The sequence below is a fragment of the Adiantum capillus-veneris genome, unplaced genomic scaffold (genome assembly GCF_014529385.1).
Source record: "Adiantum capillus-veneris isolate H3 unplaced genomic scaffold, ASM1452938v2 Hic_scaffold_33, whole genome shotgun sequence".
Taxonomy (NCBI): Eukaryota; Viridiplantae; Streptophyta; class Polypodiopsida; order Polypodiales; family Pteridaceae; genus Adiantum; species Adiantum capillus-veneris.
The window spans coordinates 2,378,491-2,436,775 of NW_028221440.1; the positions used below are offsets into that span (position 1 = coordinate 2,378,491).

The window sequence follows — 58,285 nt, forward strand, 5'->3', positions numbered from 1 at the left end:
AATGTATCCTTCTTGGTCATTCGAAGATGGTTCCAAGCAGTCCTATGTCTCGTTCGTACTCTCGAGTCAGCCAAGAAGAAATAAAAAGCCTTTTGAATTTCAGCCATTTAACTCGCGCCATCTTGTTTAATAGAAGCGTGGACCACCAAGTTCGAGCATTTCCCTTGAAGTAAGAGGTATCCCTCCGAATCTTGGAGTGCTCTGAGTAACGCACTCCAGAGAAAGCTATGTCAAACTGTTGTATGAAAGACAGAGCCTTCGAAGCATCTCTTTAACCAGAAAACGTGTCAAATTTAATTGACTGTCGACCTTCCTTAAACTCTCGGACTTTCTTGCTTTTATCTTCCAGAAAGTCATATTGGTTGGCTTTATAAAATTCTTCTTCTTTGCATAAAAGCTGCGGTCGTCAGAGTCCGAACTATCCGAAAACGAGTCCTCAGTAGAACTGTCAACAACTGGGCGAGATTTAGACTTCTTTGCCGTTTCCGAAGCTTTGCTTTTTGCTTCGCTTTTTGCTTCGCTTTTTGCCTTTTCTGTCTTCTTCGCTCGAGTCAGAGGAGCTAGAAGAACTCTTAGAAGAAGAAGTACTCCTTCAAATCGAACACGCTTCTTTTGCTTTCTTGCCGACGCAAATGTAGACTGACGATCCAAATAACCCGAGAAGTCAGTTCCTTTCTTCTGCTTTTTTCCGTGCTTTTCTGCTTTGTTCTGCACGTCAAAAAGCTGAGCAATTCGTGCATCAACCACCTCCTCTAATTCTTGCTTTGTATACATCCTTGGAGTAGGAGGTTTCTTCAGTGCCTGTTTATGGGGTGGTTTTGTGGTCTGCCGCCATTGTGAATGCACCTCGTCGAAGGAGGTCTGGCTCATAAATTTTGCAAATTTCGGGTGCTTCCCAAAATTTTGCATCATCTTTGTTGCATCGCCGATCAATCGTCGACGCTCCATCTCTTCGAGCTCCGCCTAAGTAGGCTGAGGCGGGCCGTACTCGTGTGAATCTTCGTTGTGATCTCTTCCCGCATCTCCGATGCAGAGGAAGTCGACTGATCTCTGCTTGAAGCCATATGTGCCGCGTGAAAGAGACCGGATTTCCCGGTAGGAGAGAAATCGGCCGCGCTCTGATACCTCTGTAATAGACTTGGACACTCCAAGTCGAGATTCTACCGCGACACCACAAGAATTCACTTCAAAACAGTTCACAGTTTACAAATGATTCGACACTGGCCCGGCGGAGTTTCGAGCCTAGAGATCTTGGCCCCAGAGACCGGCGCCCCTTTTGGTATTTCTTTTTGTAGTAATCTGCAACTCAAAGTACAAGTGAGTGGTCGGGACTCACTCTCAGACTCTGCGTCCAGATGCTCTGAGAAGTGAGAGCCCAAACCACTATTAAATAGATTTACAAGGGATGCTAAAAGCAGAGCCCCAAAAGCTACCCATAAAAAACTGCCCCAAAAGCCAAGTAATTTATCTTACAATGCTTTGCAAATAAAGCAACTTAAATCAAAAGCTCTCTCTCTCTCTCTCTCCCCCCCCCCCCTCGCGTAAGAATTGCGTAGCTGAAAACTGACCACGCATCAGCAGCCAGCGCTTTTGTTGCCGCAAATTGCGGAGGGTCCGTACGGCATGCCATGTCAGCTTTCCCACCGAACTTGCCATGTCAACATTTGCCTGCTTTTTCGAGACTGCTGCCACGGGGTGTGTGTGAATACCTTATAAGAAGCCACGTCACTGAATTGTGACAAGTTCTGCATGCTCTAGACTCGTGGAAGCACTATTTATTGGGGTTTCCTTTCATTTTGTAGACGGATCACCAAAGCCTTAAGTACTTCATGACGCAGACCAAGCTCTCCGACAAACAAATGAGGTGGGAATATTTCCTTTCGCAATTTCATTTTCATATTGCTCATATTGCTGGCAAGCATAATCAAGTAGCCGATGCACTCTCAAGACGACCAAGAGTAAATGCAGTTTCCATAGCAACTCACAATGATCTATCTTCTATGATAGATGAGTACGCGATTGATCCCGATTTTAGAGATGTGATTTCAACCCTTGCAATAGGGAAGAAAGAAGAACCATTTACCCTACAAAATGGTTATCTTCTCTATGGCAATAGACTCTGCGTTAGTAACTCACTACGTGAGAAAATAATGTATGAATCTCATGCTCCTTCTTATGCGGGGCATAGAGGGATTCAGACTACCCTAAAAGGGATTGAAACATATTTCTATTGGCTTGTCATGAAAGCAAACATACAAGAGTATGTTTCAAAATGTGTGGTATGCCAAAAGACGAAGTTTGATAGAAGCAAGCAACCATAAAGAATGAAGTTTGATAAAGTCAAACAACCTGATTGTTTCAACCTTGCCAATCCCTAATTCACCGTGGGAGAGCATATCCATGGATTTTATCTTTTGATTGTCCAAGTCTATCCATGGAATACAGGAATATGGAGATAGTTAGAACGGTTTAGTAAACAAGCACATTTCATACCTGTCAAAAAGACTATCAAAGCCCATCAAATGGCAACCCTCTTTATATCACAAATCTTCAAGTATCATGGCTTGCCAATGTCCATAGTGTATGATAGAGATCCTAGAATGACCAGCAATTTCTGGAAGGGTCTCTTTGAGATAATTTAGGTACAAGGCTAAACTTCTCTTCGCCTATCATCCCCAAACGGATGCCAAAGTGAAATAGCTAATCTAACCATTCTTGATCTACTCAAAGCTTATGTCACAGAAGTAGATCAAAAATCCTAGTGGGAGAAGTACTTACCCTTAGTGGAGTATGCTTACAATAACACTGTACATACTTCCACGGGAAAAGCACCTTTTGAGGTGATAGAGGGAAGATCAAAAAGTCCCTTGCTACTCAAAGTACATGGGAAGATCTTCGTTGCAAATCAATATAGCCGAGACTTGCAAGAATCTTTCCAAAAGATTAAGGATGCTTTATCGATCTCTCAGTAAAAGAAAAAGGCTGTTGTTGATAAGCACAGAAGAGCCCTAGCCTTTAAACAAAACGATTGGGCCTTTCTTAAGTTTCCCAAGGCTCGATTAAGGCACACAACGGGCAAGAATCCTACGGGACACCAAAAGTACTATGCTAACTTAGCAAAAAGGTACTATGGTCCCTTCCAGATTCTTAGACCAATCAATGAGATGGCCTATCAACTCAAGTTGCCCAGCCATTGGCTCATACACAATGCTTTCCACGTGAGCCTCCTAAAGCCTTACAAAGGAGAGCCACCTCAAGAAGCAATTATTGAAGACCCATCGGAGATCGAGGACCAAGAAGAGGTGTCGCAGCCCGAGTCAATTCTCCGACACGAAGACAAGGTATTACGAGGCGGTAAGACTATCCGACGATATCTTATCAAGTTTAAAAATTATCCTTTTGAAGATGCTAGATGGCTGCAAGGCATACAATTAAAGAATAACCTAAACTTTGTCAATGCTTACAATGATTCCCTCGAGTAAGCAAATGTAAATATGTATAAATGAACAAAGTTTTTGTCTTATAAGACTCTTTTTCTTTATTGTGCACAAATTTTAATAAGTATGTATGCTTAGGATCATGTTTGTGGAGAAGATGTCTCCCGAACACCAAGTAGAGCTTGTCACTCTACTATGGAAGATTGATACGGACTAATGTGCAGACATGCTTGCGGCTGCTAACGCTCTCAAGCACCAAATGGATTAGTCATCCATTCTGGGACGATGTCGTAGGGTAAAATAGGGGTACTCTACCCGCTAGCAAACTGACTAATGACTAGGCTTTATCTTCTCTACCTCATAGTCGAGGACGACTATGATTTCAAGAAAGAGGTAATGTCATAAAAACTATTATCTAATACTCCCAAATGATTTTCTCATGTGAAACTGATCATTTAATATGGGGAAGTATCAGGAGAGTAAAAGCTAGAATATTGGTAAGGCTGCAGACCGCGCTGCAAACCGGTCTCTGTCAGGGATTTAAAGGAGCGGAAATAGGGATCCAAAGGGGGACAACCTGCAAAAGAGCAATGTGCTTGAATGGGGCTTAAAAGACCTTGTTGTCTTAAAGCTGTCCAAGTTGGAAAGTGATTCGCTGTAAACTGACTGTACCACTTGTCTGCTAAACCATCCAAGGTTGATGGAAACAGCACCAAATAAGCATCTTCTCTATTAAGACCACAACCTCTACAGAGAGATACAAATCTCCTTGCATGGTCATCTGCATCTTCTGAGGAGAGTCCCTTGAAAGTAGGAAACTTGAGGTTTACCTTGGCCAAAACACTGGTTAATTCCTCCATGGCCTCTTGCTCAAGAGCCTGTTGGTCAATAGCTTGCTGTAACAAAATGGGAGAGGGCTTTACTGGGGAAGGTGACTGGAAGATGTAGAACCCGATTGAGGAATGGATGATGCCGTATGTAGAGGTATGGGTGATGGGGTTGGTGGATTCTACTAGGTACCAAGGGTTGATGCCTTCTATGGTAGTACTTCATAGGAAAGGCTCAGCTCCATTAAGACTTCCATAGGTTAAGGTTCGAAAAATCAAATCTTTTATCCAATGGTCAAAGCATAGGGAAATTGGATGGTCATGGGAAGACTAAAAAGTCTTCCCACATCCCTAGGAAGGAGGGGACGAGCCCATAATGTAGGGGATGAGAGAGAAACACACACACACACACACACACACACACACACACACACACACACACACACTCCAAGGCTCGCCTTTTATACAAAGGGAATACTGGACACATGTCAAGCTCCTAGGCCAGTTGCCCCCAAATCCTATCGGATGGCCATAGAGGTGGACCAATGAGAATTAGGCTAGAGTAAATTTGGCCTAATCAATTTAAAAATGCTTGATAAAAGAACCAATAGAAATTAAGCTCCCTAGAAGACTATTGGATAGTCTACCAAGGGGTCCAATGAGCATCCAGCAGCCCAATGGCTTGCCTGCTTCCTATTGGCCAGAAGAAAAAAAGGTCCAATGAGAGTTTAGATGAATTATTTAAATACCTAAAGCTCTCACAAAAGGGGAACGGGGGACACTTGTCAAAAGGCTATCAACTATGCTTCTAATTTGTGATTGGCTAAGCTTTACAGGAGCCAATGAGAGGCCAACATGAGCATTTAGCAAGAGGGGTCGACCAAGATGAGAGAAGGGCCTGCATTAACACAATTGTACACACACACACACACACACACACACACACACACACACACACACACACACACAACTCATGTGTGCTTGAAGAACTCCATCTCCTTCTCCAAGCATTGAGAAGTAGAGGCCTACACCACCAACTCTTGGCTATGGAATGCAAATCCAACCAAGAGCCAAGCTTCAATGGCATGCTTATCTCCTCTACCATGCTAATTACTAAGCTAAGCTATACTATTAGAGTGATTATGTGAGGAGAATACTTCTTTCTCGTAAGATACCTCTTCTTCCTCTCAATCTATCCTCATTCCTGCTAGCTCTCACCATTTTTGCAGGTGTGTGAGGTCTTGGGACCGAGGCTAGGGACACTAGGTGTGATTTTCAAGCATAATTTGGTGCATGAAGCTTTCATCTTCATTGCACCAACGAGTTTTGTCAAGAAACACAAGAATTGTATTGTATAAAAGTCTCCTTTGATGGGAGAAGCTATAATACAAAGCCTTTATGGAGGGGGGACCCGGTCCTCAACTGTTGTCAATTGTTCTATTTCTCTCTCTTTTCAAGTATTGTCAATGCCAAATTAGCTAGGTGTAAATTGCTATGTTGCTTTCTCAATTAAGTACTCTCTCTATGCTCATTAGGAACTTGTTCTTAATGAAATGCTCACTATGTTATCAATTTCCGCTACACACAAGTTATTAGTGCATTATGTTATGAGCGCGTATAGAGCTAGAAGAGAGAAAGTGGAGGCGCTCACAATGTACAAGAACTTGAGACTTGATGATAAGCTTAATCTTGACTTTATTAAGAGAGCTAGATACAAGACTTGGATTACATGACTTGAGTACAAGACAAGGCTTGATTGCAAGGACAAGACTTGAACATAAGACAAGAACTAGAAGAGGGATTTCCTCATAGGAGCCTCACAACTGGTGTTGGGAAGACTGAGGGGCTTGTGGCCCAAGACCCCTATTTATACTAGTGCTTGAGGAGGTTAGAAATTTCTAGGTTCTTCTTGAGGAGGTTAGAATCTTCTAGAACCTTCTTGATCCTTCTAGTTCTTCTAGAACCTTTTGGATCCTTCTTCAACTTTCTAGAGCTTTCTAGAAACTTCTAGATTCTTTCGAAATCTTCTCCAAGATTTTAGAAACTTCTTGATCCTTCTAGTTCTTCTAGAACCTTCTAGATCCTTCTTCAACTTTCTAGAGCTTTCCAGAAACTTCTAGATTCTTCCGGAATTCTCCAAGCTTCTAGAAACTTCTAGAATCTCCTTGATACTTTTAGAACCTTCTAGAGTCTTCTAGATCCTTCTAAATTCTTCTAGAGCCTTCTAGTGATGATGTAGGCGATGACACAAGACGATGATGCAGACAGCGATTGACTCAAGCATCCATGACACATTAAATGTTACACTTTTCTACCGACCTCTTCATTTAAGAAGGTCACATTTAAGGAACAAATTGAGCGATTTTGCTGCGGACTCCCTACAGAGATCCGAGATTACTGCCTAGAACGAAAGTCGGACTCTATTCAAGAATTAATGGGTCATGCGAAACGGGGTTTCTCATACATTCGGGGAATTTGACCTACCCCACTGATGAAGTCTTGATTCAAAGGACCAGACAGACTTCGAACAATGAAAATCGAAAGAAAAAGAGTCCCCAGGAAAAGAAAGATACACGACTCCGACTGACTCTTAGAGAAAGGGCTAACTATCTCAAAGAGGGGAAGTGTTTTGGTTGCGGGAAACAAGGGCACATCTCCGCAAAGTGCCCCCAAAAGGCACAACAAGGACAGACTGAATATAGGCCAGAGAGTTCTAGGGCAGCAGAGGAACATGACAAAAAAAGCAAGATGAAAGCAGGATTGGTACCGGATTGCATGTGAACGATCCAAGCCAGATAGATGAAAGTATAGAACTTTGCCGAGCTTGGGGTAAAGTGAAAGATCAGGAAGCCCTTATCTTTTTCGATGGAGGAGCCAAGGCCAACTTCATTTCACCTGAATTGGTGGTGTGGCTCGAGATTACGCCCGACAGGATGGGGCCACCAACACAGGCAGTTCTAGCGGCACGCAGACGGGATGTAGCCATTACGCCTGTCATTGGCAAACTTGGTTTGCTATGTCAGGGGTATTTAGGGCACTAGGACTTCTACATCATGCCTTTGGAAGGGTATGATGTCCTCTTAGGAGTCCATTTGGTACTATAAGAACATCGCAACAGTCGACTATCGGGCCAAGAAAGCGGCTTTGACAATTGAAAAGAGCAAAAAAATTGTACTAGATGTAAAATTGAAGGGCAAGTGTGTCCCTATTGTATCGACTTCGGCCATTTCAAAATTAATGAAATCTACTCTTTTTGTTTACTCGATCTATTTGAAAGAGTTGAATAATGAACATCGAACGAACATGTCTGAATTAGACAAAGAACGCCAAGATTTTCTTCACACACATGTTGATTGTTTCTCTGAAGGCCTGCCAGGCGAGTTATCCCCATCTCGTCCTGAGGATCATACTATTGATTTGATTCCTAGAAGCACACCATCGAACTGGCCACCTTACCGTGTTAGCCGAGTCCAAATGAAGAAATCATGAACCAAGTGAAAGACCTTGAAAAGGGTCTTATCTAGTCGAGTACTTAACCCTATTGCTCTCCGGTTTTGTTGGTATTAAGAAAGAAGAATCTTGGAGAATGTGCATTGATTATAGAGCTCTCAATAAAACCACTATCAAGAATAGATTCCCGATTCCAAGGATCGATGGTATTCTTGACCGACTTCAGGGATCCTCTTGTTTAGCAGGATTGATTTGAAAAGCAAATATCATCATATCAGAATTGCTCCGGGAGTTGTCTACAAGATAGCCTTTCGGACAAGCTTTGGTTTATACGAAATTTTTGGTGATGCCTTGTGGACTTACCAATGCTCCAACAACTTTCAACTGAATGATGGATAGGATTTTCCGAGAGCATCGATCTTTTGTCGGCACTTTCTTTGATGATATTATAGTTTTCTCCAAGGATGAAGCAAAACATCAACACCATCTGCTACAAGTCTTTCAGGCATTGCGTGATCACAGATTAGTTATCAATGCCAAAAAGAGTGAATTTTTCTTGCCAGAGATACACTTTCTGGGACACATCGTCTCAGCACAGCAGGAGTACATATGGACCCGGTCAAGATTGAGACTATCCGCAATTGGCCAGATTTGAACAATGTTCATGAAGTTAGTAGTTTCTTGGGCTTGTGTTCTTACTACCGACGGTTCATTCGGAAGTTTGCAAAGGTAGCTTCCCCTTTGCACATCTAGACTCAGAAAGGAGTCCCTTTCTCGTGGAAACCGACAGAGGTGACTGCCTTTCAGACACTTAAGGAAAAACTGACTACGGGACCAGTGTTGGATTTGCCTACTTGCAAAAGCCATTCAAGTTTATTGTGATGCTTGTGGTCATAGTCTGAAAGCGGTCTTAATGTAAGAAGGCCATGTAGGAAAGCAGATTGTTTTCAAGACCAGGATTGACAGCACAGATTTATGACAAAGGGCTATTGGCAGTGATCCATGCTCTTACTCAGTGGCGACATTACCTACTCGGAGCCAATTTCACGGTCTTTATTGATCATCAGAGTTTACGCTACTTCTTGTCACAGAAGCAGCTTTTAAAAAAGCAGATGCGGTGGGCTAATATCTTGTTGCAGTTTCACTTCCAGATTGTCCATATTCAGGGACAGAAAAACTTGGTGTCAGATGCATTGTCTCAGAAGCCCCTAGCCTTGGCTATTTCCGCGATTCATCATAGAAGCTTCGAGGATATGGTTGATCAGTACGTCACCGATCCGGAATTTTCCGATGTTTTTACTTGGATACAGAACGGGGAGATAGTGCCAAGGTATTCCATACGGGATGGCTACTTGATGAAAAAACCAATGTTGTGTGTTACACGACCGTTGAGGGAAAAAGTTTTGACTTAGTGCCATTGTCCACCTTTTACGAGTCACTGCGGCATCGACACCACCTTGATAGGTGTGGAGCGTTATTACTTTTGGCCGAGAGTCAAGAAGAATGTGGACGACTTTGTTCGCAGTTGTTTAGTATGCCAGAAGGTCAAGTTTGACAGGCATAAGGCACAGGGATTACTACAGCCTTTACCCATCCCCCCCCCCCCCCCCCAAGGAAAGTATTGCAATGGATTTCATCTTTGATCTCCCGAGGACACAGAGTGGGCACGATGGCATTTGGACTATCATTGACAAATTTAGCAAGCAAGCTCACTTCATTCCAGTGAAGAAAATAGTCAAGCCGGACCATTTAGCGAGACTCTCATTGCACAGATATTTCGATTACATGGCATGCCTGAGAAAATAGTCTCCGACAGAGATCCCTGATTCATGAGTTTGTTTTGGAGGGCTATTTGGGAGAACATTGGCACATAGTTGCAATTCTCGTCATCATTCCCCGCAGACAGATGGGCAATCTGAGATTGCAAATTCAGTTGCTTTGGATCTATTGAAGTCTTAGATCTTTGATGAGAAGATTGAATGGGAATTTTTTTGGCCTTTGGTGGAATTTGCCTACAACAACACGGTTCACTCTTCGACGGGGAAGGGGCCGTTTGAGATAATTGAAGGTGCTCCAAAGGTTCCACCCTTTCTCAGCACTAAAGACAAGTTTTTTGAAGCCGACGAGTACACGAGGGACTTGGACACTGCTTTTGCCAAGGTCCGGGAGGCTTTAGAGAAATCTCAAGAACGACATAAGAAGGCAGGAGATTGACATCGACGAGATTTGAAATTAAAGAAAGATAATTGGGTGCTCTTACGTTTTGAGAAGGCATGCCTAAGGAAACGAAAGGGAAAGGAGCGGCTTTTTCCAAAGCTTAGCATGAGGTATTATGGCCCTTTCCAGATTAAAGAAAAGATAAATGATGTCTCCTTTCGACTCAAGCTGCCCGATACTTGGAAGTTTCACAATGCATTTCATGTGAGTCTCTTGAAACCTTTTAAACGTGATATCAGTTGATGGGGAGTGTGATGAGCAACCCGAAGTGGAAGAAAGCGAGGAGATACTCGTTCCAGAAGAGTTTTTGGCACACAAGGAAAGAAAGATGAAAGGTAAAGCGATTCGGCGGTTCTTGGTTAAATTCAAGAACTATCCGGCTTTGGATGCAAAGTGGGTGAAGGAGGAGGACCTAGCAGATACTCCTCAGATTTTGGACCTTTACCTTGAAGCATTCGGTTTAGCATAGTCTACTCGGATAGAACCCCAAACTCAGCAAGGGTGAATTTGGTGCAGTGGGTTTGCACAAGAGGGGAGTCACTCTGCTCCTTTGTCAATGAATTATCTTGATTTTGAGTAAGGTCACTGATGTCCCCTTTGGGTTTCAGAAATACTAATGGGCTGACCAGTATTCTGCTGTATGACTTAATGAAGCAGATTTCCCGAAATTAAAGATGATTGATTTGTGCTCTCTCACTTGACTTATTGAGTGCAAAGCAAGAACTTAAAGACAAAATGACTGCAGCATTTTGGTGTCATAAATCTCTATAGAGATGGTCGCAATAAGGATTAGTTAATCGGGCATCAGTGAGGTCTGGATTGGATCTAGATGCGATTACTAAATATGTTGCTGGTAGTCATGGTCTGAGATTTGGAATGAATTTTTCTGTGATTTGTCATGTGATGTCCTATGATCTCGAGTGATGTCTTGTGATGTCCAGTGATGTGACTATCGTCTTTGTACAAGTGCTAGATGTGTCGTGTCTAGTGCGTCGGTATTAATAGTCAGTGTCTACTGAGACAGTATATGGCCTGTGTCTATTTTGCAGGCGTAATCAAGGGCGATTACAATTTTTTCAAGAGGGGGGTATGTCACAAATTAATGACGTGGGAGTGCTCGGACACACTCACAACGTGCTGACGTGGCCTGATTGTACGGACGCCCGGACTAAGCACTGACAGATAGTACGGATGCCCGGAAAAAAGTGCTGACTGGTTGACGTGGCAGTGTACAGATTTTCCGCACTTTCCGCTGACTGGCTGACGTGGCACTGTACGGATCTTCGCAGAATGCGCTGACTGCTTTTAGCAGCGCTAGCTTTTGGGGATGAAAGCTTTTAAGTTTAATGCTTTTGGGGCTCTGCTTTTAGCATCCCTTGTAACCTTTATATTGGACCCAAGGGGGCTCACTCTACAGAGCATCTGGACGCAGAGTCTGAGAGCGAGCACCAGCGGGCATTAAAAGAAATACCGAAAGGGGCGCCAGTCTTTAGGGTCAGTATCTCTTGGCACGGAACTACACGGGGCTGGTGACTCTCTCTCTCTCTTAATTTTGTGAAGTGTTTTGAAGTGAATCTCTGCTATGTCGTGACAGAATCTTGACTTGGGGTGTCCAAGTTTGTTACACTTGGCTTAGCCTAACCCTAATCTCCATCTCTCTAACCCTAACCCTAACACCATGGTCAAGCTAAGACTCCATCTTCCATAGCTAAACGCTTAACCATTGGTGATTAGGGTAACACACACGTGGTATCAAAGCCGACGGTATCACATCTAGGCCAATCAACCTTTTCATTTGATTGTCATTAGTAGCTCAATTAATCTCTTGCATTATTAATAGATTCCACTCTCTAATCAAAGTTGAAAGCGTACTAATCATCACTTGGGGTATGAGCATGCTCCGCTACCCATGATGATTAGGTGAGAGGGAGCTAATTCCACGTGCCCTTTGCATATTTTTTCAATTAGTCTTTGCATCTCCTTGCATAGTAAGCAACCTTATTGGCCCCTTGTATTAGCAAAATTGGCGTTCATAATTTGTCTGTGGGCGTAGCTCTCATCAAGAGCTTTCCGTAGCACTTCTTTGAGCCTAAATCGGCCAAGGATTGCAATTTGAATTGATCAATTAAGTTGACATCCTTTTGAAGCTCAGTGGTTTTCTGCAGATCCAAAGTTTTGTGTGTGTGTGTGAGAGCAATTGTGTGAGACAAAGAAGTTCTTAATGTTTTTTTTTTTTTTTTGGAAGCCGAGAAAGTGGTGGTGGGAACATATTTTTATTAATGTATATTGTCTTGACTTCTTTTGCCCCACTTGCTCAAGGGTGCCCAATGGATTTCTTCTTTTGAAGTGCATCGTGATGCTTGTGGTAGAAGTTTCGGAGCAGGGTTCCAACAGTTAAGGGCACATGAGGTTGGATATGAGAGGATAATGCTAAGCAGTCATTCATGCCTTATGTTCTTGAAAGCAATATCTACGTGGTGTTGATCTTATTGTTTTCACACCAAAGGTTGAACTTGTCATGGGAGATGGGCACCAGGTGCCAAAGGAAAAGAACAGACTGAACAACTTTAAGCACTCCAAATAACAACTGAACTGAAAGAGATGCACGACACAAGACGGGGAGTAGCGGAGTTCCACCTCAAGAGAGCACTGGTCCCAAACCTTGGCACCTCTTTCGGTATTTCTTTATATTACTTGAACTTTGTACAACACCGGAACTCCATCCTCTGCACCTCACGCAGAGCATGCCAGAGAATGAGCCCTTGGCTCATATTTGAAGGCCCTTGGCCATGAAAAGCAGTTACATGAAAAGTATCAAACTTAAAAGCTGCCACCCAAAGCTGCTCTGCGTAAATCACGGAAATCCGCACACCTGCCATGTCATCATGTCAGTGCGAATCGCGAAAATCCGTACAATTGCCACATCATCATGTTAGCACGAATTCTAGGAATCCGTACAGCTGCCACGTCATCAGTTCTCCGTGTGTGTGTGTGTGTGTGTGTGTAGGCTTGTTTCATTTTAATGCCTTTATATCACTTGGGTCCCATCGGACGGGGTCCCATAAGTTGGTGGGAACACTTCTTTAAAAATATTCCACTCGGCAAGACTTTGTAAGTTGGTAAAACTTCTTCTGTTGCTTCGGCTTCTTCAGCTTCTTCTTCTTAGGGTTTAGGCTCCTCGGCCGGGATCTACAAGTTGGCTCTGTTCTTTAGTGGCTTGACACGTCAGCAATTTGTGACAAAAGTATTTTCTTGCTCAAGTTGTTAGACAAGCAGAGGAGATGGTGTCACATTTTCTCTCCGTGTTCCACTTCCGGATTGCTTACGGGCAGGGGAAGAAGAATGTGGTTGCTCAAGCCACTAGTAGCAGCTATCACTGCTATAATCTAAATGCGGCTTGTCGAAGATGTTAATACAGCTTTCATTCTTTCTCTAGCCCTCCCAACTTAATAAAAACATTGTGTGATTTTTTATTTATTTACTTATTTATTTTGGACTCTTACGGCGTCAGAGCTCCTTGAGATTCTGGCAATGCTTCTTTCAATTCATTTGATCTATGCCAGCCAGAGAAAGCTTATGCTGAGTATGTGGTTTGTTAACTTATCTGATTGGCCAGGAAATGCATGGGGGAGTGTGCAAGCATGGAAAATCATCCACAAATCGTATTTATGGTTGGATATGGTTGCTAAGAGGGCTGGGTGGCACACCAACAGAGTTGGAGCTGGGGTGAAAATAGTAGTGGGCTGTGCCAGCTGGGGAAAGGGAAAATATAGGCTGCTGCAGGTGCCTACAGCCAAGCTTGCAGAGGAGATTGAACTGGGCATTGTTGAAGAAAGGTAGTTCCCATTGGAAGAGCCCAAGGGGGGTGAGAAAAACAGGGTTGGGGTGGAGGTTATCAAGGAAGAAGGCCGTGCGGGGGGGGGGGGGGGGGGAATTGGGTGCGGGGTGGGACACATACCTGCCAGAAAGGCAGGATAGCGTACCAATGGAGACGGAGTTGAGATACTCATTTACGTGCCAAAGGTTTTTGTATACCACATGGAATGCTTGATACTAGTACTGCACTAAAGGTAGAATCTTCATGAATGATTTTTGTCAAAAACAAAATCATGATTGTTGAGAAAAGGATTTATTGGCAGAAATTTTCACTCTGCTTTTATGAGGTGAAATTTCAGAAAATCTAATTGTTATATGTTCTGCAGAAGACACAGTATTTACCGACAATAACTAATCTCACTCAACTTTGGTGGGTTCCAAATGTGCTAGTGGCACATCTGAAGGAAGGCATCGAGGCCATTCATTTGGCTTCAGGACGCACTGTTTGCAAGGTGAGTCGAGGTTTTACTAACTGGGGCTTATAATGCCATGCTTTTTTTTATTTTGAGGAGTAAGACAGTGCTCTTAACTGCAGCTTTTACTTCAAGAGGGTGGCTTGCACGCAGATGTCAATGGAGATGGTGTGTTAGATCATGTACAGGTATGGGGTTCACAATGGCAATGATCTGCACTGGAATTCCTTCGCTGTTCACATGTTTCAGTGACATGCTAAGTGTAGAGAGGTCTTGTTTTCCATGAAGAAAAGGTTTTGCATCTAGTGGATGTAATTTTGTAGTCTTTGTAAAGATGCTCAGAAATTCGGAGTGATTTGTATGTCTGAGACTGATATTTGGTGCTGGGTTTTCTCAGGCAGTGGGTGGTGTTGGGACAGAGCGTGTTGTGCTCAGCGGGCTAATGGAGGCTATACGACCATGCACAGCCATTGCAACATCCGGGGTTCCTGTCCGTGAGCAACTTTTCAATGCTTCCATTTGCAAGCATTATCCATTTGGTGGCTTTCACCATGGTTTTGCCCGAGGTTCAGACTCTACTCCTTTGGAAGCTGTAACACCTGTGCTACTTCCTATAGATGATGGGCATAAGCATCGACGAGGTAGTCATGGAGACTTGATCTTTTTGAATAGTCGGGGTGAGGTAAGATTAGATTCAAGCATTAAAACTTCTGACGAGGCTAGACGCCACCATCTCACAAAGCATATACACCAGTTTGCGGAATCGAAGAGAGTTTAAAATTGCTTTTCTTTCTTCATTGTGTGTTTGGAATGCAGGTTACGTCATACGGCCCAGGTCTGCATGGCAAAGGTGCGATAATGCGGTGGCAAGTTGTTACAGGAGCTTCATGGGAGAACTCTTTCTTCCAAGCTGGGGTTGCTGCTGATAGGATCGTTCCCACATTGAAGGTGATCTCGTTGAGGGCTCATGGGCCACCACAGTTGATCCTCGTGGCTGGTGAGAGTGAAGCAGCAATTTTATCATCTAGTGGAAGGCAGCTCAGAAGCTTCTTCCTGCCATCTGCACCTACACATGAACTAGTCGTTGCCGACTTTTCTGGTGATGGCTTGAATGATATTATTGTAGTTGCATCGAATGGTGTGTATGGGTTTGTGCAAGTGCAACAACCAGGGGCACTGTTTTTCAGCTCGCTTGTTGGTTGCCTCATTGTGGTTATGTGTGTGATATTTATTGTTCAGCATTTTAGTTTCTCCTCAGAAGGAAAGAAGCCGGGCCCAAGATAACTGGTGCTGGATTTTGAAGGGCTTTGTATGGATCACCGGACACATTGCCTCGAAAAATTCTGATATAGGCATGGATCCATATCAAGGTTTCCACGGCTGTTCTGTTTATATGTCAATGCGGCTGTTACCGTTTGGCTGGATGATCAAGACTGGCTCTTGTTGAGATATTTGAGATGAATGAAAAGGAGTTTATTGGCTGTTACATGAGTTATATGAGATTTAGGCAGTAAGGATGCTCACTAAAATGCTGGAATTGTATTGTGCAAAGCGATGACGCATGTCCATCGTGGAAGATGTTTACTTGTTTTCTTCCTTCTTTACTGGGCTTGTCCATGGATATCGTGTGATTCTTCCATATTGGTAGGCAATGAATTTTGGTAAGGCCATGTATATATGGCCTTTGGGTTTTACCCCCTCTGACTAAGCACCGAATGACCTATCGATTTACAACAATACTGCCTAGTTATAATGAAAAGTCTTGATAAGCTTAACGAAGTTCAATACCTACTCATGTGAAACAAAAGGCCATTTTGAGATACATTTGTACTTCCATGGAACACAGCTGTCACCTCCTATTAGCAAGTTTTTAGTAGATTTGTTGCCTCAGATTGATCAACATTTTTCACACATTTGTTTTGCAGTTGACAAATAGAATTTCAAAATTTTTTGGCTTTCCTTCTTGAAAAGGCTCTTTTGTCTCAAATATAATTGTCATACACCATGCCCTTGGTAACCAAACACATCGTAAAGTCAAAGAGGCCCATTAACAGAGGGCAACTTTTTCTCTCTAGCTTCAACAAAATAAGTTAAATGTTGCCTTGCTTCTCGTAAGTTAAATCTCTCCTATATTGGCCTCTTTGTTCAATCATTGCTTCCCCCCTTTCTCCATGCCATAGAGGAAAGCCATCGTCTTTCCCTTACAACGCAAATGCCTCCCAACCCCCTTATTCTATATCTTTAGCATGCAAATCCATAGAAGTCTCATTCCAAGAAGAGAAGCTGAATAAAGATGTAGGTTTTAATAGTTGAAGACATTTACCCACTACAATGGAAGATGAGATATCTTGTTTTCACTTAAGCATGGGTGTAGTCTAAATCACTTTTTATTTTTAAGGTCAGTTTGTTTTGCTAGTTTGTTTTGCCTGATTTTGAGAAGGATGCTTGCAAAGAATGGGAGAAGCTCTCTCTTGAAGAAAACAAGAGGGTTACTTCTTACATGGCTAAGTTTTGGTCATTTTCTCTACACGACAAGTTCTCTTACAAGGAAAATTTGATGCAAGCCTTCCAATTCCCATACGTATTGTACGAAGCAAAAAGAAACTTGTAGTTAGTCAACCATTGTGCTCTCAGTAGACACCCTCGAAAAAGCAAAAGTATAGTACCTAATGTTTAGTTGCCAAAAGTAGTAGATAATCATTCAAGAGCTCTCAACAAGCACTCCCGTTTGCATCCTTCATTCATCATTTTGAGTGTTAAACTAGCCAATGTTATGACAAATGTGATATAAATAGGAAACCTACACAAATAACCATAAAACGGCCATAATGTAGAGGGTCGAAGTAGGTATTAAATTGAAAAGGTTTAAAATCTTTACAAACCAAGAGATCAATTGCACTAACATTGCTAAGAACCATTTTGAGGTCCCACACTCAAAAGACTAATAAGATGAGAGTCAAGGGGTCCCTATGGAGAAGTAGCGAGAGCTAGAGGTGAGTGCGATAATTATGCCATTATGGTGATTATAGAACCTCTTCTTGGCTCATGGGATGCCATCATGTCCATGATTGCAGCTAGTATCATTGAGATGTGGAAATTAAAGTAGAGAGATTACTACTAAGACATGTAGTTACTAAGCCTACAAGTGTGAATGTAAGCTTTCTTTGTAAGGGAGAGACCAAAAGCAAGGGATTATAGAATTGTCTTCTTGGCTTATGGGAAACCTAGCATTCTTGGAGTTGTTATAATAGAGACGTGGATGCAAAAATAGAGACTATTATAAAAATTGGTAGTGATTAAACCTACAAGGATCAAGGTGAGCTTTTTGTGTTAGGGAGATACCAACAGTTAGGGGATGGCCTTGACTAGTTGGAAAGACTAGCTTTACTTTGGGAAAAAGTTACTTTTCTCTTTTTTTTACTCCATTTCTTTGTTTCTCCCTATTTTTTTCATTTCACCTTCTTGGGCCAAGTTACGAGACTAATCATCAATCAGGGCTGATCTCAACCTTTATCCCATCCTCAAGGCCTCAACATAAAGGATTGTCCGTTTACGAGGTTACATCTAGGTCATTTCAATCTTTAAAAAGCATGTCAAAATCCATTGGAAAGTGATTGGTATTTTTAATGTTTTGTAAGGTTTATGGCATTCCAAGAGCTTGAGATTTCCATTATTGCTAGCTTCGTAACCCAATTATTGATATATTTAGAAAACACATTTGAGTATCAAGCTTACTTTTTCACGACACAATAATTTGTGTATAACAAAACCATAATTGATGCTAATGAAGCTATAATTGAGTTTTGATGTCATTACCCCACCATCAAATCATAGTGCTTCTTAATCATGCTTGTATTTAAGGGAATAAGAGACGTCTTGACGTCGATCTATTTTAACCTATGATACCTTTTTGTGGTAGGTTGATGATCTAGTCAATGCTTGCAAGAAAAAGTCTATTGAAAGCATGTTCATCATGTTAGTAGAGCATGCACAAAGCCTAACTAGAAAGACAAAGACAAAGGATTTCATGATTCATGTATATAAATCGAGATCTTGGATCACACCCTAATGTGTAAAAATTTCATACCAATCTACAAGTGCTAAAAATTGTACATACCTACATAAGTATCCTACACATGATACAAGTGCTATGTAATTCATATAAAAAATTCACTTACCTACATAAGTATCCGATGTCTTTGTAATAGCTTATCAGGCTCATGCTTAACAATACTCTTAGGGTGTAGAATCTCCTCAAGCTCATCAAACTAAGGTGATTCTTTAAAACCCTTTGTGGGAGGACCACCCTTGAATGGTTTATGTCAACTTACATGGTAGAAATTATGTAATGAAATTGGCCTATTTTTCAATCTTGTTCCTAGATTTTCAAAGAGACCTTTCCAGAAATTACTAGTCATTCTAGGATCTCTATCTGACACGATGGATGTGGGTAATCCATGGTGCTTGAAAATCTAAGATATGAAGAGAGTTGCCATTTGATGTGCCTTAATAGTCTTTTTGACAGGAATAAAATGTGCTTGCTTGCTAAACCTCTCAACTATTGTCCATATTCATGTATTCCCATGGATAGACTTGGGTAATCCAAAGATGAAATCCATGGATATACTCTCCCATGGTGAATTTGAGATAGGCAATGGCTGGAGTAATCCAGGTTGCTTCCCACTATCATACTTGGTCTTTTGGCATACTACACATTTTGAAACATACTCTTGTATGTCCACTTTCATGGTAGGCCAATAGAAGTACGTCTCTACTCCTTGAAGAGTAGGTTGAATACCTCTATGCCCGCATATGGAGGAGCATGGGATTCATACATAACTTTCTCACGAAGGGAATGGGTAACACATAGCCTATTGCCGTGGAGAAGATAGCCATCCTGCAAGGTGAATGGTTCCTCTTTCATCCCCAAAGCGAGGGCTGACATTATGTCTCTAAAGTCAAGGTCAGTAGCATACTCATCTATCATAGAGGATAGATCATTGTGAGTAGCTATAGACACCGCATTAACTTTGGGTCGTCGTGAAAGTGCATTGGCCACTTGATTGTACTTACCAGCTATGTGAGCAATATGGAAATTAAATTGCGAAAGAAAATTTGCCCACCTCATTTGTTTGTCGGAAAGATTGGTTTGCGTCATGAAATACTTGAGACTTTGGTGGTCGGTTCGTAGGAATAATGGAGTCCCCAATAGGTAGTGCTTCCATGTGTATAGGACATGTAGAACAGCTAAAAGCTCTTTCTCATAAATGCCCAAGACTCGTTCATCAATATTGAGCCTTCGGCTCTCATATGCTATGCGATGCCCTTCTTGAAGCAAAACTGCTCCAAGGCAATCACCACAAGCATCACATTGGACCTCAAATGGCTTTGAGAGATTCGTAAGCACAAGGACTGGTTGGAAAGTAAGCTTCTCTTTGAGCTTTTCAAAAGGATTTTACTCCTTAGCATTCCATACAAACTTAACGTTCTTCTTAGTTAAGTCGTGTAGTGGTCCTGCTACTTGAGAGAATTTTGCTATGAAGCGTCTATAGTATGCGCACATACCAACAAAGCTTCTTAGCTCATGTGGATTTCTTGGGTTAGGCCATGCCTTTATTACCTCTAACTTTGATGGATCCATTTGGATACCATCTTTAGAGATAATATGACGTAGGTATTGAATCTCTTGAAGGAAGAATTCGCTTTTCTTTGGGTTGAGAAAAAGCTTGTTCTCCCTCAATGCTTGAAAAATCCTATGTTCCTCCAAAGACTTGGAGTAGATGATGATATCATCAAAGAACACTCCAGTGAATTTGCGGTATGGTCTAAAAATTTTCTCCATCAAACGATTGAACGTAGCTGGTGCATTAGTCAAGCCAAAAGGCATGACTAGATATTCATAAAGACCAAACGTTGTGCGAAATGCGGTCTTTAAGATATCTTCATCCACTATCCTTATTTGATGATAGCCACTCTTAAGGTCAATCCTACTGAAGTAGGCCGAGTCTTGTAGCTTATCAAACAGATCTTCTACCCGAGGTACGGGAAATCTGTTTTTGATAGTGATATGGTTTAGTGCTCGATAGTCCACACACATACGGTATGTACCATCTTTCTTTTGCACTAAAAGGACTGGAGAACAAAAGGGAGAGGAACTAGGTCTCACCATCCCTTTGTCTACCAGCTCTTGTACTTGCCTCATGATCTCCTCTTGTTGAGCTTGTGAGACTCGATAAGGAGGCTTTTTAGGTGGTGAGCTTCCAGGAAGGAGCTCAATACGATGGTCATCATCCCCTCGTTTTGGAGGTAAGTCCATAGGGATATCATCGATGAACACATCTTGGAATCCTTTTAGAAAATTAGGCAAGTCTAACCCTTCTTGATTCCTACCATTTACATTTGATGAAACATTAGTATCTTTTAGAGACTCTTTGACAAAAATCAGGTACGCAGAAACTGAGCTCTTCATTGACTTATCAAAAGCAAGAGGATTTACAAGTGGAATAGTGCGACCACGCTCACTAACATCTATATACATGTTCTTTCCCTTGTAGGTGAAGTAGATTCTCCTTTCAGGGAACTTCATGTTGGCAGCCATGCGATCAAACCATGGTGCCCCTAGGATAACATCCTCATGTTGGAGAGGAGAGATGAAGAAGTCTTCCTTGTCGACATAGCTTTGGACATGAAGCCTCAACTTCCCAATAAGGGGAGTAACGGAGGCTTGTCGTCCCTTGAAAGCTGCATCAGCCACTACTATATCTCCCATCTCAAAAGCTTGAATGCCCAACTTGGTGGCCAACTCCATTGATATGAAGTTAAGAGTAGAGCCAGGGTCAAACAAGATGAAGGCATCATGCTCTCTTACCTTTCCCCAAGCATAGGAAAGTGATGATCCTTTGCAATGAGCATCCTCTTTTGGAGCTTCGATGGTGGAAGCCCTAGGAGTCTCATTGCGAGTATTCTTCTTGGGGCAAGAACGATAGCCATGTCCTTGCTCCCCACACTTGAAACACTTATGGTCCTTGCGAAAAGCTTCAAGCTCTTCAGGAGAGAGTTTGTTTTTACCTTTGTAAACTCCCTTCTCCTTGGACTGATTGTTGTTGTTGTTGGAATTGACTTGGGAAGTATTTTGAAAATTGGTTTTCCCTTTTGCATCATTTTTGTCTTTGTTTTCCATGGGCTTGACATTACGTCTAGCCCCTTGATGGAAATTGATGCGTGAAGCAACCATGGTGTGATGGATTACTTCGCTAATAGTACCAGGCCGTTGAGAGTTGATGTATTCGGCCATCTCTTCAGGTAATCCGCACAGAATTGCTGCCTTTGCTCGGCAAAGTCTATCTTTTGAAAGACAATAGCCTTGAGATGTAAATCCCAAAACTTGTCTACATATTTGTGGATAGACTCAAGGGAGAGGAGCTTCAAGCTGCGCCATTCGGTAAGCATTTTGTCCTTTGCATCGCTTGCATGGAATTACTTCATGATGGAAACTCGTAGAGTTTTCCATGTCTTTGGGGCTTCACCATTTCCACGAAGGCTAGCCCACCATTGACGAGCTGATTTTTGGAAGTGCATAGCTACATGGCGTAGCTTAGAGGACTCTGTGAAGCCCTCATCTCCAAAGGCCGCATCAAATTGCTGGATGAAGTTCAACACTTTGTCGGTAGCACCGAAGGTGCCATCATAGGTGATAAAAGAGATACTCTTTCCTCCCTCCTTGAACTTCTTTAGCTTTTGTGACCTTTGCCATGCAGGAAATGATTTGCGATGTCCTCCCCTCTTGTATTCTCTAGGAGAATAACCATAACTTTCGTCAGAAGAGGAGGAAGGTGAAGAAGAAGGAGAAGAGGGTGACCTCTTCCTAGCCCTTTTCTTCCTTTGTTTCCTCTCTTGCCTTTCAGAGTGATGAGGAGAAGGACTATGTGTTAATCTTTTCCTCTTGGGAGGAGTGGGCGATCGTCTAGACCGCCGTCTTCGTGGAGCCACATCTTCAGAGGAACTTAAACTTTCATTGCTTTCTTGCTCTTTGGATTCCTCCTCTCGAATGGGAGAGAGTATTCTTTTGGGGGTCTCTTCAAGAGGCCTCCTAAGCTCTCTCTCTTCTTGGAGAGGAAGGGAAATTCCATAAGCACAAAGTTGTTGAGTAACTTCGGTTTGCAAAGCAGGGTTGCCCATAGCTTGTTGCAACCTAGTGACGAGATAATTCACAAACATGGGAGCATCATCATTAGCACCTTCATGTGCAAAATCAAAGCTATCAATGTTCATTCTACTCTCTTGATTATTGTCAGCCATGTTAACAAAATTTATGTATGTACTTAGTATATGCTTTGGCAATTCAAAACCTTAGTTGCCACTCCTCTTAGCCTTTGAAAATCCGCTCTTAAGTATCTACACCCACGGCTCGAAGTGGTTAATTATAGAGAGTAGAGGAGTAGGTCTAACATAGTAGAGTTGCCAAGGGCTAGCTCCTTTCGGACTTCTTATGGCTCAATAATGGTAAAGCCGTAGGCAAGTCTAAAAAGACTCCATTATTAAGTCCAAAGCTCCCGAGGTGTGCACCATCCCCCACATAGTGGGCTCAACAAAACCGTTAATAGATCCCAGTTCCACTTACCCTAATATAATTAACAACATCAACCATTTATAGGCTACTTAAGGACCTCTCTTCTTAAGCAAGAAAAGAGAAACCAAATGCTGTGATACCAATGTAATGAAATTGGCCTATTTAATTTGAGAGTAGCAGAAATTAATGAGAGTACTTTTGAGAAATGACTTTGTGAGCATAGCGAGTGAACATAATTGAAGATAGAAACATAATCATAGAAATTAGTTAACTTGGCATGAATAATACTTTTGCAAGAGAGAGAATTTAGAGAACATGACAACAGTTGAGGACCGGATTTATGTGGAGCCGGTCCCCCCTCCAATAGGCATTTGTATTATGATTTCTCCCATTAAGAGAGACTTGTTACAATACAATCTTTGTGTTCCTTGTGACCTAGGTGATGCAATGAAGATGGAAAGCTTCATGCATCACAAACATAACATAAACTTGAAGAAAGCTTTAACTATCCCAAGCCTCAGTCCCAAGAGCTCAAACACCTTCGAAGGTGGAGAGAGCTAGCAGGGAATGAGGGTAGGGAAGAGGAAGAAGAAACATTTCGTAGGAGAAAGAATTAGTTCCTCACTTATCATAACTCTTGTTGCTAGCATACATAATAGCATAGTAATGAAGAAGAAGGAGATGGCAAGCTTAAGCATTGAAGCTTGGATCTTGGTTGGATTTGCACTCCATATCCAAGAGTGTTGGTGTAGGCTCTCAACCTCTACTTGCTTGGAGAAGGAGAGGGAGTTCTTGCACTTTGCATAGCACACAATGAGAGTGTTTGTGAGTGTGTGTGGGTGAGTATATCCCCTAAGCAACCCCCTAGCTTGCTTGGGTCAACCCCCCCTTGTAGCTCATGCTTGAACCTCATTGGACCCCTCCAGGCCTAGCCAATCACAAGCAGGAGGCATTACAAGCAGCAAGGGTAGCCTTGAGACAAGTGTCCCCCTTTCCCCTTTGAGAGAGAGGGCTAGATAAATGCTAAATAAATTAATTAAATCTCTTAAATTATTATTGGACCCCTTGGGTGGCCAACCAATAGGCTTCAGGCACACCATGAGGGCAACATGAGGAGGAACTTGACAAGTGTCCCTTTTGCTTTCTTTGTACCATGCATGCCTTGTGTGAGTGTGTGGGTGTTCTCTCTCATCCCCCCTCATGTAGGGCTCGCCCCCTCCTTGTAGGGATTGAATCTTTGACTTTTTGACACCTCAAGCCCCTCATTCATAGGCCTAGTTCCCACCACAAGCTTGGCTCATAAGCACTTTAAGCTTGGGCTGGGTTCTCACCTCAAGTGCAACCCTAGCATCTCAAGCATGTCAAGCACCTCAATCATCAAGCACCTTAGTCATCAAGCATGACAAGCAGGACAAGCACCTCGAGCTGGGTCGGGTTCCCGCGCCTCAAGCTCAGCCCTAGCTTACCTAAGGTCAAAGGCCTTTTACACACATTATTGGAGGTCTTCAATGAAGTTAACCCTAAGGTATTATTCTCCATTTGTTAGCCTTACTCTTTGATAGACCATCTCTCATTTGGGCCCCTTTACCATTGGCCCCGTGTTGAGATAGATCTATAAGCACATGTCTATATCTTAACACTTGTTCCCGTTTATTCTCCCACATTAAGTGATCAATTTAATATGAGAAAATCATTTGGGTTGGTTAGATATTAGATATTAGATTTTATGACAAATTATGAATTTATTAGTGGGCATGCAACTTCAACCTAGAACAAGTTTTGTTGTAAGCATACACGGAGGTCATTTTTTACTTTTTAGCGGACTAGCAATTTTTGCCTACTAGAGGTTTCATTGATGTTTTCCTAAAATTAAAATGAAAGATTATGAAATCGTTTTAATTTAGTATAGTCCTTTTTCCAAACAAAGTTTTTGTCGTGCCATAGCTTGAGATGAGCCTTGCACACGATATGCCTTAAAAAAAGCTACCAAGCCACCTTCAACTCAAGGGAGAGCCTATGCTTGCTAGCATCGAGCTTGTACGTTTGTTGTGATTGGCCTGCTAAAGACCCTAGTGCACTATGGGTGAAGGTTGTTCAATTTTCATTGCTTGACAAGTGTCCCCAAGTGGACTTAAAAAGTCTGGTAGAGCCGGTAGAGATGGGGAGATCGATTGAGTGGTGTGTTGCATACTCTTCTCTCTCTCTCTCTCTCTCTCTCTCTCTCTCTCTCTCTCTCTCTCTCTCTCTATCTCTCTCTCTCTCTCTCTCTCTCGCAGTTTGAGTGCAACAGAGAACAGAGAAGGAGATTCTTATTTTTCCTCTCAAAGGGTCTTTTCACATATAATTCAACATAGAACTGAAACTGAGCAGCTTGAAGCTTGGAAGCAATTGAGAACATTGCTCGCTGGGAGCAAGAATTAAAAGAGAAAGTGATTTTTTTTTTGCTCTCTCCGAAAGGGTGTGTTCACACACACATAGTCGATAGAGAGAGATAGAGAAGAGAAAAGAGGGTTTCCCCCCTGAATCTCGACCCCCTCGACGACATTTTGGCTTTGACAGTTTCCCAATTTCCAGCTTTGGAAGCACACACTGATGCATAGTAGCTCCGACGGCCTTTTCGGAGCAATTTTTCTCGTAAGCGCGACTCTCGGACGTTGATTTCGACCACAAATAGTTGGTAGATCGTGCTTTGTGCTTGGTTTTCGATCGAAGTGTTTTTCCGACCAATGAGGTAGTGTGTTAGTTTCCAAGAAGTTTTGCTCATAGGTTGCGCGTTTTTTGTGCAGCACAGATAGTGCTCATGTATGATTGTGTGGGACACTTTAGAGAGCAGTTTTTAGCATGGTTTTGTGCAATCTCATGCTATGTATGCATTTGCGGATATAGTTTGAGCTAGGTATAGCTCACAAGTAGCAGGTTAACAGATTTGCAACGTTTTTGGATAAGTACAGGTCCATAGAGCCACTCGTTCAGGAGCGAGCCAGTTTGCCAGGGTTTTGGACAGTGCATGTATACCATTTGTGGATCTGTTTATTGAGACACTGAGTGTCTGTCTATGCTTTATGCGGTATTGGTGAGATTTTTTGAGTTTTCACTCGGTTTTCAAGGGAAACTTTGTCGGATTTTTCCCAGATTATTGCCATGTTTCATGCGTATCTATAATTTTGCTCTCTGATGGTTTGGTGGTCAAGTTTGACTTCCACTTTGACAGGGTTGTCAGCTTGGACACAATTTAGTGTTTTTGTACCCACTCTCGCAGGAGTGAGGATTGGATATGCTCGTGTGGCTACAAAATTTGTCAATCTCATAGGTTTCACAGTTTTTTTTGCAGATTTCTTGCAAGCAGTTTCTCTTGGGGGATGCGTTTTGAGCTAGTTTGCTCACTGCTTGCGTATATTGTTATGCGCTTTACACTCCATTAAGCTGCTTGTCCTAGAGTGTATGCTTGCAGATATAGCAGATTGTGGAGCTGTTTTATGCATATGTGAACATCGATTTTGATGCGTTTGATCATGGTTTCCATGATTGTGGAGTGGTTGAGTTATTTCCCACTTTGTTGCAAGTTTTGGCATGGTTTATTGTAGAGATTGTGCTTGAGGTTTTGCTCAGTTTACAAAGGAGATTTGCTAGATTTATCCCAGGATTTCTTGTCATAGTTTGGTTTCTTGGCATTCAGTTTGCAGATAACAAATTAGACGCCGTTGTTTTAGATGTATGAGCCAGCAGCAAAGATCTATGTGTGATACACATGAGGTTTTTACACATGCTAGATTAGTGGCTTCATTTGCCAATAACGATGATGTCACATTTTTCTTTAGAGTTCCTCGTGATTACATGTCTTTGAGAGGTGACGCTTCTCCCTCTTGGTTACTAGATGAGGATGCAGTTTTTCACGTCACATCACATCATGAGTGTTTTAACTCCTTCTCTAGTGGGAGCTTTGGTTGTCTACACTTGGCCGATGGTTCGGTGTTTGACATTGCAGGTGCAGGATATGTTTGCTTGTCATTGCCCAGTGGTGCATCATATACGCTACGACATGTGCACTATGTTCCTCAGCTATGAGACAGAGCTTGATCTTAATGAGACAGTAAGCAGATTGTGTGTCAGACATTGCATAGAGAGAACTCTTTCCAAATGCATTGCGGATCATTAGTGATTGCCAAAGGAGCCCACAGTGGCTTGGTATATCCTATGCGTGTATCTGAGGTTCGAAACAACATATTCTCGATTTTGTTGCTGGCATGCTTTGAGCGAGAGACGAGACGTGTTTCCTCGGCAGGTGAGCTCCACCATGCTCACGAGACAGAGAATTTAGCTGTGTAGGACATGCAAGTAGACTCTGTAGAGACAGAGGTAGAGCAGCAGTGCTCGAATGAGATACAACAGGTGTTATCAGAGTCTGTGCCGATAGAGATTGAGAGGTCTGCTCCCTAGAGACACATCCAGAGATGACTGACATGGAGTTCTTTGATATGCTCATGCTAGAGGTTGATGAGTTGGTGTCAAGACGCACAGTTTCGTCCATGGGTGAGAGAGATGTAGCCATCCCAGTGTCGATGTTAACACATCCATATGTGATAAGTAGTCCTGATGATGTAGTACATCAAATAGTGCATGGGAGGCTAGGACAACCAGGTTTGTGCAGATTTTGTCAGTGTTCAACGTCTCATATACGACCTACTAGTATCGAGGCCCGACCTAGCAGATGCAATGGGAGCATTTGCAGTAGGGATTGTCAGTCGTATGGTAATTGACACTAACATGATGCTTAGTGGAGTTTTGCAGATCATATAGAGTTGTCTACGGGATTTACATGCAGGCTCTAGTGTGGATACGTATGCTTGTCTATCACTAGAGCCAGTGCGAGTGCATGTAAATCGACTGAGCGAGCCAGTGAGCATAGGTTGAGAGAATTTCTCACGTGTTTTCTTGTACATACTAGTAGTTTAGCTAGTAGGACTCACTTATTGGCACAATCACCTTTAAGTGGGAAATTGTTGGGGTAAAGGCGTCTGTGCCTTGTCCGAATGCCCAAGCTATGGACGCTCGCCCACTGCTCACCTTGTTGTGTGTACATATATACAACAATAAGGAGTAGCTCATTTTGAGCCCTACTCTCTCCTTCTTCCCCTTCCCACACACATCGCACTACGCATGCATTTCACATTGTATATCACTCTTCAACAACTCTGATACCAGTTGAAGAGTGCCGTGTAGTGCAAAATACGTGCACGGTGCGGTGTGTGTGGGAAGGGGAAGAAGGAGAGAGTAGGGCTCAAAATGAGCTACTCCTTATTGTTGTATATATGTACACACAATAAGGTGAGCAGTGGACGACATCCATTGCTTAAGCGACTGGACAAGGCACATACACCTTTACCTCAACAATTAGTTGTGTTTGCCTATTTCATTACAAACTTCGTCAGTGGTTTTGAGATAATGGAGGTTAACAATTACTATTTTCTCATCCATTTGAGGGTGAAAGTAAAAGCTTAGGTCGAAAACTAAAATTCTTCTTCCTTAAAAAAAAAAATTTATACAAGGAGAGCATTGAAAACAATGCCATGATACTTAAAGACATGTGTAACAATGAGGCTAGCTTTATCAAGAGGCCTAATGCTTCTTTTGATATCAATACAAATTGTGCTTGATTGTTGAATTTCTCAAGTATTGCCAAATACCTGTGTTTATGAGAATAAATTTCAAGATTTATAAAACAAAATCCATGAGAAGATTGTCTCAAAGGAATTTTGGTATTACTAATGGTTGGAATGACCTTGCTTGCTTCTTGGATCACATTCAACCGTTTGGAATGTCAATCGTTGAGAAACATGTGTACAAAAAGAAAGTTTCACGTGTATTTGTAGTAGCTTGAACACACAATGCTTTGGATAGAGAAAAGCAAAAGGTTTTTTCTTTTCATTGTATAATGCAATCATCATATTAGCAAAAAATGAACCTGTAGCGTATGCATCTACCATGTTATGTTAGTATGATCATTACAATATGCATTTGAAAAACATTGGCTTTTGATTGCTATGAGGGGCAAGTTTATAATTGATTATAATTTTTTACATCACGATAACACAAGATCTACATGAGACAAGCAATTTATCCCTCATTTTCTTATTGAATAACCTTGCTTGTATCATTAAAGTATTTCAAGCCTTGGTGATTCATAACCATGCTAATGGATGCCAGAAAGGCAATGCTTTAAGAAAGACATGCATTGCATTGTTCAATTATTTATTGTCATCTTCTTGTTACACCCTCTAGAATGGTGTTAGGAGTAAAATACCTAGAAAAATTGCGGTTACATCTTGGCATGAGTTGCTTTGTACTAATTGCGAGAGATATAATATGATGACAATAATCTTTACCAAATATTATGTGCCCAAGAATTCTAAACTTAATTGAAGTTTAAATCATCGTTGGGTTACACTGATATTGTATGGCCTTACCATCTAATTGTTCTACGTTAAAGGAATGAATCCATCCAAAATTTAAGGTTGCCTACCATGTTGAATGATGGAATGCAAGCCAAAGAGAAACATTATCATGCTTGTGAGGGTAGATGAGGAAGTCTTCCTAATTGACATAGCCTTGCACTTGCCATAAAGTCAGGGCCATTGTGTTTATGAGTACTTAAAGTTTATTTCTTAAAAAAAGCACCATTGGCTTAAGGTGCATGACCCATGTCATTGGCATTGACTACCAACAACACCACATATTAGAGAGTTTGAGACTTTCGAGCCAATTTTGGAATCACCAATGTCTTAAAGATTTGGCCAAATGGACAAATCCCAAATTATTTTTTAAGGTCAAATCCTTTCACAAGGTACTAGTTGAAAAGATCTTTCAAGCCATGCTCTCAAAACCTTGGCTAAGATTTGGCCATGTGGTCAAATCTTAAGCTCATTTTGAAAGTGGGAATGGAGAAATTCCAAATTCACTAATATGGTGTTCAACCTTGATGCTAGCTCAATCCAAATTAATCTATGGAATATTTTTAAAAAACTAACCACTATCTTAACTAGATAATTGTCCTTACACAATCCATATAATCCTTGATTTCTCCCCTCGAGGAAGGGAGCCATACAAATTGTGGGCCTGGCCCATTGAGCCATCCTCCGAGCCTAGCCTTCTATGACAAAAGGGTTGAATCACAAAACAAAGGTTAGGAACAATGTACTCACAAGATTTAACCCAAAGGAGAGCCTATGCTTATGTTTGTTGTGATTTTGCATGGCATCTTTTATTGTTTTAGAGGCCATTTGAAGAGCATATGTATTATTCACTTTATTGTTGTATGCATAATTCACTAAAGGAAGGTACTTCCCGCATTGGCTGTGTTTGCCTATTTTATTACAAAAGTCTCTAGTGGTTTCAAAATAATGCAGATTAGCAATTAGTATTTGCTCATCATTGGAGGGTGATAATAGAAATTGGGGGAGCATAATTGGCAAGCTTGATGAAGCGAGCTCTCGAGCAAGCTTTCCCTCTCCCCTCCACTCTTGTCACTCACTACTACGAGATGCCGTCCATTGTTGCCTCTACCATTGGAAGCAAGTGGCACTTTTTTTGAGCCATCGCAACCCCTCTTGCTCCTCCATGTTGCACCACCAATGTCCAACCCTCCTTCTGTCTCAACCTCCAACCCTCTCTCTCTCTCTCTCTCTCTCTCTCTCTCTCTCCATCTTTGAATGTACCTATCATAGGTAGCATCATCTCTATCTATTCATCTCCATCTCTCTCCTTAATTTTTTTAGGTAACATCTCTCTCTCTCTCTCTCTCTCTCTCTGTCTCTCTCTCTCTCTCTCTCTCTCACACACACACACACACCTTTGTGCATTAAATCTCTCTCTCTCTCTCTCTCTCTCTCTCTCTCTCTCACTCTCTCTCACACACACACACACACACACACACACACACACACCTTGGTGCATTAAATCTCTCTCTCTCTCTCTCTCTCTCTCTCTCTCTCTCTCTCTCTCATTCCCTATCTCTCTCATCTTTGTGCATTAAAGGGGGGTGCATATGGAACGAGCATGAGCACATGACACTCTATATCCCTTTTCATAGTCTTTCATATTCTATTATGTAATGCACTCTAATGTGAACTAACAGAAATAATGTTTGGCATTCTTTTCAAGGAATCACACATGACTTTATTCGTTTACTCAATCTACAACTAGTCGTATTGACTCTAGTGGTAAACGTCTGTATCCATGCTAGAGCTTGCATGCAAATCCCACATACATCCCTATATAGTTTGCACAACTCCACAAGGCATCCTGCTAGTGTCAATCATCATATGACTAATAATCCCTATTGCAAATGCTCCCACTACAATTTCTAGGTCGGGCTTCGATACTAGTAGGTTGTACATGAGACGTCCGAATACTTAAAAAATCCACACAACCCTGGATTTACTAGCCTCCTCATCACTATTCGTATACATTGCATCATCAAGACCACTCATCATGTATGGATGTGCACTGGCAAACACTAGGATGGCTACATCCCTCTCATCAAGGTGAAACTATGTGTCCTGGCATCAACTCATTAACCTATAGCATGAGCCTAGAAAAGAACTCCATGTCATCCATCTTTTTCTGTGTCTCTAGGGAGCATACCTGCTCTACCTCTCTTTGCACAGACTATGATGAAACTTGTTAATGTCTCACTAGAGCTTACTGAGACTTTACCTCTTCTCCACAAAGTCTAGTGGCATGTCTTACAGAGCTAAAAGCTCTATCTCCTAAGGATACTAGAGCTCACTAGTGAATGAGACACGTCTTGTCTCTCGCTCACCACATGCCAACAAGAAAAATCAAGAATATTCCATCTCCTACCTTGGATACATGCATAGGATATACCAAGCCACTCTGGACACCCCTAGTAATCACCAGTGATCTACAATGCATATGAAAAGACTGCTCTCTAAGTAGTATTTGACATCCATAATCTTCTAACTCTCTCATTGAGATCAAACTCTATCTAAATTGAGGAGCATAATGCACATGTTGTAGCATATAGGATGCACCACTAGGTAATGACAAGCATATATCTCTTGCTCTTGAAATTTTGAATGTCGAACCATTGGCCAAGTGCACATGGCCAAGCCTCCTGCTAGAGAAAATGCTAAACCAGTGACGACATGGTGTGATACGAAAGACTGAACAATCATCTAGTAAACCCCATGAATAAGTGTCACTTGTACCAATCACATAAGCAGGAGGGACCCTAGAGGTCAACTTGACATCACTGTCACTGGCACATGAAGCCACCTCTCTAACCTGTGTCAAAACTCACATGCATCATGCATACATATTTGCTGCATACGTCTGAAACAAAGACGTCTAATGTGCCCCGAGTGACCACAATGCTAACATCACATATATAAAAAATTATGAGACCATTGTCTCTTACACGTCATCATTGTTGACTCTGAAGTATCACGCATGATAGATGTCATACCAATGAATAGCACATATGTGTAAAATGACTACAATAGGTATATAGTGTAAAATCCACAACTCAACCTAAATCTATGGAGTAGCCATGCATAGGCAAGCGCCAATGCGAGATTTGGAAGATAAATAGCATCACTACACCAAGTGATCCCAATCCAAGGACAAACAACTCAATCAAGCGTAAAATACATAACCATATAGCAAGTAGTGAGCAAGCACAATGCTCAAAAAATTGTCTGCAAACTTTGATTAGTGTGAATCCTTATACCTATAACCTATAAAGCATGTCAGAGCTCAAAACTAACTACCTCTAACTCGTACCCACAAGAGCATACACAAGAACACAAATCTGTATCAAACTGGGACTCACACTTGACCACTAAACCATCAAAGAGTAAGCTATAGATACATAGAAAGTATGGCAAGAATCGAGGAAATATTGCAAATAGTTTCTCTAAAATTTGAGCAAAACTCAAAAAATCTCACAAAAATTGCATAGACCATAGACACACACTCAGTGTTTAAGTAGCAAATCTATATCCGGTAGACATAAAGTGCCACAATCTTGGCAATCTATGGACAAGTGTACCTATCCAAAATCCATGTATACTTGCAAATCTGCCACATGCAAGTTGTAATATCCGCACATAGCAAGAACTGCACAAAATCGTGCTGGAAATACTCTTTGAAGTAACCCACAGTCAAAGATAAGCACATAACCTGTGCATCATAATCCACACTGAAAAATCGCAGCCTGTGAGCAGAGAGGGGGGGAGAGAGTATAATAGAGGCAATTAAGTTTAGAAATGACATTAACTTCTGTCATTGGATTTTGCAAAAGTCTTTGACTCAATAAAGTGGGACTTTATATCCAAAGTCTTAACTATGATGAGCTTTGGCCCTCGGATGAGCACATGTATTTTTTTGTTGGATTGGGGATTTGCTTCTAAAATTCTTTGACATTGGAGAGCTTTCTAAGCTTGTGCACATTGTTAGATCAATCAAAGAGGAGTGCCCATAAAGCCTTATTTGCATATGTGGACTGAGTATCACCTGCTCCATATGTGACTGCGCTGAGTTTGAATTGATCAAGGACCTTCTCAAATGCGGGTGCAATCTCTGCCCCCAAAATGGCAAGCAGCGCCTCCCTGGTTGGAAGGATCGCCAGATTGCATTGGATGCGAAGGATGTGCCCGTAGGGCACCGCTCGTTGGATGCTCTATTTGGCTGCATGTTGCCACGTTTCCTCCTGGGCTGGTCATCAGTGGGCTGATTATTGGGAAGACCCCCTCAAGGGGGCTACATCTTTGAGGGGGCGCCAAGAAGGAGTCCCTCTGTTGGCTGAATAACCATCGTGTGCTCACAGAGAGATCCACGCCATCAGACCGCTGTTCGGAAGTAGGAAATATCCGTATACTGGCCCCTGGATGGGCTTTGCCCAAGATGGTGGATTGAAACACTCTCTACGAACAGGCGGTGTCTCATGTTTGAGGCATGCTACTTTTGCAACCTGCCACGCTAGAGGAGAGAAAGGTGGCAAACTGATCAAGTGCCTAGAGAGGCGGATAGACCTGCATAGGGAAGGTGGCACAGCAGAGAGTGAGACCATAGTTTTCTTCTGACCTTGATGGATGGGGCGCCGAGGCTTCCCTTCCTCAAAGGGCTTGTGGTGCTTGGAGCCTTTGTAGATGCCTTAAGGCTGCAATTGGGTCTGGGCACCAGATATGGTTGTGGAATGTTACCATAAATATGTGGTAGTAATGTGTGTGAACACACTTAGAATCGCCTAGGATCGTCGGGGTATTTTTTCCTCACTAGGAGGTTTTTTTCCTGTGCATTGTATATATGTTTATCATTCTAGGGCTATCTTATCTTTCATTGCACACTTAGTAATACTACTCTTTGTTGTGTGCCTACAGTTTCCTTTGTCTTCTCGAAGTTGTGTGTGTTTTTCAGCGACCCTATTTTCAACAATTGGTACTAGAGCAGGTTGCATCCTCCCGAACTTAATCATCAGTATCGTCAACACACGTTTGCTCACTTTTTTAGATTTCAATGAGCTTTAGTGAGCGTCAACAAGTCAACAAATACTTCGGGAGAGTTTGTAGAGCTTAGTCTACTGCACTTTATGCACCTGGAATAAAAAACAACCACTACAAGAGGTTATGTGCACTTGTGATGTTTTTAACGACGAAAATACATTGGGTTTTTATACTCCCCAACGTCGCTAACAACGTCACTACGAAAATGTCGTTATTATCGTCGCTATATAGCGACAGTTATAGTCCTTCTGTAGCGATGCTTATAGCGACATATCGGAACCTTATATAGAGACGCTTATAGCGACACTCGAGAGTGAAATTTTTTGGGTGGCAGGGCATTCAACCCATTAACCGTACTAAATATTTTCAGAATAGAGTAAACCTAAATGAATCCAAGATAAGCCCAGACTCACCTTTGAAAGAAAGTGCAAGGTATAGACCCAAAGTAGTCACCCACAAGACAATATAATCACCAACTCCATCATGCGTAGTATTGTTTGCAGAATAAAGATACAAAACTGGCAAAAGTAATTGGACGAAAGTAAATCAATGACTATTATACATATCATAGGCAAAATTACTTGATTGTTAAGCTTTGCAAATATATAATAGTTACAACATAATTGTCATTATTGAGAAAATACATGATTTTCAATAGTTACAAAAAGACGTATACACGTCATCTCATTATACATGCTATGACAAAAGGAAACTAGTGCTATTTGGCTATGGCTAGACTAACGTCGTCTAATCAGACGTCTCATCGCGTCCAAACGGCATATCTATCGGATTTTGCAGAAAAAAATAATAAAACTTTCTGTAAGTAAAAACATAAAATTACAAAATAATCTTTTTTCTTAGCTTACCATTAAACAAATGTAAAAGAGTAAAGCGAAATACTACCCATGCCGCCGTAAGAACTCAGATGTCCATCAAGGTGTTTAAGCCCTTTTTGTCTGCGTACTTGCACTCGTACGGTGTGGGATCACGTCCTGTCACATCGACCATTGTTCAAAACATACAAAGAATCCATTATTTTAGAATTTAAAAGTACAAATAGACGTAACTACCAAACCTAAAGAGCAATGCAAAAGCACTTACAAAATCAGCCTCAAATGATGTCCACCTGTCGTCCCCCAAGCGAGCTCCCTGCCTCTTCTTGCGCTTTGGCTGCCTCCTTTTGTTGCTTCCACTTGTCAGGATTCTCGCGCGCTGCTTGCTTCACATTTTTTCAATCTTCTTTGACCAGCCAATCTGGTGTGTTCCACCCATGCTTTATTGCTTTTTGTTCTTCAGAATGCTTGTGCTTGCAGTATTTGCGCATTGGAACCTTCATCAGGTCTTCATTGAAGCGCTCATCCCGACTTAACACGGGACACTCGTCATGCAGCATGCTGATGACTCTATCTTTTAATTCATTTGGCACTTCACTCCAGGTGTTTAGTATGTAGTGTCTAAACACCTGAGAGCAAAGATGTGCATGCGCGAGATCACCTTCTTGCCTTCGTCATCCAAGATGATGCCGCCGTTGATGTCGACCGAGTACGGCAAGCCCTCTCGCCTGTGACGCGCGAACCTGGGTGTCTTGGTAGGGGTCTCTAACAGCGTCTTAATGGAGGTACGGACGTCAAGTGTCTCCAATGGAGTCTGAGCCCCAAAGCGAGGAGTGTTGATTGGGGTGACTCTCGGAGGAGTAGCTAGTGGTGTGTAGCTAGGAACGATAGATAGCCGCGCAAAACCTGGCGTAGATAGCAATGCCGTGGGGGCGGACAAAGAAGGGAAAGGTAAGGAGCCTCGTCGAACAGGAGGTGGTGTCGAGGCAACAACAGCGGCATCCCCACAGCAACCGCCACCGCCACCACTAGAGCATCTGTGTCTAGACGAGTGTCGTCTTGTCGACACCGAAGCTTCAGAGCGCGCTGAATGCTCCAAAACAGAGGGAGACGCTGAAGGAGTAGAACGACATGATGGTGCTCCAGAACGACGACTCTCCTCGTACCACCTCCTCTGCTGGGGTGACAAAGAAGAAAGAAACTCATCATCATCCGTACCTGCATTAAAAGCAAGAAAATGTAATCTTAATATTGAATGGAGAAGAAAACATGGACAAGTTATAATTTATACTATAGATAATAGGGAGAGGGATTCCTGTGTAGAGAGAGAGAGAGAGAGGACTCATAAAGGGGGAGGGATTCTTGTGTAGAGAGATTCCTGTGAAGTTCTTGTGAATTTGTCTCCGTGTGCATTCTACATATCTTATAAAATCTAATCCCCTCCTTTATGCAAAGGCTTGACCCAATCAGTGCTCCAATTACAAGGCATACCATGTTGAAGTGCAACGTTGAACATACATCCAATCATGTGTAAAATCTCTTGTTCATTTGATAATTTCCAGCTTAATACCTTGAAGATCTCTCAATTTGTGAGTGGCCAACTTTTTGAGCGCGCCACACACACCCTCAATAGTAAAAAAAGATGGCATATATGGCATTTGGTTGCTCATATAGTTACCTACAATGTGTGTACATATCCATAAGACTCAAGTTACCAAAACTCTCAACCCGCTTGCCCTTCAAGTTTCACCAAATCTTCCACATGCACATGCCTTTTCTTGGACTTGAAAAAATTTGATGCTTGAACTCCCGTCTTCTTCTCTTCTTTTGAATCAATGTCTTGTATGTATGCAAATGACTTTGATAGTTGTCTTTGTTCATAGTTGCACCTAGCTTTATCAAAGACTTTCGAGCATCTTGGCATTCTTTATCAAAGCACCTTTCGCATGATCTATCTTTGTTGATACCATGGGCATGCTTTATGAAAATATATTCTTTGGCACAAGAACAAATAACTTGCTTGAAAGCTTCCCATTTAGTTTTCACTAGTACATCATATCGAAGCTTTCCCATTAAGTTGTTTCTCCACATGTAAGGTCAATACATAAGGTCCGATGGTCTGATTTTGGGGTTCATCGATCAAATGTAAAACAATTTATGCGATACATGATGGCTTTGGATAGTAGCATATAGTCAATCACACTATCCCGATTTTGTTTTCTACATGTGAATCCATCGGTTCCACTCCACAAAGATACACCATTAGCAATGGACATACCCGTACTATTGCATATGTGCAAAAGTAACTTTCCATAGTGATCTGACTCTTTCTCATCCATTGAAGTACGATCATACAAGTGAACTTTTTCCAACTCCCTTAAAATGTATGGTATATCAAATTGTTGAGCATCCTAGCTCATGGTGTTAAATTTCTCCTCTTTTAATACATGGTCATACTCCACTTTTCTCATGCGCTCCTTCAAAGCATTCAGTCCACAAGCATTTATATATCTTGACTTCCTCTTCAAGTTGCATCAAATGTGTTGTTTGCATTCCAAGTGTCCTCTTAAGATTCTCATTCTCAACAACAAGAACCCTTATCATGCAAATCTCCACTGCAAGTGCCTATAATGCATCTCATAACTAGGGATACAACTCTTGATGATATATGCAAAGTTAGGATGTTGTATAAAATGTTTTGAGAGCACATGTGCTCAAGGATACTAGTGTTGCCTCAAGCATAGTTGAGGAATTTTGACAATCTCTCTTAATGAGCACAAGAGGATCTTTTTCTTCTATTTTTTTCTCTCACATTTGTACATATACTTGCACATATACAAGAATTAAAGATTGGTCTCCAAGAGGTATGACCTATTGCACAAGGGCAGGAGCTAGATATCCCTTATTATCCAAGTAGAGAAACCAAATAAACAAAAATGAAGAGATCTTACAAACATGGTGTAGAAATGAACACATAACATCCTTTGATTGGTTGTGAGCTAGAGGAGAGTGAGGGTGAGTTGTTGGGGTATAAAGCCCAATGTGGTCGCCCAGGTAAGTGGGCGGGCCGCCAGGTATGTACACATATTCTTTTGTAAAAACCTAATAAGAACTCACTATGCTCTACACATTACAGTAGAGCGAGTTCACCATATCGTCGTGCTCTTCTTCTCGCACTCTCTCTCGCGTCGCACTTCCGCTCGTACTCCTTCAACTGGTATCAGAGCTTAGATCGAGGCTCGGGGCAGCACTGCAGGAGGCTAGAGTCACCAACTCAGATTGGAGTGAAATTCAACAGGCGAAGACACGGCCCCAAATATCGGGAATTGTTGTCAGAATTTCATTCTGAGGTCATCTCGGCCACCGTTTGGCTTCGACAAAGGTCTGCGCAGGCCATTTTCGACTACGTGGTCTCGACGGGTGCAGATCCGACTTTGCAAATTTGGGGTTTTCGGCCTACGACTGCAAGTGCTGAGGATATCGACACTCCCAGAGTGTTGATTTATGGCTGTCTACACATCGAAGGACGGCTCACAATTCTTGGAGGCGTGTCACATACGACACGGGCGCATCTACACAGACTGTAGGCGACATCCACTAGTTCATCAGGTAGCTTTGTTTGCTGCTTGATATTCCAGATTTCATCCTGACATTGCAGGTACTTCCACATGGGATGTATTGTCAGAGATGATGTATGTTTGTTGAGGGTTTGCTGGCTGTGAGTCACGCAGCAAACAACCGCCGCAGCGGTTACAACATATAGTGGGAAATTTGTGGATGTATGACTTTGTGGGAAGTCTATGTACTGTCAGATTTACTGCAGCCTTTGTTGAGGGTCGAGTGAGGTTTTATTGAGCTGGGGGATTCTCGAATGTTGAGATCCTTTCGGTGATACAGGTCTTGGAGCGATCCCTCGAGCACCCTTAGATAGGCAGCTAGGATGTATTGACTGTGAGTTAGACAGTTGGGATTGCATCTTTGCTTTACTGCCGTTGAGGCATTGTCACAGTCTATGCTTACAGGACAGTGACAGGACAGTGAGAGACAGTACAGGTGCAGGACAGGTTTACCCGCAGCTTACAGTGTCAGAGAGACAGTGTTTTTTGAGCTGTTTTTTGGTCTGTTTTTTAGTACACCAGAGCCATTTTACAAAGGAGACTCTGCCGAAATTTATGCAGAATCTGAAGCTTTCTTGGTTCATTTGACAGGTTGATATTGGTTCAGAGGTCAGTTTACAGGGGAAACTCTGCCGAATTTTTCCCAGGAAAGTAAACTACTGTGAAGCGTAGCTATGGCTGGATCACAGGACTGCTCTTTACAATATCAAGAAGCTGGATGGAACCAATTTCCCATTGTGGAAGAAGCAAATTTGGCACGTGTTGGTACAAAAGAAGCAGATAAAACCTATAAAGCTCAAGGGGATAAAACCAGAAGATATGGACGAAGATGAATGGAGCGAAATGGATGAATTGGCACTTTCTACCATTATGCTGACTTTGGCAGAAAGCGTTTACTTCAATGTAGCAGACGAGATGTCGGCTTATCAAGCATGGTTAAAGCTGAGTGATCTTTATGAGAAGCAGAGTGCAGCTTCACAGGTATACTGGCTTAAGAAGCTTGTTGACTTGAAGATGAAAGAAGGGACACCTATGTCCAATCATCTGAATGAATTCAACACAATCTATAGTCAGTTGTCAGCTCAAGGTGTCAAGTTTGATGAACCTGTTAGAGCTATGTTCCTGTTGATCACATTGCCGAAAAGTTGGGACACTTTTCGCACAACTTTGAGTAATTCTGCACCTCCAGATGGTTTGAACATAGCAGGTGTAGAAGGAAGTCTGCTTACTGAAGAAACCAATAGAAAGACAATGGACAAAGGCAAAGGAACAGCCTTAGTTGTCAGGGAAGGACCAAAGAAAAGTACAAAGGTGGAAAGAGGAATCAGTCTCGTAGCAAGTCCCGCAGTGCTAAAGGCAAGAGTGACATAGAATGCTACCATTGTGGCAAGAAGGGTCACATGAAAAGAGACTGCAGAGAATGGAAAGCAGAAAAAGGCAAAGAGAAAGCTGAAGACCATGGTGAGAAGAACAAGTCCTCAGTGAAGATTCAAGAAATAAATGTGACAAACACTGTTGCAGAGGATGACAGTCTAGTGTCAGGAGACATCTACTTCTTGAAGAATACAATGGACTCAGCTCTTCTTACAGCATCTGATGGAAATGCACTGAGTGACTGGATTATAGACTCAGGGGCATCACTTCATGTGTCTCCAAACAAGGAGTGGTTTACTTCTTATGTGACCACTAAAGATCATGTTCGGCTAGGCAATGGGCAGACATGTGAGATCTTAGGTGTTGGAGATGTTCAATTGAAGTTTCAGAATGGCTCTTCTTTCACGCTGAAGAATGTGAGACATGTTCCCGCAATTACAAAGAGCTTGATCAGCACAGGTTTACTTGATGATGCTGGCTACGTCACCACTTTTGGACAGAACATGTGGAAGATATCCAAGGGTTCTATGACAGTAGCACATGGAGTAAAGTCTGGAGGACTTTACATGATTTATGTATCAAATGTCTCTAAAAATGTAATCAATGTAACCGAGCAGCCGAACGTTTCTTTGTGGCATAGCCGGTTAGGACATATGTCCAAGAAGGGAATGGAAATCTTGTCTCGTTCTGGTTATTTGCCTGGCTTTTCATTTAATGATTTTGAATTCTGTGAACATTGTCTGTATGGTAAGCAAACACAGCAGCCACATAAGCATAGAAGCAGTAGAAGAGATACACAGTTGGCACTTGTTCATAGTGATTTGTGTGGACCTATGCCTAACCTATCTCTAGGGGGAGCTTCTTACTTTATGACATTTATAGATGATTACTCGAGGAAAGTATGGGTTTACTTTCTCAAGCACAAGGATGAAGCGTTTAGTGTTTTCAAAACGTTTGTGACACTTGTGGAGAATCAGAGTGGCAAGAAGCTTAAATGCTTACGCACTGACAATGGTGGAGAGTATGTTTCAAAGGCCTTTCAGGACTTTTGTGAGTCAAAAGGTATAAAACGTGAACTTACTGCTCCTTACAATCCTCCTCAAATGGTGTTGCTGAGAGGATGAATAGGACCATACAAGAGAAGGTCAGAAGTATGTTGTCTAATGCACAGCTGCCAAATGGGTTTGGGCTGAAGCTGTATCAACAGCTGTTCATCTTGTAAATAGATCTCCTAGCAAGGTTTTGCAGAAGGATTCAGTGCCAGAGATGGTATGGTCAGCAAAATGCCCTCATACAAGCATCTCAGAGTCTTTGGCTGTGAGGCATATACTCACGTTCCAAAGGAATTTAGGAACAAACTTGAGCCAAAGAGTAGAAAGTGCATCTTTCTAGGCTATGGTAATTCTGGTGAGATGGGGTACAGACTTTGGGATCCCGAATCCAGAAAGGTTGTCCGCAGCAATGATGTTCACTTTAATGAATCCAAATATCATTCTAAACCAGAGGGTTGAGGAGATTAGAAGAGTTGTCTTCCAAGAAGATGGACCTGCACGTGCAAGAAAAAATGTCAGGGCTCAAGAGGAGCAAGGACAGGATAGAGTGGAACCACAGGTTGTGGCTGAGCCTGAGCCACCTATTGTGCGTAGATCTGGACGTGTCACGCGACCTCTTGATTGTTTGTTCCATCTATGAATTAATCAAAAAATGACTTGGATGAGGTGCGGGTGCTGCCTTGAGTGAGTTTGCTAGGGGCATCTTGCTGCGAAGGTGCCTGTTGAACCTTGGTTCCTGCTGCCTCTCTCTGCGGAAATGCTAGCGCTTGGGTTTCTTATTTACTGGAAGTTCTAAATTGCCCTACCCAGTTTCCAACAAAAGTCGCTTAAAAATAATAAAAGTGAAAAATGTCAAAAACAGATCTATGCGCTGTAAAAAAGCTCCTGATAGGTTCTGACTGTTATCTGATGAACATGGTGTGTGCACCAAAGGATATGCATCTACTCTAAGTGTCTGGACATGCACGGTCTGCGAACAGACTCACACAAGTGCCAGAACACTCCCTAAGCTAACTAAATTGAACCCATGTCATGAAGGAGCTTATCCACGTACACATAGGGTTAGATGTGCACGTGACATTGAAACCATTTCCAACACAAAACCATAAACATACCCATTCCAAGTAGAGTAGCAGGAAAAACACTATTCTCCTAAATGACTGTGCATGCAATGTAGATGAACAAAGTGACGGAGTGCCAAACCGTTCACCAAACACACGCAAAAAGTGAGATCGAAACTTGACTTTTCGACCTAAACCTATCAACTGTGGCAAATCACAATGGGAATGCCGATGCTTCATGGACAATCTTGCTATTTCTCTTTCTGAGACTGTGTCATGCCAAGAAAGAAACATGTAAAAGCGATTGACAAAACGGACAATCGGGAAACAATCCTTGAATGCAAACTTTTTTTCTTTTCGAGAGTGATCCGCATACATCCATGCTCATCCGTGAGTGAATCATGTGCATTGTACAATATGGCATGCTTGTGAAAAGGGAACACATAAAGACGGTAACGAAAATACTAGAAACCGTCACGAATGAGAAACTCGAACCATGCATGCTGACTAATCATGCGAACACACAATACTTCTTGAGTGGATTCTCTGGACCTTGACTCGAGAGCCAAGATCAGTCTTGCGTGACTGATCGTATCTGTAATGAGGTTAGCTTCACTAAAAACATCATCATTCAAACTATCATCCTTGCGAACAATCACATCTCTATCATGCAAAAAATGTGTATCGTGCTTTGAAGAGGAAAGGACTGAGAGATTTTGCTTCTCATGTTTCTTTTCAAGCTTCGCCTGCACATGAGAAATGAGAGGTCAAGAATGAAGACCCTCCTCACCACGAATGATTATGGGAGAGTCACTTTTGGCATTTAGAGTGAGCGTATTGTCAGCCCAATCAATGAGAGGGTTATGTTCACGAAACCATCGAATACCCAAAATCATATCACATTCTAAGAGAGGAGACACAAGAAATCTTCTACGGAAGGAAGTTTGCTAAACAGTGAATAACACATCAAGGCACTCTCGTGTAATGAGAGAGTCCACATCGGGAGCGAAGCCCGACACCTCGAGAGGAGTTGTCTGGCTAACCTCCAAGCGGGCTCTTCCTACAAGAAAGTCACTAATCACATCATGCATACTGCTGAATCAAACAATATGACAAAACGTTGACCCTTCACGTGACCATAACATTTGAAGAGAGACTCATCATGTGTGTGTTAGAGACATATGGAGATCAGTGTGGTTCACTAAAGTGCTTGTGGTAGCTGTTGGTGTTGTGGGTTCTTTGGGTTCTTTAGTTAGGTTCGTTGGATGCTTTCTTAAGACAATTTCTTTTCATATGACCTTTAGTATGACATTCAAAACATCTTCGCTCTCATGCATATACGGCTTGTTCTGCAAGAGTTAACCAACCTCCTAAAATTCCTTGAGCAGGTTTTTCATTAAGCGTCAACTTAGGGTTTTCTTGACTTTTAGCTTTTCCTTTTCCCTTAGATTCATTGTGAGAAATTTTGTGCTTGAGAAATAGAGAAAGATTGATTAGGAGAATTACCGTTGTTCTTACCGTTCTTACCATTCTGCGGGTTCTGAGAATTCTGAGTGGTACTTTGAGAAGACTTGTTCTCCTTAGGCTTACCTTTATTGTGCTTCATTCCTGTGCGAGATCAATCACAATCGCCTTGTTGAGGTCTATTGGATCGAGGACTTCAACATCGAACTTGATATACTCGTCCAACCCAAAAAGGAATGCCTCTTTGCGCTCTTCATTCAATTTGTGTAATTGGGTGCCAAGTTGCAAAACACAGTTAGAAAAATACATAACTGGAGTACCATCTTTCTTGAGATTACACCAATCTTCTTTCAACCACGCTAGATACTGAGGTGGCATGAACCGCGCCTTGAGCTTGTCTTGGAAGTCCGCTTAATTGAACAAAAGGGGCATGCCTTCCTAGGCTTCCTCTAAGTGCGCGGTCATTGGTGCCTCTTGCCACGATTGATACCAATTAATGGTATCACCAGCAAGATACATGGCTGCCATTAAAACTTTGCTATTCCCTATTTTCTTAGTTGTCGCAAAGTAAGCATTTAATTAATGCAACCAAGAATGAATAACATCAGCATCCATCTTACCGTCATACTTACTGAACGTCAGTTTCTCAGTGACTGGGTTGTTGGAATCTGCATCTCTATCTGTGCTACATAATGAAGTGCCAACATCCTTGATTGGCTCGGATTTCGGGGTGAGTACCTGTAGGACCAACTCTTGCTTGCGTTGGTCTCTCTGCGCCTCACGCTCTAACTCCATAGCTACTCGTTTTTCTTCAACCGCTATCCGTTGAGCTTTGCGCACTTGATCGCGCTCGAGCTTCATAGTTGCCCTTCGGTCTTCAACTGCCAAGCGCAATTGCTCACGCTCACGCTCCATGGCTGCCTTTCGTTCTTCGGCCGCGAAGCGCAATTGCTCACGCTCCATGGCTGCCCTTCTTTCTTCTAAGGCGGCACGTTGCACCTCTTGTTGTAGCATCATCTCCATCATCGACCTGACCAAAACCTCCATTAGATTTGGTGCAATCCGTGGCATAGATGGGGATGAGGGAGGATCATGAAAAAACTCTCCTTGTCTAGAAACTTCTTCTCCAACACCACTCTCATCACCTTCACGCAAAGTATCCATTCCTCTTCGGGTAATGACCATACACTGAGATCTTGTGGCCTTGGGTTCTTGAGGTACTTGGGTTCTTAGCTTGCAATCGGTGTTTGAGAAGGCTTTCCTCTTACCCAAGCTCGACTCTTTCCTGCAGGGCATCCCTTGGCGGCCTTGCGCTCACACCAAAGATTCTTTTTCCCACCTCACGTTGATTGGCCAGCCGCTAAGTGCACAGTCCGCTCTCAATGAGTGAAAAGAGGAACAAGGGGAGGCTGGACAATCCCTTCTTTCTTGGGTTACTTGTCACTCTACAAAAAGACGATTAGGAATCGACACGCCCAAGTGGACTTGGGTTACGTGCGACCGCAACAAGCAAAAAATAAATAAAATTGGTTCTTTCCTTGAGTGATACAGAACACTGCCAAAGAGCTCTGATACCAATGTAAGGTGTAGCGAAAGTGAATCTTGATAGTGCTCAAGATGAGTACTCCAAACTGTGCTCAAGGGTTCCTTTTACTTACTGAAGGGAGAGCCTTCCTTTCTTCTTAGAGAGAGTGCAAGTACAATGATCACAAACAAAGTGAATGCTACTGTGAATGAAAGTGCTGAGAATGAGAGAGAGAGAGAGAGAGAGAGAGAGAGAGACGACACCAGACGGTTCTCAAACCCTCCTTCAAGGGCCCCCCTCTCTATGGCAAGAGAGGTCTATGCTATAAATTGCACAAATCTGGTTCAATGGTCTAGATGATGTGGTACTTGATGATGACTATGTCAACGACGACGATGGAGACTATGACGATGACGACGATGGTGTCGTCGTCAAGTCTAGGATCTGCGACAATGGCGACAAAGGTGTCATCGTCAAGATAGGGATCTGTGATGACGATGACGATGACGAAGGTGTCGTCGTCAAGATAGGGACTGCGATGACGATGACGATGTCGACGACGACGGCGTCAAGGCTGAAAATTGAAAACGCTAGATGCTTTGCTGGGGATCTGCTACCGTGGCGGTACTGCGGCCTGAATCTGCAACTGCTTTGTCGGACTGGGGCTGAAATGCAAAAACGCCAGGTTGATCTGCTGAATTTTGAAAACACTAGGCTGATCTGGTACTACATAGGGAATCTGGTGAGGATCTGCAACCAGAGGATGCAAGTTCTCGTGAGACTAAGGCTGAATGTCACAAACCCGAGACGTGACATGCCCTGGACACAACAGACCTGGATCCGCAGGCTGACATGACTAACGGTACGGATTTTAGAAAATCACACCGCAAATTGCGTTGACACGTGGCAGTCGTACGGATCTGCTTTTTACATTGTTGGCTGTATGGGATTCCTTGAAAAAGCGTTGGCTGAATATTTTTAGCAGCTTTTCGACTCAATTGCTTTATTTTCAAAAGCTTGAGAGCTTTTGATTTTGGGGCTCTGCTTTTGGGTATCCCTTGTAACTTAAAAATAAGTGGGCAGGGCCCTCACTTCTCAGAGCATTTGGACGCAGAGTCTGAGAGTGAGAACCCTCCCACTCTCTTGTACTTTGAACACAGATTAATACAAAAAGAAATACCGAAAGGGACGCCAGTCTTTGGGGCCAATATCTCTAGGCACGGAACTCCGTCGGGCCATGTTGAATCAATTGTGACTTGTGAACTGTTTTGAATTGAATCTCTGCTATGTCGCGGTAGAATCTTGACTTGGAGTGGTATCAGAGCGCGGCCGATTTCTCTTCTACCTGGAAATCCGATCCTTTTCTCACGGCACTTGTGGATTCCAACAACGAACAGTTGACTTCCTCTGCATCTCGGGATACGGAAAGAGATCACAAAAAAGATTCTCATGAAGAGTACAGCCCACCTCGGCCTACTTAGGCGGAGATTGAAGAGATGGAACGTCAACAACTGGTTGACGACGCAACAAAGATGATGATCAACCTTGCAAAGGATCCAAAATTTGCAAAATTTTTGACTCAGACGTCCTTCAACGAGGTGCACGCCCGATGGCCGAAGACCACAGAGCCACCCCTCAAACCAGCACTCAAGAAACCTCCTACTCCGAGGATGTTTACAGAGCAAGAATTGGAAGAGGTGGTTTGTCACAAACGGGAGCGCATAGCAATAAAAAATAGACTCGGATAAATAGAATTTATCATTTAGTACTGAAGCCAGAGGATATAGAGAGAAATAGATAGAGAGAGAGAGAGAGAGTGAGAAGATCGACACAGAACTGGGAACCAGAAGATTGGCTAGTGCCCCCCTTAAAGAGAATCCTCTATAGGAGAGAATCTTTTTACAAGCACAAGAACCAAAGAAAACCCCTCCGTTCTAATTCTCTGACTCGATGGTCGTTCCTTCCCGTAAGGGAAATCCGAGAGACGAGCTCTCAATCCTTTTTCCGTCTGTACTCGGAGTCGAGACTCCACAGACAATTTCCGAATTCCGTTCCCGGAATCCCCAAGGGTAGGCCGAAGCCTTCCCACTTCTCCTTCGCGATGAAGTACCTGCAAACACATACGCAAACACGTGAGTCTGGCGACAGAGACTTCTCTTGCTGACGTTGGTAACTCCTTTGAGTGAGGGCATGTGGTGCTTTTATAGCTCCTTGGCCACGGCTCGAATAGATGCTCGCATAGAGATCACCGCCGTTTTTTTTTTTTTTTTTTTTTGTTCTATCCGAATGGGGAGAGAATTCGCTGGCTGGTTTTGTTGCAATATTTTCTAAGTGGCTACCCACTTATTAAGTGGGCGGCCGGCATATTTTAAATTGGTCTGAACCTGCCCAAAAAACTCAATAAAACCTTATAAGTTTAAAATAATGCTTTTCACAACACTTCCCAGGCGTCCCTGGATGCAACCACATGCACAAATGCAATGCAAACATAGATTCCTCGTGGGAAAGCATTTGCTCTTCCCAGAAACTCGTTAATTAAGAAAAGCTTCTCAAAACCAATCTTTATTCTTGTGCTTGCGTCTTTACACATATTCCTCTTTCCAGTTCGGATTTCCTCTCGACTATGGATATCCCGTTTCCGATGCACCCGTCACCCACCTTGTGACACATAAGGAATACCCATCACCTAGTCCTTTCCTACCGAACTTACGGTACAATCCCCTTCACGATGCTCTATGTCACCCATCCTATGACGCATCAGAGATATCTGTTCTCGGATGGTCGGATACTTCTTACTAATGCTCCCCGTCACCCATCCGTTGTGACGCATCATAATACCCGTTCTTGGTGGCCTTACAAATATTCCCTTTCACAGTGCTCCTGTCATTACTTTGAATGACGCACTAGGAACACTCTATACTCGGATGTTTCCAATGAGAAAAACCCTCTCACTTACAAATCCAATAATTCATTTAGAACTATTTTTATGTCAGATAAAGCCAATTTAGCAACATGGTTGATACACGGATTATGCAGCTTTTTGACGCGAACAATAACGCTAAAAAGCACGACAAAAAGCAGAAGAAAGGAACTGACTTCCCGGGTTATTTGGGTCGTCAATCTACTTTTGCCTCGGCAGAAAGCACAAGAAGCGTGTTAGATTTGAAGGAGTATTCAGTTCTTCTTCTTCTTCTTCTAACAGTTCTTCTAGCTCTTCTGACTCTAGCGAAGAAGACAGGAAAGGGAAAAAGCAAAGCAAAAAGCAAAGCTTCGGAAAGGGCAAGAAAAAGGCCAAGAAGCCTAAGTTTTGCCCAGTTTTTGATAGTTCTATAGAGGACTCGTCTTCAGATAGTTTCGACTCCGACAATCACAAGTTTTATGCAAAGAAGAAGCATTTCTATAAAGCTAACCAGTATAACTTTCTCGAAGATAAAAGCAAGAAAGTTCGAGAATTTGAAGAATGTCACAAAGTGATGACGTGTCTGCCTAGGAGCTGAGCTACTGAAAACCCTAATTCTGCAAACCCTAACCCTAAAACTTGCAAATCCTAAAATCTGCCAAAACCCTAACACTAGCAGCAAGCTGATATTTCCGTGAAAAGCGCTGACTTGATGACGTGGCACTGTACGACCAGACCCGGAATTTGTGGCGCTAGTTTTTCAGCTTTTGGCTACACAATTGGAGAATAGAGAGAGAGAGAGAGAGAGAGAGAGAGAGAGAGAGAGAGAACTGGATTGCTTTATTTTATTAAAAAAACTCAAGTGAGTTTGATAGAGAGAAAAAGAGTCTTTTGCTTTTAGGCTTTTGGATCTGAAGCTTTTGGGGCTCTGCTTTTGGCATCCCTTGTAAACATTTAAATAAGCGGTGAGGGCTCCCACTCTTCAGAGCATCTGGACGCAGAGTCTGAGAGTGAAACCCTAACCGCTTTTTTGTACTTTGAACATTGATTAATACGTAAAGAAATATCGAAAGGGGCGCCAGTCTTTGGGGCCAATATCTCTAGGCACGGAACTCCGCCGGGCCAGTGAACTGTGAATTGTTTTGAAGTGGTTATTTGGTGCTGTTGTCGTGATTGATTCTTGACTTGGAGTGTCCAAGTCTGTTACAGTGGTATTAGAGCACGGTCGATTTCTCTTCTACGGAAATCCGATCCCAATTTTTGTTCTGCGGCACCTATGGCTTCAGACAAGGATCAGTCGACTCCTTCTGCATCCGGAGATGCGAGAAGAGACCACAACGAAGATTCACGAGAAGAGTATGGCCCGCCTCGGCCTACTCAGGCAGAGCATCGAGAGATGGAGCGGCGACAGTTGATCAACGATGCAACAAAGATGATGCTCAATTTTGCCAAGGACCCGAAGATGGCAAAATATATGAGCAAGACGTCTTTGGAGGAGGTGCATACGGAGTGGCAGAGAACCACAACACCCCCGAAACCCGCTCTCAAGAAACCTCCTGTTTCCAAGAAGTATACAGAGAAGGAATTAGAAGAGGTGGTGGATGCACGAATTGCTCAGCTTTTTGACGCGTAGAACAAAGCTAAAAATCACGGCAAAAAGCAGAAGAAAGGCACTGACTTCCCGGCTTATTTGGGTTGAAAAGGCAAAAAGCGAAGCAAGAAACAACGCTTCGGAAAGGGCAAGAAAAAGGCAAAGAAGTCTAAATCTCGCCCAGTGAGTGACAATTCTACAGAGGACTCGTCAACAGAGAGTTCAGACTCTGATGACGGCAACTTTTATGCGAACAAGAAGAATTTTTATAAAGCCAACCAATATGACTTTCTGGAAGATAAAAGCAAGAAAGTCCGCAAGTTTAAGGAAGATGGACAATCAATCAAATTTGACACTTTTTCAGGATATAAAGATGCTTCGAAGGCTTTGTCTTTTATACAGCAGTTTGACATCGCTTTCGCGGGAGGACGCTATTCAGAGCACTCCAAGATTCGGAGAGCTGCCTCTTATTTTAAGGGGAATGCTCGAACTTGGTGGTCCATGCTTCTTTTAAACAAGACTGTGCCAGTTAAATGGCTGAAATTTAAGAAGCTTTTTATTTCTTCTTGGTTGACGCAAGAGCATGAACGTGATATACGAGCTGCTTGGAACCATCTTCGGATGACCAAGAGAGATACAGTGGATGCTTATTGCGAGAGATTCTGGAGCTCTTTTCTACCTGCCTCTTCATTCAAGAAGATCTCGTTCAGAGAACAGATTGAGCGGTTTACTTTGGGTCTACCTACAGAGATCCGAGATCACTGCTTGGAACAGAAGTCAGCTTCTATTCAGGAGTTGATGAGTCATGCGAAACGGGGCTTTGTCATTCACTCTAGCAGTCTGACCTACCCCACCGATGAGGTCATGACACAACAAGCCGAACAGACTTCAACGAATGAAGGTAGAAAGAGAAAGAGCAACCCAGAAAAGGAGGATGCACGACCCAAGCTTACTCCTCAGGAGCGAGCTTGCTTCATCAGGGAGGGGAAGTGCTTTGGATGCGGGCTATTTGGATATATCTCCGCGAAGTGCCCTAAAAAGGCACAGAAAGAACGAAACAACAAGGACGACGAAAGGCCTGAGAGTTTGAGAGCAGCTGAGGAACGTGTAAGAAAAGGCAAGATGAAAACCGGACTGGTTCCAGATTGTGTGGATACCGAACCCAACACCATGGACGAGAGTATAGAACTTTGTCAAGCCTGGGGCAAAGTGAAAGACCAAGAGGCCTGATCCCCTTTGATGGAGGAGCCAAGGCCAACTTCATTTCACCGGAATTGGCGGCGCGGCTCGAGATCACTCCCGATCAGATGGGACCACTTGCGGAGGCTGTTCTAGCAGCACCAGGCAGGGACGTAGCCATTACACCTGTCATTGGCAAACTTCGGTTGCATTGTCAGGGGTATTTGAGGCATGAGGACTTTTTCATAATGCCTTTGAAAGGTTGTGATGTTCTCTTAGGGATTCCCTGGAACCACAAGAACAACGTCGTGGTCGATTATCGGGCGAGGAAAGCGACATTGACTACAGAGAAGACCAGAACCATTGTACTTGATATTAAACTAAAGGGCGGGTCTGTCCCTATTGTATCGGCTTCGGCCATTTCTAAAATTAATGAAATCCAGTCTGTTTGTTTACTCGATCTTTATGAAAGAAATGAGTGATGAGGATAGGACAAATATGTCTAAACTTGATAAAGAACCCCAAGATTTTCTACACTCTCATGCCGATTGCTTCTCAGAGGGCCTGCTAGGCGAGTTACCACCTGCTCGTCCTGAAGATCATACCATTGATCTGATACCTAGAAGCACACCACCAAACCGGCCACGTTACCGTGCGAGCCGAGCACAGAATGAAGAGATTATGAACCAAGTGAAAGACCTCTTGGAAAAGAGTCTTGTCCAGCCTAGTACTTCACCGTATTGCTCTCCAACGTTGTTGGTTTTGAAGAAAGACGGATCTTGGAGAATGTGCATCGATTATAGAGATCTCAACAAAATCACCATCAAGAATAGATTTCCGATTCCTAGGATCAATGATATACTCGACAGATTACATGACTCCTCGTGCTTTAGCAGGATTGATTTTGAGGAGTGGATATCATCATATCAGAATCGCGCCAGGCGACGTCTACAAGACAGCTTTTCGGACGACTTTTGGGTTACTTGAGTTTTTGGTGATGCCTTTTGGCTTAACCAATGCTCCTGCGACATTTAATCGGATGATGGACAGGATTTTTCGACAGCACAGGCTATTTGTTGGCACTTTCTTTGACGATATCATTGTTTTCTCCAAGAATGAGACAGCACATAGAGATCATCTACTTCAGGTCTTTCAGGCATTACGAGATCACAAGTTAGTGATTAATGCAAAGAAAAGTGAATTTTTCCTACCACAAATACACTTTTTGGGACACATTGTCTCAGCAGCAGAAGTGCAAATGGATCTGGCCAAGATAGAGACTATCCGTGATTGGCCCGATTTGAAGAATGTCCATGAAGTTAGAAGCTTCTTGGAATTGTGTTCGTACTACAGGCGGTTCATTCGAAAGTTTGCAGAGATGGCTTCTTCTTTGCATATCTTGACACAGAAAGCAATCCCTTTCTCATGGGGACCCACAGAGGTGACTTCCTTTCAGACATTGAGAAATTGACTACAGGACCAGTTTTGACTTTGTCGGACTTGCAGAAGTCATTTGAAGTATATTGTGATGCTTGTGGTCGTAGTTTGGGTGCGGTCTTAATGCAAGAAGGCCATGTCATTGCTTACGAGAGCCGATTGTTCTCAAGGCCAGAGATGACAGCACAAATTTATGAGAAAGAGCTTTTAGCGGTTATCCATGCTCTTACTCGGTGGCGGCATTACCTACTCGGAGCGGATTTTACTGTCTTCACAGACCATCAGAGTTTGCGCTACTTCTTGTCACAGAAGCAGCTTTCGAAAAAGCAGATGCGGTGGGTGAACATCTTGTCACAATTTCACTTCCAGATTGTCCATGTTCAGGGACAGAAGAATGTGGTGGCAGATGCTTTGTCTCGGAAGCCATTGGTTCTGGCTATTTCCGCGATACATCATAGAAGCTTCGAGGATATGGTCCACCAGTATGCCACAGATACAGATTTTGCAAACGTTTTCACACGGATATAGGATGGGGAGACAGTAGCAGGATACTCCATTCGGGATGGCTACTTGATGAGAAAAACCATGTTGTGCGTTACACAGCCGTTGAGGGAAAAGGTTATGACTGAATGCCACTGTCCACCTTTTATGGGTCACCGCGGCATTGCTACTACCATGAAAGGGGTAGAGAGATACTTCTTTTGGCCGAGACTCAAAAAGGATGTGGAAGAGTTTGTGCGCAGTTGCTTGGTATGCCAGAAGGTCAAGTTTGACAAGCATAAAGCACAAGGATTGTTACAGCCTTTGCCCATACCCACCCACCCTTGGCAAAGTATTGCAATGAATTTCATTTTTGATCTCCGAGAACACAGAGTGGTCACGATGGTATCTAGACTGTTATTGACAGATTTAGCAAGCAGGCTCATTTCATTCCAGTGAAGAAAACAGTCAAGCAGAATCATTTAGCGAGACTATTTGTGGCCCAGATATTCAAATTACATGGCATGCCTGTAAGGCAATTTGGGAGAACATTGACACACGGTTGCAGTTCTCGTCATCGTTCCACCCGCAGACTGACGGGCAATCTGAGATTGCCAATTCAGTGGTTTTAGATTTATTAAAGTCTTATATCACAGATCAGAAGACTCAATGGGAAAAATACTTACCTTTGGTGGAATTTGCCTACAATAACACGATACACTCTTCGACGGGGAAGACGCCATTTAAGATTGTTGAAGGTGCTGCGAAGGTTCCACCCTTTCTTAGCACGAAAGATAAGATTTTTGAAGCAGATGAATATACGCGACTTAGATACGGCTTTTGCCAAGGTTCACGAGACTTTGCAGAAGTCTCAAGAACGTACCGCCACAACTCTTGCGTGATAGTAGGGCTCGGCACACAGTTGCCCGTTGCATTTCAAGAAATTTCGTTTTGGGGAGCGTTCTTGCGGCAATCTCGTGTGTTCTCAATCACTCGAGAGTCGCCCCTATAGGGAGTGCCATGTGCGTGCAACAAGCCCGACGGCAGGGTCCGACTTTGAAGGACCTTCAGAAAATCGACTAAAGTTTCTTCCATGTGCGCAATCCTTCAACAGCGGTCTTTGCACCGATATATACGGGCCTCGCTAGCATGCATATGCACCGATTCTCCCTCCCTGCCCAGATCACACCCCTCCTGCTCATGGTTGTGAGCGCCCATGATTTCACCTCTGCTATGGATGAGACTTGTACGGAAGGTGTATATGTGGGTCATGTTCTCTCTCTCTCTCTCTCTCTCTCTCTCTCTCTCTCTCTCTCTCTCTCTCTCTCTCTCTCTCACACACACACACACACACACACACACATAAAACATGTAAAAGGTAAGCAGCCGCTACAATAAGTAACCAGTCATACATATTTACAGTTTTGCTTTCATCAGGCCAATGAAATTCTACTCACAGCGTATAGGCTAGACGCTTCAAGAGAGTATATGATCCTACTCGATAAACTCAATCCTTCCATCAAGGAAAATGGCTAACAACTAGCTATCATATCAGTTCTCGAGCTCCTTTCACAACTGCTGTGAGAAATCATCATTCACATCATCGTCATCCCAATCATCCTCCGTTGTTGTAAAGCATCTTTTCTCTCCTCTTCATCATCCCACTCTTCGTTCTCGAACTCTTCAAACTCGTCATCATCTTCAAAAGATCTAGCTTATCGTCTTTAACAGCTGGGGCATCTTTGGGTAAAGTTTGAGTCGCCATTTCATATCAGTCCCAAATCTGCAAGACAATTGAGCACCCGGAGAGTTCGGAAAATAGAACAGAAGTTTCACCGTGGGAAAAGTGTTTCTGGTGCAAGATATGAGCATACAAGTCTTGCCCACAGTGACACATTTGATGAATCTGAATGTGCTCATGGTGGTGTAAAATGCTTCAATCCCTTAGGTGCAACATAACAGGCGGTACTATCTCTGTTTCCTTGATTTGTTACATATAACTTTTGAAGAAACAAGTGAATTGCTGGTCTGTTCTCTGAATCTACAAGAAACTCTCTCTCTCTCTCTCTCTCTCTCTCTCTCTCTCTCTCTCTCCGGGTGTGTGTCGCTTTATCTTCTTGCTACTCTTTCTCGTTAACTTGCAGGGCGCATTCGGCTTTCTCGCCTGTGACAATGCAGATTCCCTCTTGCTCAGCGAGTCAAATTGCATGCATGATGCAGCAGCAGCCACCACACCACCTTCTCGTTGTGAGGGCTCCGATGTCTCTCTCTCTCTCTCTCTCTCTGCCCTAGCCGTTCCTTTCCCCTTCCCCCCCAGCCTCCCCCTGGGCGAGGGGTTGCCCTGTGGGGAGGCGTTAAGCCTTAGCTCGCCCCCCATACAACCCAAAAGCTCCTGCGACCTGGGTCCGACCTGGTTCCCTGCACGAGCTGGTTCGACATGACCTCAAGAAGCAAGATCTCGTGCCTGTGACAGTCCGTGTGAGGCAACAGTTTGTGTGCGTGCTCGTTCGACCTCAAGAAGCACGAGCTCGTACTATGACAGTCCGCGTGAGCCTGCGAGATAGTCGTCTGTGTAACCCTGCGAGCGACAGAGTGCCCTGCGAGACAGTCTCGTGCATGTGACAACTTGGTTCGGCCCCTCGAAGAGGTTTAGCTCATTTCGGTCTGTCGGCCTGGTTTGCTGTGTGAGATTCACCACCGCCTGACAGTCTGATTTCGGCCTGGTTCACTGCTTGAGATTCACCCGAGCGACTTCAAACAATTTCAAGAAGGTTGGCATTCCTAAGGTCTTGTCTCTGCACTGCGACCTCAAGAAGGCTGGATTTTTCAAGAAGTTCGGTCTTTACTACTTCGACCTAAGCAGCTCATTGCATTCATGGCTACCCGGGCCGCGTCCCGAAGTAAGCTTAGTTTTGCCGGAGTCGTGGAAACACCTCCGAAGGTAGACAACATCACCCGCCTTCAAACGGAAGTCAAAAGCCTCCGCAAGGAGAATGACGAGTTGAAACAAAGGCTTGCAGCTTTCGAGGCTCGGCTAGCCACAATAGAGAATCGCAAGGAGGAGGAGCTAAAACAGATCGAAATCAAACTCACAAAGGCAAAAGAAGAAGTAGAGACGACCGTCACAAAGGAGGTCAAAACTCAAGTACAAGAGGTAATCTCTCGCAGGGTCGAAGATCGTGTGGCTTTCACGCTACGTGAACGGCAACGACAGGAGGATATCGCCCTCAACGTTCGCATTGGTGGGCTTCCAAGCGATTGGAAAGGGGAGGGGGATCCCAAGTTTAGCGAGTCATTTGCCCGCATCCAATCCGCAATCCCTATGGTACAGTGTGATCCAGTAACAATCACTTCTCTTGCACACGAGAATCGCACCAATCATGCAATCTACACTTTCAAAACCAAGAGGGACCGGATCAAATTTCTTGAGCAATCAAGACTTCTAAAGGACACCAAAGTGTGGTTTGCAGAAGATCTTACACCCGCTCAACTCAAGCAAAAGAAGGCAGAACTACAGAAGATGCGAGAAGCGCGCATAGCAGGAAAATGGGCAGTCTACCGAGGAGGTAGAGCCATTATTCAAGAGTTTCGAACTCCCAAACCGGTTCTCTCCTCACCTCCTTCTGCATAGATTTTGTTCATCTTATCTTATCTTAACTTTTTTTTTGGACCCTCAGTCCTTAACTAAGATGTATCCCACAATCCCCTCACGTTTGTAATGTTTTGTTTTTGGTCCCATAGGTCATATCTGACCTCCGTGGACGATAATACAATCTATCTATCTATCTATCTCTCTCTCTCTCTCTCTCTCTCTCTCTCTCTCTCTGGCAGAAACAAACCTTCAGAGAAACTCCGAATTGTTTCTTTTCCAAACCTCCGAATTGTGCGCCCCTGTGAACCTGTGAACTATTGCCTTTGTGAATCTCCGAACTGTTACCTCTGCGAACCTGCTTTTGTTTACTTGCCAACCTGTGATGTTGCTTTTATTTTCACGGGAGCGTTTTTTACACTGGTTTCGTACTCTGGTGTGAGGTCATGTAGGTAGAGTCCGGCCACCTAGTGTGGTCGGACATGTTATGGTTGTAACCAACTCTCTAGCATAATATTAGGAGGTGTCCTCTCAAGGTAGAAGCAGACTCAGTTTGAGCCTAATCCCGTGCACACCACATTGGTGGAGGCGGCGGGCAAGGGTTGGTTAGAAACCTTTTCTTTATTTTCTTGGGGGAATCCCTACGAGAGCGCTGATGGCATTCCTGCTTGACATTGGGTAGTAGAGAGAGAGAGAGAGAGAGAGAGAGAGAGATAGCGCTACTTAGAGAAAATCTACTACCCTCGCCATGCACACAAAGGCATGATTTGGAGCTCTCGTCTACGCTTGCTCACAGCTCCCGAACCAGCAGCCACCCTTCTCACATTTCTTGCTTTGCTCCCAATCTCAACAGGGGTTGCGCGCAAGCCAGAAGCTCATTAGTTGCCAACCTCTTCAATGACTCCTTGCCTCCGACGCAAGTAAAATCCTCTTTACTCTTGTAATCACGTCATCAGCTCTCGTGTAAGGCAAGAATGGCTCTCGCTTGGCCATTGAGGAGGGCGATTCTTGCGCTGGAAGCTTACTGCTGCTGCTGCTGCTGCGCTGCTCTTTAGTTTCGTCGTGATGGATGCCAGTTCGAAGAGGAAGCTCGATGAGCCTACTGAGGAGGTCGAAGATGAGGTAGAAGAAGACGACGAAGAGGACGAAGAACAGCAGAATGGTGTTGCGCAGGGCGACGGTGGGGTCGATGCTACCGAGGTGCGTGCCCTCATTGAGCCTTTTACTAAAGAGCAAATCGTAGATCTCCTTTTGCAGGCTGCGTTAGCGGATTCACAGGTTTTGAGAAAAATCAGGAAGCTTGCTGATAGGGATCCTGCCCACCGCAAGCTTTTTGTCAGAGGCCTCGGCTGGGATATAACTGTGGATTCCTTGAAGGCTATCTTTGCGCAGTATGGGGAAATTGAAGAATGCTCTGTAATCAAAGATAAGCGGACAAGTAAGAGCAAAGGCTATGGCTTTGTTACTTACAAGCACATGGATGCAGCTCGCCGTGCTCTCAAAGAGCCCAGCAAGAAGATTGAAGGGCGGGTTACCGTGTCACAATTAGCTTCAGTTGGGCCATCTGTTCCATCAAATGATCAAAGTGGCCGCAAAAATCTATGTGGGCAATGTTCCACATGACCTTTCTGCTGAAAAGCTGCTCTTGTTCAGTCCCTTTTATTGCAAGAACCCTCTCTCATGGAGCTTTCGGGATCACGCCTGCAAGACAGTCCCATCAAAGCAGTGGCTAGTTTGTTAATGCATTTGGATTTTGGTGAGTGTTTTTTGTGACAACCTACACTGAACGTGCTCTGCACAAACGATCCTCTTTGGGATATTTTGCAATTTGCAGTTGGTTCTCAAATGTTCTTGTTTTGAGCATGCTCTAAAA

At 43.1% G+C, this 58,285-nt stretch overlaps 2 protein-coding genes and 1 pseudogene across 2 annotated transcripts; 2 read left to right on the forward strand and 1 right to left on the reverse strand.

Annotated features, from left to right (window-relative positions):
* Positions 1 to 13,609: 13,609 nt before the first annotated feature.
* Positions 13,610 to 15,706, forward strand: LOC147416982 (uncharacterized). The gene is made up of 5 exons (XM_086507895.1): positions 13,610 to 13,767; positions 14,121 to 14,259; positions 14,343 to 14,408; positions 14,618 to 14,902; positions 15,037 to 15,706. The coding sequence occupies exons 1-5, from the start codon at positions 13,610 to 13,612 to the stop codon at positions 15,502 to 15,504; spliced, it is 1,116 nt and encodes a 371-aa protein (XP_086364021.1). The 3' UTR covers positions 15,505 to 15,706.
* A 38,611-nt stretch (positions 15,707 to 54,317) lies between these two features.
* Positions 54,318 to 54,612, reverse strand: LOC147416983 (uncharacterized; annotated as a pseudogene).
* A 2,510-nt stretch (positions 54,613 to 57,122) lies between these two features.
* Positions 57,123 to 58,035, forward strand: LOC147416984 (UBP1-associated protein 2C-like). Its single transcript, XM_086507896.1, has one exon. It carries the CDS (start codon positions 57,478 to 57,480, stop codon positions 58,033 to 58,035), a length of 558 nt encoding a protein of 185 aa, XP_086364022.1. The 5' UTR covers positions 57,123 to 57,477.
* Positions 58,036 to 58,285: the final 250 nt, after the last annotated feature.

Excerpts from the sequence above, each read along its gene's own strand:
- LOC147416982 (XM_086507895.1), top strand. The coding sequence starts at position 13,610 with ATGGTTGCTAAGAGGGCTGGGTGGCACACCAACAGAGTTGGAGCTGGG. Across the intron at positions 13,768-14,120 it reads CTGGGCATTGTTGAAGAAAG|ATATGTTCTGCAGAAGACAC; the intron begins GTAGTTCCCATT and ends AATCTAATTGTT. Across the intron at positions 14,409-14,617 it reads GTGTGTTAGATCATGTACAG|GCAGTGGGTGGTGTTGGGAC; the intron begins GTATGGGGTTCA and ends GGGTTTTCTCAG.
- LOC147416984 (XM_086507896.1), top strand. The coding sequence starts at position 57,478 with ATGGATGCCAGTTCGAAGAGGAAGCTCGATGAGCCTACTGAGGAGGTC.